This window comes from Perca fluviatilis, chromosome 8 (genome assembly GCF_010015445.1).
Source record: "Perca fluviatilis chromosome 8, GENO_Pfluv_1.0, whole genome shotgun sequence".
NCBI lineage: Eukaryota > Metazoa > Chordata > Actinopteri > Perciformes > Percidae > Perca > Perca fluviatilis.
In genome coordinates, this window is record NC_053119.1 from 38,381,343 (window position 1) to 38,453,431 (window position 72,089).

General features: G+C 39.6%; 4 protein-coding genes and 1 pseudogene across 5 annotated transcripts in view; 3 read left to right on the forward strand and 2 right to left on the reverse strand.

The window, feature by feature from the left end:
• The first annotated feature begins 4,106 nt into the window (after positions 1 to 4,106).
• On the forward strand, positions 4,107 to 22,111 carry LOC120563878 (annotated as a pseudogene).
• A 21,572-nt stretch (positions 22,112 to 43,683) lies between these two features.
• On the forward strand, positions 43,684 to 54,924 carry LOC120563876 (probable polypeptide N-acetylgalactosaminyltransferase 8). 2 transcript variants are annotated; one of them, XM_039808354.1, is made up of 12 exons: positions 43,684 to 43,924; positions 44,973 to 45,321; positions 45,489 to 45,655; positions 47,515 to 47,701; positions 49,095 to 49,292; positions 49,473 to 49,587; positions 50,012 to 50,197; positions 50,363 to 50,500; positions 50,664 to 50,756; positions 50,894 to 51,064; positions 51,318 to 51,476; positions 54,282 to 54,924. In XM_039808354.1, the coding sequence occupies exons 1-11, from the start codon at positions 43,795 to 43,797 to the stop codon at positions 51,435 to 51,437; spliced, it is 1,854 nt and encodes a 617-aa protein (XP_039664288.1). In that variant the 5' UTR covers positions 43,684 to 43,794; the 3' UTR covers positions 51,438 to 51,476; positions 54,282 to 54,924. The 2 variants fall into 2 exon arrangements, with proteins under 2 accessions (XP_039664288.1, XP_039664287.1); XM_039808353.1 differs by lacking the exon at positions 54,282 to 54,924 and having other exon boundaries at positions 51,318 to 51,603.
• Positions 54,925 to 55,782: 858 nt separating this feature from the next.
• ribc2 (RIB43A domain with coiled-coils 2) lies at positions 55,783 to 59,810 on the forward strand. The gene is made up of 7 exons (XM_039808355.1): positions 55,783 to 55,984; positions 56,102 to 56,183; positions 58,221 to 58,541; positions 58,632 to 58,750; positions 59,112 to 59,285; positions 59,386 to 59,552; positions 59,640 to 59,810. Exons 1-7 carry the CDS (start codon positions 55,880 to 55,882, stop codon positions 59,707 to 59,709), a joined length of 1,038 nt encoding a protein of 345 aa, XP_039664289.1. The 5' UTR covers positions 55,783 to 55,879; the 3' UTR covers positions 59,710 to 59,810.
• A 714-nt stretch (positions 59,811 to 60,524) lies between these two features.
• ada2a (adenosine deaminase 2a) lies at positions 60,525 to 67,324 on the reverse strand. The gene is made up of 9 exons (XM_039808363.1): positions 66,958 to 67,324; positions 64,961 to 65,180; positions 63,607 to 63,821; positions 63,393 to 63,543; positions 62,734 to 62,824; positions 62,443 to 62,551; positions 61,879 to 62,036; positions 61,529 to 61,731; positions 60,525 to 61,414 (listed from the first exon to the last, which is right to left on the reverse strand). Exons 1-9 carry the CDS (start codon positions 67,259 to 67,261, stop codon positions 61,324 to 61,326), a joined length of 1,542 nt encoding a protein of 513 aa, XP_039664297.1. The 5' UTR covers positions 67,262 to 67,324; the 3' UTR covers positions 60,525 to 61,323.
• A 2,670-nt stretch (positions 67,325 to 69,994) lies between these two features.
• LOC120563886 (cat eye syndrome critical region protein 2) overlaps positions 69,995 to 72,089 on the reverse strand; it is a 48,691-nt gene continuing 46,596 nt past the window's right edge. Inside the window, exon 19 of the mRNA XM_039808364.1 lies at positions 69,995 to 72,089. This exon is cut by the window's right edge and continues 896 nt beyond it. The gene's annotated coding sequence lies outside the window, so the exon portion shown is untranslated.

Genomic DNA, 72,089 nt, shown 5'->3' on the forward strand with positions numbered 1-72,089 from the left:
CGGACCCAAACCCGGGCCGCCGCAAAGACATCAGCCCACATGGGGCGCACATTCCCACTGGGTGAACTAGAGGTCGCCCCCCATTTACTCATGTTTCCTCTATTGGGCAAATACATATGTTCCTGGTTTCCACTCAGGGTATCGCTGCTCTATTATGGAGGACTGCCATGTTGCTGCTGTAAAATGAGATTTATTTTGTGACTATTTAGTTAACAGATGTAGTTATGAAATAAGCTACATATTTCCATTAATTGTAGCTTCATAGTGTATTCTGTTACTTGAGTTAACAAGAGAGCTATCTAACATGTTATACCCTGCCTGTAATTCAGTAACAGTTATGTTGGCGGAGAGATATGATGTTGAGATGATGAAGCACGTTTTGTTATGAGTCTTGAGTTGTCCTACGCTTGAAGAGTCTCATTACAGTGGACCAAGTTATACAGTCGAAGCTGTCTCCGTGCTCTTACTCTACCTACGGCCCAAAAGTACATATATTTAATAACGACGAGTTAATAGTTAACGCTAACAATAACTACCGTTACACTGCTAAAAATGGACATATCCCAGACGGTAAAAACAAAATACCCCTAGCATTTAGTAATCACAAAAAAAATCATAAAAACAACAACATTGGCATTATGTAAACAAATTGGCAAAGGGTTAAAATAAAAATAAATAAAAAAGAATGAATATTTGGTAGTTAGGATCACTCAGTTAAAAGTGGGATAATAATATTAATACCAGAGATGGGAAGTAACGGTACAAATACTTGTACTGTACTTAAGTAGATTTTCGGGATATTTCTACTTTACTTTACTATTTTTTTGTGTGGCGACTTTTTACTTTTACTCCTTACATTTTAACACGAATATCGGTACTTTCTACTCCTTACATTTTAAAATTGGCTCGTTACTTTAGTTTTGTACAAGAGGTTGTAATGTCGAAGAATAGCGCGGCGACAAGACACAAGAAAAAAAAGGGAGAAAAAAAAAGGGAAAAAGAGAGAAAAAAAGAGGCTGCTGTCCGGGAGGATAATCAGTTGAGATGGTGTGTGTGCGTCCTTGAGAACTGTAAGTCGTTATAACTTATGTTGTCAGTTCATTTAAGCCTGTTGTTGTATTGGTCTATAGTTCCTGCACAGTTAAAGTAGGTTAGCTAGTGATTTAGTTGTTTGTGTTCTTCACCTGTTAGCTAGGTCTCACGTTTTACACGCAACGTCATTCCCAAGCATCAAAAGAGAGAAGTTGTCCGTGTTTTACAGACACACCTGGGGGCGAAGTTTGAAACCAGCATCAGCTTTAAATACGGTCCTAATCTAGTCCTCACTAGCAAGTTTCAAATAATTTCAGCCGTGGTAAAGTTGGTTTTATATTGGACGTTGGATATTGACGCACATTCGAAAAATCTATTATGCAGCTTGCCCTTTCAACCTATTCATGTCAAACCACTTGTGATGAACTCAGCTAACCACCCTACACATTGCACAAAGCTTCGTTTTCAAAAACCCCAAATTTAATTTTTTAAATATTTTTTATGTAAATAAATGCTTTGAATCTATTATGGCGCCGACCTTTTGACCTATTCAGGTCAAACCACTTGTGATGAACTCAGCTAACCACCCTACACATTGCACAAAGCTTATTTTTAAAAAACCCATCCTTTAATTTTTTAAATATTTTTAATATTAAAAATGTCATAAATTTATTATGTGGCCTGACTCTTTTGACCTATTCCGACGTCAAACCGCTTGTGATGAACTCAGCTAACCATCCTACACATTGCACAAAGACAAAACAAAACAAAATTAAAGGATGGGTTTTTGAAAAAATAAGCTTTGTGCAATGTGTAGGGTGGTTAGTTGAGTTCATCACAAGTGGTTTGACCTGAATAGGTCAAAAGGTCAGGCCACATAATAGATTTATGGCATTTATTTACATAAAAAATATTTAAAAAAATTAAAGGATGGGTTTTTTAAAAAAAATAAGCTTTGTGCAATGTGTGGGGGGGTTAGTTAGCTTAAGTTAAAAAATAATTATATTTTTTATTATATTTAAAAATAAATTATAAAATAATTTTAAATTTTTTTTATATAAAAATTTTTTAATTTTTTTTTAGGTTTTTTATTTTTTTTTTTTTTGTTTAATTTTTTAATATTTAAATTTTTTTTTTTTTTTTTTTTTTTTTTTTTTTTTTATATTAAAAAATAAAAAAAAAATTATTTTTTTTTTTTAATAATAATTTTTTTATTTAATGTATTTGTTTAGCTGAGTTCATCACAAGTGGTTTGACATGAATAGGTTGAAAGCGTAAGCTGCATAATAGATTTTTGAGAGTGGAATATCCAACGTCCAATATAAAACCAACTTTACCACGGTATAATTTCACTGGAGTTACCGTTATTTTTCACGTGATCAATACCGAATTCAATCTAATTGGATGGGAATATACTGTAGGCTACGTTGTATGTAACGCACCACTACAAGGCGACTTCGACAGATTCGGCCGCATTCTGCATTCATTTTGCGGCAAATAATTGCAGCTTGATGGTGGTAACGTTAGCACTATAGTATGGCGACGACATGATTGAAAATGAAGAAAACAGAGATCCCAGAGATTAGGCAGACAAGCAGCAAGACATTCCCAATCATCCCTGGCCTTATCTGAGAGAGATGTTTGAGATAGGCTAGGCATCAAGTATGACTCCTGGCCAATGTGTGCTGTAACTTTTAAAGTATGGGGAACTTCTTAATTAATCTATGTTTAGTAATTCATATTGTATCCTTTCTTTTCTTTCTATATTTGAGCACACATACATGTAGATTCCTTTAAATGTAAAGGGAACGATTAAAAGAGAAACTGGATCTGTGAATTCTCACAGAATCACAATTGAATTCATATCTTGCTACTCAGTCAGAATCGTATTAAGCTGGAGTCCCAGTCTCTGTCACAATAATCATATATGTGATGATTGGCAGACATCCATTTAAAATGTAGACAATGGCATATAAAGAGCCTGGTTTTTATGTCCACTGAAGTTTCTCATCTTACTCTAGTAGCGTGTGTGGTCCAGGTAGCTTTGCATAAAAGTGGTTGTCATTCGCAAGGCTACTTTTACTTTTATACTTTAAGTACATTTCAAAGCCTGTAATTTGTTACTTTTACTTAAGTAAAGAAGTTAAATCAGTACTTCTACTTTTACCAGAGTATTTTTTAACACAAGTATCTGTACTTCTACTTAAGTACGGGAAGTGAGTACTTTTGCCATCTCTGATTAATACTGCACATAATTGTATGGCAGTTTTGTTATGCGGACATTTTTGTCCTCCAAGGACATCTAAGCAACTTCTTAAGGGATGCACAAGGGTTACCATGGTAAAAATGACCTCTTTAATATTAGCATGTTAGCATGCTGACGTTAGAATTTAGCTCAAAGCCAGCTGTGCCTAGCCTCACAGAGACGCTTATTTATGTTTTAAGACCTTTAACATTTGAGCATTCATTTACTATATACTGTGTTGTTAATGTCACAAATATTACATTGACTTGTTGCATATATATATATATAGCCTATATTCAGTGGTGGAAGACGTATCCAGATCCTTTACTTAAAGGTGCTGTAGGTAGGATTGTGAAGATCCAGGACTAGGCCAAAGAATTTGAACATCGACAACTTCTCAGTCCCCCCCCCTTTCTGCTAAAGCCCAAAACTTCTCCTAAACACACCCCACACAACAAGAATGAATGTGTGTGCATGAGTGATTGACCCACCCCCTGGCCCTGATTGGTGCACCTGAACCTCCCTCTGGGATGCAGCGGAGTAGAAGTAGAAAGTGGGATGAAAAGAAAAGACTCAAGTAAAGTACAAGTACCTCAAATTTGTACTTAAGTACAGTACTTGAGTAAATGTACTTAGTTACATTCCACCACTGCCTGTATTGCTCCTGACTGCACCCAACACATGAAGAAAAGGAATCCAGCAAGCTATATATAAAAAAGAAGGGGAAAAAAAGCTTAACTGCCCTCTCTACCTTCTCACAGTTTACCCTAAAAGTTTTCTTTATGCGTCAATGTGTTGTAAGAACTTATTATAATACATTTTCCTTCAGCTGCAGTTCCGACACAGTTGAGGTGCTAAATGTTGTTTGACTTCTCAGCTTCATATGGGCAAGTAATACAGGAAGAACGGGTCTCACCTCATTGCTCACGCACTTTGTAGTCAGTAGTCAGCGCGCGTCTTTCAAGGTTTTCCATTCCCTTGCTGGGGGTTCAGTCTGTGCGCTATCACTATGAGAGCAGTGTGGTTCAAGCGGTCAATCATCATACTGGGGGGATCGGGGGCCTCGTCTATGTGGGCATGTTTCTAAAAGGGTGGACAAGAGCCTGACAAACATCTGGAGACAAGCATCAACAATCTTTGTGAGTTGAGGCAATGGAGATGGGGAAATGGAAAGAAAGTCGGGTTCTGTATGATTTGTTACGGGGTGGTGGATTACAGTGAGTTTACATAAATAAATAAAAGGGTTTGGTACGTTTGGTTATCCTGTTGTAAAATATATATGATGTATAAAGGAATGAGTTGAAGTTGAATGAGGGTGGGAAATATCACAAGCTTCGGCTTCATCCTGCTCCTTTCCGGACAGTTTTTGAAAATATTAATTGTAATAGTATTTTAAATATTATTTGTAACACTGTATAGATATTGTTCTTGTTGGTGTGTTGCTACGCACTTTTTGTATTTTATATTTTATTTTATAGTTCTATAGCTATATATTTATATTTATTTTTGTTTGAAATAAAAAAAATGAAATTTAACTTCCTTGACATTAACTCATTCATTCAGTGTTAGAAAGGTAAGCAGAAGGATTAAATGTCTGTTCACTACACAAGTAGTTACTCAAAAGTATTTTATGCTTTCAATCATCTGACAAAATGATATTGCATTAAAATAATACGTGTCACCAAAAGAATACTTGCAGATGTGGAGTCAAACATTAGATGAATGGTTTCTAGCTCCCCAGTTCGACCAGTGGCGCGGGTTTGTATCCGACCTGCTTCCCTTTGCTGCGTGTCATCCCACAACTCTGTCCCCCTTTCATGTTTATCCACTGTCACTATGTAATAAAAGGAAAAAGCCACCAAAAAATAGTCTTAAAAAAAAATAATTGAACTTGTCAAACATTATAAACAAGTCATAAACGTTTATGACATAACACTTCATTTAGTAACTGTCATTCGGTTTTTTTCATGACAAGTTATGGTTAGGGTTAGAGTTAGGGTTCATGTGTTCATGTGTTCATGACAGTGTTATGTCACTTTTTTGTAGATACCTTCAAGTAAAGTGTTACCAAAAATGCTTTATTTAAAATAAGAAAACATGTAGTCATCAGTAATCATGCTGCTCATTTGACTCTCTCCCTGTCATCCTTTTGTCAAGACAATGTCGTCAGAGCTTTTGAGAAAAAGCAGGACACCATGCAGAAAATGCTGGAAGAGGACAGACTCAGATGGAGAAAAGCTGCAGAGGACAAACAGCCAACTGTCAAAACACAGCCAGAGCAGAAAGAGAAACCTGAAGCAAAAATCCCAGACCAAAAGGAGACTCCTCAAGAGAAAAAGTCTAATAAACTGTTTCCCAACTCTGCCCTGTTCAAGACGTGGGGGGAGAATCTCTCGGAGGATGACCAAAGAGAGGCACAGGATTTGTTTGAAAAGTATGGATACAACGTTTTTCTCAGTGATCGCCTTCCTCTAGATCGAGCTCTTCCAGATACCAGGGATCCAAGGTAGGCTACAACAATTTCTTATGATGCCAGAGCTGTCATTTCAATTCATATACAGATAAAAGTTAAAGAAATGGTCCCTCCCATCCAGTTCATTGTTTGCTGATTATCCTTCACCTCTCTGTTCACATGGTTTGTCTTTAGATAAAGCATTTACACAGCTCACTGATGGAAAGATGGTGGTTTTAGAAATCATTCTGTTTCTGAATAGGTGTCTGAAAAAGAGTTACCCAGAAGACTTACCAAATATTGGAGTAGTGTTGATCTACCTGAATGAGGCCCTGTCTATTATCAAAAGAGCTATGCGCAGCATCATTGACCGCACCCCTAAACACCTGCTGAAGGAGATCATATTGGTGGATGACAATAGCTCTGAAGGTAAGTTGAGTGCAAATGGAGGAGATTGTGCAAACGTGTCATAAACAGGTTGATCCATTATGTATAGGCTACTGTCATACTGCGAGACATGACAGGCTGAAATCACGTTTCATTGTGCAATGCCACTGCTGCTCATATTTTAACTTTGTTTTTGTTTTTTACTGTACGGCTCTAATCTATGTTATGGGTGTTATTCTGTGATTGTATTTTTTTGAACGTTTCTACTTTTCTAAGCAGTCTTGTAAAATCTCCTAAAATGCATTTTGTCACATGAACTTTTGGTTTTAAAGTAATAGTTTTGGGAATTGGGACATTTTGGAAAACATCTACCGGTATTCACTTTTCACTCAAAAACTTATGTTTCTTTTAAATTTAACTTAAAGGAGTGGCTAACAGGTAATCAGGACTGTCAACATTTCATGGAGTTACAAAGTCTTGCTGCTATCTTGTCTTTCCTGTCCTGCCTGTTTGTGTCACTTGTGTTATGCCTATGAGGTTGTTGGACTGACAGTGTGGCTTGTGTGTGTATGTTTGTTGGTGTTGGTGTTGATATCGACCAACTGTTTTTGTTTATATGCTTGATCATTTCTTTTTACATTTATTGTCAATTTTACTTGTATAGGACTAAACTTCTATGTACTATTATAATCTTTTTAGGTGTGACATTGTACGATCTGTCCAGGGACAGCAGATGTAAAATAGCCTTTTGGCTAATTCTGGCACACTGTACATTTGTATATGTATTATTAGTGTGCATTGTCCCTGTTAAATAAACCTGAAATACATAAATAAACTTTCTTGCCAAGATTTAGATGGCATGCCATGGTTGATATCACTATCATATCTGTATAGTAAAATATTATGCTACAGTCAGAAGCTGCTTAGCTTAGCATAAAGACTGGAAACAGCTAGCCTGGCTTTGTCCAAAGTTAGAAAAAAACAAAAAACAATCTGCCTACTTGTACGTTTAAAGCTCACTGATTAATATGTTACACAGTGTTTGTTTAATCTGTTCAAAAAAGTATAAAAACAACAATTAGTTTTGTATGCCATAGATATGGTAACAACAAACATTTTGGATGTTAAAGCTCCAGCACATAACCCCAAGGAAAACCATATATTTTTATACCACAGTTATTGTACACATTTAACAAATAACATACTGTATGTGTTTATTAGTGAGCTTTAGAGTTTCGGTAAGGTGGACTTTGTGAGCTTTGGACAGAGCCAAGCTAGTGGTTTTCCTTTGATCCACATCTTTATGCTAAGCTAACCAAGTGCTGTCTGTAGCCTAATATTTACCAGACAGACATGATAGTGGTGCCGATCTTCTTATCTAATTCTCAACAACAAAAGGCAAGGAAGCATTTCACTCCTTTTTTTTAAGAGCACATAAACCCCTGTATGATGTAACAGCATTTAGTCATTTCAAGACTGTAATTAGTGGTGGAGTGGCACTGGATTGCAATATATAATGGTGTTTCTCATTCTTGTCCATCCTAACATACATGCATTAGAAACACCTTTTTAATCAGTACATCATCACTAACTACAACTTCAATTTAATTTTATGTATAGTATCAAATCATAACAAGAGTTATCTCAAGACACTTATAGATAGAGTAGGTCTAGACCACACAAATTTACAAAGACCCAACAATTCCAGTAAATACTTCAAATTGGATACGGTCACAACATCAACTTAATGTTTAAATTTCATTTCAATTGCATCCTGTAGTTTGTGAGCATGTGAGGCACGTCTACAATCACAACTGTTGTAATTGTAAGTGTACTTTGCACTCTGGGTAATCGGTATGGAAACTGGTGTCTCTGCCCCATCTAAACTTTCTATGGTAAAAACAACATCTGTCACACCCCTAATCAAAATTTTAAAAAATGCCCGCATTTTCTCTCAATTTAGAAAACCTGAAGGGTGACCTTGACTTGTACGTGAAGTCGATCGAGCAGGAGAACCCAAGTCTCGCTATCATAAGGGTGAGGAACAATGTGTCATATGGCCTGTCTCACGCCAGGGCGTCTGGCTGGAGGGCTGCTACTGCTGACGTGGTGGCCATCCTGGATGCACACATCGAAGTCCATGAGCTGTGGTAAGAATGAGGCAACAATGAATCTTTTATACCTGGTTTATGTATACCATTTTCACTGGCATGTATGTAATATTTGATTCCACATCAAAGGTGCTATAAGTAGAAGCCGTTAACGTTATATATCGGTGGCAGCTGTGCTAACTCGTGTCTCCCTAAACAACCCTCCGTTCTTTTCAAATTCAAATTGTAATGAGATTCACTTAAAGTTCTCAAGATTATCACCAATACTGACAACATTACCATGATTACAGTTATCAAATGTTATGCAGGGAAGGGTCTGTATCACCACCAAGTGCAAACTGACTCTGGTGAGCTGATGCCAAAGTTGGCCTGCCTCACATCTTAGCCCTGAATAACCACAATACGTTTTGCAAACAATAACTGTTCTAACTAATCTTTAAATTATCAAAGCCCACTGAACCACTGAAGTTATATCAAAGTTTTGTTTACTTGCAAGTAGGGTCAGTTTACAGCACTCACAGCATAAGTACAGAAGTGACTAACTTAAGCCTCAAACAGTAGCTTATTAATGTGTGAAATACAATCACAACAGAATTTGATGTCGTCAATTGTCTATCTTGTCAGTTTAGATATTGTCTCCTCTATCTGGTCAGACTCGATGGCGTCCCCTTTATCTGGTTAGAGAGACGCATGTTCTGTCCTCGGGCCCCAGTCAAGGTAGCCAATGACTCCATGTTATCTTGTGGGAACAAGTAGTGTTATGTTTTCTTACTATGCAAATAGTTTAATTTAACAGACAAAGAAGAATATTAATCACTATAATATTATTCTATGCAAACAGTTTAATAAATAACAATAATTTCCCTAACATTAACTTTTTCAGGAACGCCCTGTTTACACATTTGCAACAGCCCCGTCCAAGCACAGACTTATCCCAGTACAACCACAGTCGGGTGTACTGGCATGCCCACTTAGGCAATGAGGGTGTTAAAGGCCTTGCACAGTGGAGGGATCGAGGGTAGGGCGAGTGCTGCTCAGACTTGCAACCTTCTAGTCACAGCTCATTTGTAGTGCAGTAGTAAGTTTGGCAAGCTGACTTTGCAATAGTGCTTTAGCCAAAACAAAACAGTCTAAGGGACTGTTTGTTATTTATTGAAGAGGCCACCAGAGGAGATTTGGGACCTTTGGTCAAAATAGACATGACCCTCCGATTTGGAAAAAAGTAATGACCCTCCCGCAACAATTTATTGATACCTTCTGCACTGTAGTGTTGACGAACTGACCGAAGAGCCGGTTAATTAACCCGACTCGTGTCACTGAGCCGGGAGAATCGAGTGCCATACGTCAATGAACCGACTCACTCCTGTTTTTTTCTTTTACTGTCAATGGTTGGCCGTTGTGTAGCTGGTATTCTTCTGCTACTGTGTGTGTATTAATCTAGCTCATTAACGCCTCCACTGGGCTGGAGTGGTGGTGGTTGAATCAATCAGGAAATGAGCTACCTAGACCCTATGCCGAACGAGACCGAATGTGACCGTGCAACCGGCCGGCCCGCTCGAGTCTAATGTAACCGTGCAACCTGCCGGCCCGCTCGAGTCTAATGTAACCGTGCTACAGGCCGGCCGTTCGAGTCTAATGTAACCGTGCAACATGCCGGCCGCTCGAGTCTAATGTAATCAAGCGGTGTCTTGGTTCTCGGCAAGTTTGAGTTATTAACCAAGCCTTGTTTCTGGTGCATCTTAGAGGATTGTGTTCACGGCAATTCACACATTATCGATGGGGAAGTACATCACATACAAATACACGTCATGTTATTTTGTTAGTTATGTTAAGTTAAATGTTAGAGAAGTGAATGTTGCTACGTGGTAGCTAGGCTAGGCTGTCACAAGGAGACCGCGCACCAGGCTACTGAACGAGACCGTAAGGACCGTAACCGAGGGTAGCCTACTGCACGAGTCTATATTCAAACGGGTGTCTAGGTTCTCGGCAAGTTTGAGATATCAACCGATAGCAGAAGCCTTTATTTCTCGTGCATCTTAGAGGATTGTGTACATACAAACTAATAGATTACATTATTGATGGATATCACATACAAATGCACGTCATGTTATCTTAGGAGTTATGTTAAGTTAAATGTTTGTTACGTGATAGGTAGGCTGTCACCAGGAGACTGTGCACCAGACTACTGAACAAGACCATAACCGTGCCTAATGCATGAGTCATGTAATCAAACGGGTGTCTAGGTTCTCGGCAAGTTTTAGTTATCAACCGATAGCAGAAGCCTTTATGCCTCGTGCATTTTAGAAATGTGTTCATGGAAATTCATATGCTACATTACCAAGGGGAAAGTATTAGGCCTATATCACATACAAATACACGTAATGTTATCTTGATAGTTATGTAAAGTTAAACGCAATCACCCCCCGCCGCCGAGGGCACGCAAACCGGTGACCGAATCTATTAACTCAGTAGGCCAACCAACGACCGTCCGGTTGAACCGACTCCCGTAAAAAAGTCGGTTGTCCCATCACTACTGCACTGGTTTGCACTTGACAAAGATATACAGAATCCCATTGTTTTTTTACAGCAATAACAGATGTGATTTTACCTCTGCATTCTCATCTGACGCATCCCACTCCTCTGTTATGGTGTGGTGGCCATTTCAGTAGATTTTACTCACTAACGAAACACAATAAGCATGGAAACTAAATGCACACTTCCTGCATTACTCCATTACTTCAAATACTAAGTTACTCCTCTAGTAAACTAGTATTCACATGAAATAAAACAATAAAACATTGAGACAATTCAGCAAAGCACTCTGGGTAACATTCAACACACAAACTGGTTGCTATGGACTCGTCACTAGTCTTCCTCCACTTCGCCGTTTAAACAAAGTGGAATAAACGTAAGTCCAAATCTACACAAAACCCACAATCAATTAGTAAGCTGACATCAAATCTGGCATTTAGGAAACCTTGGCACGGTGAGATGTCCAAACTAGCAACATTCATTTTCGTTTTTTGCGTCCTGCTGCTCCCATCGTAAGCCAGGAAATACTTTTTTTACTAAAGCCGTATATGAAATCAGATGTATTATCTACCACCATTTAGTTGTTTTGTGTTATATAGCTAAGATATTTATAAAATATCTGGTCATGCTAGACGTAATTATCCCACTAATTTTTTAAACAATGCAATTATCCGTTTCAGCTACCAGGGGGGCAGTGCTCCCCCTGCCCCACAGCCAAACTCATGGGTCAGACCCATCTGGTAGCGGGGGCCGAGACTGAGAGCTACATGGAAAAATATGCACCAAATAAGCCACTTTGAAATTTAGCTGTTTCTATGAATACAAAAGTTGGGTAACACCGCCTCCCCCTCCCCCTCTGGACTAAAAAATGTTGGATGACCCGCCCCTCAACAAAGATTAAAAAGACATGACCCTCCCCTATTTTCCTCCGGTGGTCCATCCCATAAATACCAAACAGTCCCTAATTTGGGTAACATTAACTAGCTCTCTGCATCAAAACTGAAACTGTTTCAGTCTGAAGCTCCCTCCACCTTCCAAATGCTGCACCAATGTTCCCTTGGGTTGCGTACAAATGAAACATAATGCACAGTAGTATTCAAAACCATTTGGGTGTGTTCTGTCTGTTTGGAATGCTTGATCTCAGCAGCTGCTGATCAAATAAAGGAGTGAATGGCACATCACAACACATGCCAGCTCGCATTCTGGAGTTACAGTCATTTCATAGAGACAAAGAAGAAGAAATATGAAGCAGCAGTCTCACTGATTGTTCCAGAAACAACAGTTTAATGAAGTGATGGGTAAGCCACCTCTCCTCCTTCCCCTCATTCAGGGCGGAACCCCTGCTGACGCAGATCAAGGCTGACCGAACGGTGGTGACGTCCCCTGTGTTTGACAAAGTACTCTTTGATGACCTCAAGGTTATTCCATACCAGCCAGCATCACACGCCTTCGACTGGGCTTTATGGTGCATGTATGAGAGTTTTTCGGACGAGTATTACAAACTCAAAGACGGCTCGTTGCCTGGAAAGTAAGTTTTCAGTGAAATTGCTTTGCTTTGCTTTTGTCTTGTTCCGACTTATGTGTCAAACATATCATGTACATACAGTGCCTTGCGAAAGTATTCGGCCCCCTTGAACTTTTCGACCTTTTGCCACATTTCAGGCCTCAAACATAAAGATATAAAACTGTGATTTTTTGTGAAGAATCAACAACAAGTGGGACACAATCATGAAGTTGAACGAAATTTATTGGATATTTCAAACCTTTTAAACAAATAAAAAACTGAAATATTGGGCGTGCAAAATTATTCAGCCCCCTTAAGTTAATACTTTGTAGCGCCACCTTTTGCTGCGATTACAGCTGTAAGTCGCTTGGGGTATGTCTCTATCAGTTTTGCACATCGAGAGACTGACATTTTTGCCCATTCCTCCTTGCAAAACAGCTCGAGCTCAGTGAGGTTGGATGGAGAGCGTGTGGGAACAGCAGTTTTCAGTTCTTTCCACAGATTCTCGATTGGATTCAGGTCTGCGACTTGTGGCCATTCTAACACCTGGATATGTTTATTTGTGAACCATTCCATTTTAGATTTTGCTTTATGTTTTGGATCATTGTCTTGTTGGAAGACAAATCTCCGTCCCAGTCTCAGGTCTTTTGCAGACTCCATCAGGTTTTCTTCCAGAATGGTCCTGTATTTGACTCCATCCATCTTCCCATCAATTTTAACCATCTTCCCTGTCCCTGCTGAAGAAAAGCAGGCCCAAACCATGATGCTGCCACCACCATGTTTGACAGTGGGGATGGTGTGTTCAGGGTGATGAGCTGTGTTGCTTTTACACCAAACATAACGTTTTGCATTGTTGCCAAAAAGTTCGATTTTGGTTTCATCTGACCACAGCACCTTCTTCCACATGTTTGGTGTGTCTCCCAGGTGGCTTTTGGCAAAATTTAAACGACACTTTTATGGATATCTTTAAGAAATGGCTTTCTTCTTGCCACTCTTCCATAAAGGCCAGATTTGTGCAGTATACGACTGATTGTTGTCCTATGGACAGAGTCTCCCAGCTCAGCTGTAGATCTCTGCAGTTCATCCAGAGTGATCATGGGCCTCTTGACTGCATCTCTGATCAGTCTTCTCATTGTATGAGCTGAAAGTTTAGAGGGACGGGCGCCGGTCGTAGATTTGTAGTGGTCTGACACTCCTTCCATTTCAATATTATCGCTTGCACAGTGCTCCTTGGGATGTTTAAAGCTTGGGAAATCTTTTTGTATCCAAATCCGGCTTTAAACTTCTCCACAACAGTATCTCGGACCTGCCTGGTGTGTTCCTTGTTCTTCATGATGCTTCTCTGCTTTACACGACCTCTGAGACTATCACAGAGCAGGTGCATTTATACGGAGACTTGATTAAACACAGCTGGATTCTATTTATCATCATTAGTCATTTAGGTCAACATTGGATCATTCAGAGATCCTCACTGAACTTGGAGAGAGTTTGCTGCACTGAAAGTAAAGGGGCTGAATAATTTGACGCCCACTTTTTTCAGTTTTTATTTGTTAAAAAAGTTTGAAATAGCCAATGAATTTCGTTCCACTTCATAATTGGGACCCACTTGTTGTTGATTCTTTACAAAAAATTACAGTTTTATATCTTTATGTTTGAGGCCTTAAATGTGGCAAAAGGTCGAAACGTTCAAGGGGGCCGAATACTTTCGCAAGGCACTGTATACGTATCTTGGATGCATTCTTAATGATCTGAATGCTTTATGCTCATGGTGATGCAGCATGTTTTTAAATTATACAGTAGTAACGGGTCTCTTCTTTCATTTCAGAAGTCCATCTGTCATGGGGATCCTAGTTGCTGAAAGAAAGTATCTGGGTGAAATCGGACTCCTCGATGAAGGAATGAAAGTGTACGGTGGAGAAAACGTTGAGCTGGGAATTCGAGTGAGTAAGCTTCACCTGTCTAACACCTGATGACACAGTCCCAGGCCAACTTGCAGCAAGTTGATCCATGGGTTTAGTACAGTTGTCCTTCTTACTTAGTAAAACCAGAACTGGTTACCTCATATTCATTGGGACAGATTCCTGCCGTAATATCTTTCCAGATTTGTAAAATCGTGTTTTATTCACTTTCTTGCTGACAGTTAAATGAGATTGATATCACTTTTGTGTCTGTATGGTAAATAACAAGCTACAGCTAGCATATACTTTGCTTACTTAGCATTAATACTAGGGGTGGTACGGTTCACAAAACCCACGGTTCGGTTCGTATCACGGTTTTAGGGTCACGGTTTTCGGTTCTGTACGGTTCTTGTTATTTTTTCTTTTAATCTTTAACACTCCAGAATATACTTCAGCATATGATATATAGCTAAAATTAGCATATTGAATGCATGTTGCACAAAACATGCACACAGTGGCAGTTCTATATATTGTTTTATTTCATCATAGGTACCATGAAATCCAAAATGTTCCCACACACCAGACTATAAACGACGCTGGCGCATCCTACAGCTCTGGGCAGCCTCTCTTGACATTTCTGCACGTGACGTGACCTGAAGCGGCACCCCACTCCACTTGAGGAGCGGTCGGCTCGGTGTCTCTCAAAATCTGACGAAAATCTTTTAAACTGACCTTTGTCGATCTGAAATGAAGACAGATTCAGCAACTGCATGGCCTATTTCTCGCTTAAAATGTTTTCAGAAACACGTTTCGGTGAACTATTTTAGTACAATATGAGATTGTACTCTGAACGAGCCGCCATGACAGTCTGTTTTGAAATTAGGGACCAGCCAGACCCATGTGACGCGATCGTCCAATCAGCTGCCATGGGTTGCGTTTGTCACGCCCATCCCGCTCGTCATTTCCAGTTAGTGTTTTAACCTTATATATATGTCAATGGTTTTAACATAGGTGTATAAAGTGGGAACTACGGCAGTAAGAGGTTAGTGCAGCTTAACAGTGTACTGACGAACTGTGCGGTACACACATGCTCCGAACCGAGACTAGCGAACCGAGCGGTTCGGGTGTTTTTTCATGAACCGTACCATCCCTAATTAATACTGGAAACAGGAAGACAACAGCTAGCCTGTCTCTGTCCAAAGGTAACATAATCCACCAACCAGCACCTCTTAACCTAATTTATTTAACACAATACAAAGCATTATGTCAGATTATACAGGAGAGCCAAAACAAATTTTGACCAGAGTTGAGTCTGCTCATATTGCCATGTAATGAACACAATATTTGATCTTTCTGTTTTATGAGATGCTCAATATTGCTACGGTTTAAATTGAAAAATACTTACCAAACATTTAAAAAATGGCAAAAGAGTGGGATACACCTTTTTAGCACAAACATTTTCCAGACAGACTAATGCAGAATAGTAAGTAAATGTATATATGAAAGGTTAATGTACATGCAGTTATATTAATAGTGTATGTGTTTGTAGACGGTTTTAAAATGTTAAGAGTAAAAGCCTTGGTGATCAAGATAAAGATATTCGTTCTTATCTTTATTCAGTGTGGATTGAAGTGTAATTAATGCATTTTAAATAAAATGAATGTGGTTTACAATTGCTTACTTCGATAAGCCCATATTCTGAATTATATTGGGGAAATGTTTGTGTCAAAAAGGCCCACTCTTGTAATTTTTAAGATTAATAAATAGTTTTCAACCTAAACTGTAGCAATATTGTTGGTTTATGATAACGTTCAATCTAATAACACAAAATAATCAAATATTGTGTTCAGTACATGGCAATAGCTGCTGATTGAAGTTTTATCAAAATTAGTTTAGGTTCACCTGTAAAATCTGATAACAATCTGATTAGCATGATCTACCAACCTTTTAGCACGGTGTTAAGATCACTTGAGCCATTTCACTGTTCACTGCCTTGTTTTCTATGTGTCATTATTTCAGTTGTGTCCGTTTGGCACTCATATATAATAGGGCTGGGCGATATATCGATATAAACAAATATATCGATATATTTTTAAATGAGATATGGAATTAGACCATATCGCATATATCGATATAGTTCAAATGTGATCCTTGCTCCCATAGATATGTCGCCGTGAGGTTCTAAACATACGTCAAAACCCGCCGCCATCTTGGAACAGGGGGCCGAAGCATTCAGATCAACGCTAAAGATGCCGGACTTTTGTACTGCTTAATTATGTTCGATAGAGGAAATGAAAAGAACAAACAGCAATGGATAACATTTAACAGGTGACAATGTGTTTTATGATTATATATGCCGCCGACCAGCAATCTGAGCTCCGCTGGCGAGGCGGAGAGCCCCCGTGGCCCGCACGCAGCGTCTCTTCCCCGGGCAAAAACACAGCTTCGCCTCGCTGCTGCGCGGTCCCCGCTGATCCAGATCGGACCAGCCAAAGACACAGTTGTGACCGGTAGGATCTTACCGTAGTCCAGTACGAACTGTATGCGATATCGTCGGAAAAGTTCCACTAAGTTTGCCGCGGCAGGCGGACGGAAAGAAGCTACAGCGGGGCAGCGACCGTCTGCGGCTGCAGGATCTGGAGCTCAGTGCCCGTTAAAATTACATATAACGCTAAATACATACAGAAATAAATAGTGGAGAAATGAGCCTGGACATTTCAGTCTGTTTAAACTTTCACCTTGAAGCAGAAACTCTTAGTTCAGAAGGGTGAAGTTTCCGTTTGAACTCAGATCTGTGAACCGATCATAATAAATTTCTTTGTTTTGTAGTCGATAGTTCATCTTAAGTTTATTTAAGTAGGAAGCAGTATCAAGTGGAAGAATGGGACTATAACCTAGGCTTACAGGCATGAGGCATTACATTTTGAACAAAGTAATAATAATAATAATAAATTGAATTTATATAGCTTTTCATGGACTCAAAGTTCTTTACAGGGCAGGGTAGATTATAAAAACATAACAAAACAAAAGAGCAAACAAAACAAGTAGAACAAAACAAGATACAGATGAAAAGGGAGGGGCAGGTGGACTATGGGTAGGCTGAGGTGAAGAGATGGGTTTGAGGGGGACTGGAAGATGGTGAGGGAAGAGGTGCGGTTCTTGGGGGAGGGTTCCGAGCTTTGGGAAGCTCTGTCCCAAAAGCAGGTTGGATTTTGGATGGAGAGGGACCGCTGAGGTGGTTAGGGACGTGGGGTTGGTAAGGAAGGAGTCAGTGAGGTATGAGGGGCCAATGGTGGATTTATAGGTGAGGACCAGTTTTTGTAGGTGATCGGTGGAAATGGGAAGCCAGTGGAGTTGTTTTAGGATGGAGTGATGTGGTGCCAGTTTGGAGCAGGTAATGAGGCGCTGAGTTCTGGACCAGTTGAGGTGGTTGATGTTGGTAGAGTGATGCAGGAGAGTGAGTTGAGTAGTAGTGGGAGGAGATGGTGATGAGTTTTAGAGGGGGTGTGAGAGAGGTATTTTGGGATGTTGCGGAGGTAAAGAAGGAGGTTTAATGACTTGGGATGTGAGGCTAGAAGGGTGGAATAAAGATAAGCAGTTGGCCTGGGGAGGGGAGACAAGGCCGTGATGGTAGAGTGGGGTTATGGTTTTGCTGAGTGTGGATTTGAGCCGATCAGAAGAATTCTGTTTTGTGCTGTTGAGTGAGGTGTGTTGCATCAGGTTTATAGTGACAAGATTGATGTTGGGAAGGGGAGGTTGTGGGGTTGGTTGAGGTAGATCTGGGGTTAAAACAGTGGAGTCAGGTTGAAGTGGCGAGTATACAAGAGGGAGATGTGATGTGAAGAGGAGGTAGGGGAACCTAGTGACTGTGGCTTGGCAGAGTGTTGTGGAGAGATGAAATGGGATTTTGGAAGAGATGGAGCCAACGTACAGTCTTTGAGTTGGTGAGCAATGTTATGTATTAGACCAGGGAGGAGAGAGATGTTGAGGGAACGGTGTAGAAAGGTGAGGAGGTGTTGAGGACTTTGAGGCGGTTTCTGTGTTGTGTAGGTAAGATTGGAGAGGTTAATAGGTTATTGGCAAGAAGATGGGTTTGTAGTTGTGAGGGACTGCGTTCCAGGGTTTTAGACAGAAAGGGAGTTGGATATTGGGGGTAGTTGTTGTGAGAGAGGATCAACAGGTTTTAAGGATTGGGGTGACAGGGAGTTTTGAAAGCAGAGGGACAGTTCAAGGCAGTGAGGGTTGAAGAGGTTAGTGATGTAGGGGCATAGGACGGAGGCAGGACTTCAGAAGTGGAGTAGGAGGTAAGGGACAGGTAGTGGGTTTGGAAGAGTGATGAGTTTGGAGATTTCAGGAGGAGTGACTGGGTTAAATGGGAAGAGGAAGGTGGGAGGAGGGTCGGGGAGGTCTGGAGGGTGAGAGGAGGTCAAGGTAGGTGTGTAGATCTGGAAGGCAGATAAGGGATTTTGTAAATGAGTTGTTTTGTCAGTGAAAAGTGGAGGAATGGTGCAGAGATCGTAGAGGTAAGGTGTTGGTCAGTGATGAGGTTGTTAATGTGGAGAAGAGGTTTGGGGTTTGGAGGGTCGGTGAGGTGGTGGAGATTAGGATTGGAGTGAGTAGAGGTATGGTGTGGGGGTGTTTTGAAGTGGGGTTTGTGGAAGTTTTTAGCAGTGAGGAGGTGACAATTGTGGTTGTATAGGTAGGTGAGGGTGAGATGTGGGAAGAATAGTGGTGTGTATGGGGAGGTGTTTGGTGGGGTAATATTATGTGTGTTGTATGTGGTTAAGAGTGTGGGCGTTTTTGTGGTTGTGGAGGGTATTTGGGGAGAGTGGTAGGGTTCCGGCGGCTAGGATTTGCCGCCACGCGTTTGGTGAACGGGGCGCTAGCTAGCGGCTAACCGCCGGCAAGAGTCCGTCAAGGAGCCCCAGGCGGCCGGAACCAGCAGAGAGCTGTCCAGAGGTACAGAGGCTGTCCAGAGGTAGGGGTACAGCGACACAAACACAAGAGAATAGCAGATGTAGAACGGAGGCGGCAATAACCAGCGAGCGTCCTTCACGGTGTCAAGAAGAAAAGGAAAAGTAGATTATATTAATATCTAAAGCTTAATTGACCTTTTGGAACGAATCACAAATAGCCTATGGAGCTTTGATTTCAAAAAAGGTACTCCTGTTATACAGTATTTAGGTTTACATTTTATTGTTATTTGAACAGCTGAGCATTTAATCATGAACCAGGTGAAGAAACCGGTTTATTATTTATTTGATTTTGCAACTGTTTCTATGAAACTACTTGTGACATGTCATATTTGATTTGGGCTTTGACTGAACATTTGCGGAAAAAATATCGGGATATATAGTACGCATTCGTCCTTGAACCTTTCGACCTTTGCCACATTTCGGCCTCAAACATAAAGATATAAAACTGTAATTTTTTGTGAAGAATCAACAACAAGTGGGACACATATTAAATTTTCTTAAAAAAGTTTGAATGGTTTTCCGTTTCTCTTACTTTTCTTCTTGTTTGTTTGTTTTTATTGTTGTTCCCGTCGTTGATCCATCACTTTCCCCCCCACCTGTGGGGTTGTGTAGTTTTTTTTCAAATACGTTTGCTTTTGCCAAATTTTTGGTTCTCCACCCCCTTTTGGTGTCCTTTATGATTTACTTGCCCATTTGTGAGTATATGGATCCTATTCTCTGTATGTGTGAGGACTGTTTGTGTAGGTTACTCATTTCTTTGATGGGGTGTTTCTGGCCGCCGGTGTTTTCTTTAAGACTCTGAGATTAAGCAGTCTTTATATGAACTTGATACACACATCATAACAAATTGGTACTCGTTGCTGCACTGGCTGTTTTGCACGCCCACTTTTTAGTTTTTATTTGTTAAAAAGTTGATAGATTTGACTTCTATACCACTTGTTGTTTTTTACAAAAATTCGTTTATATTTTTGTTTGGTTAATGTAAAAGGCAAACGTTCAAAAAGGATACTTTCAGGACTGTATATACGTATATCGATATTCAGCCAAAATATATCGGGATATGACTTTTGGTCCATATCGCCCAGCCCTAATATATAATATAATCTCCACTGGTTGTTATTATTATAATTATTAACTTTATGGGTCAGCTGCAGGGGTCTCCCAGAGATGGAGCCCTACAAACTGTTAAGTCCATATAACAAGTGGCGGTACTACTCACAGTTTGTGAACTTAGAAGTAGCTCTTAATAACTCTTAACTTTTGTTTTTATTCATGCTTTACACTAACTGATCAATTATTCCCGTTTTATCAAGTAATATAAAGCTAAGCTTATTTTTTGCTCATATAGGTGTGGACATGTGGAGGCAGTATTGAAGTAGTTCCATGCTCCAAGATCGCCCACATTGAGAGGAACCACAAGCCCTACATGCCTGACCTGAGCAAAGCCATGAAGAGAAACGCCCTGAGGGTAGCAGAAGTCTGGATGGATGAATACAAACACAACGTCAACTTGGCTTGGAACTTGCCATTTGAGGTACTTCAAATGTTGTCAAGTACAACAAAAATGATGATGCCCTTTCTATGGAATACTGCATGCTTCATACACACAGGATGCTGAATGAACATCCAAGGATCCATAATGAAAAGCTTTTCTTATGAGTACAAATGTGACAAACAAATCATGCCTTATTCTCTGCAGAATCACGGAATTGACATTGGGGAAATCTCTGAAAGGAAAAAACTCAGGGAAAGGTTGAACTGTAAACCTTTCAAATGGTACCTGGAAAATGTGTATCCCAAGTTGGATCCCTTGACTGACCTAGTTGCCTATGGAGGAGTAAGTTTAGTTGTATCTAATGTATCTTTGTATGTGTGGTAGAGACAGTACTGCAGGGTGTGCGCGCCACATGTGCACTGCCACATTATATTGTGTATTTTAATGATACATATCATAGTATTGGATACATTTTCATTGGGTTTGATAAAATGATGAACTCCCCCATTTATAGATAAGGAATCTTGATGCTGACCAGTGCATAGACCAAGGACCAGTGCCAGGTCACACACCCATTGCCTTCAATTGCTACTACTATGGACCTCAAGTAAGTAAAGCAAGTAACAGTGGTTGTCAAGATTAATGATTATAGTCACTGAAAAGTTACAAGTGGCAATTGGAAATATTGTGTCTTTGCTGCCATTGGCTTATTTACAGTAACTGACCAATCTGCTTTCTCCTTGACTTTTAATTTTTTTTTTTTTTTTTTTTAGATGTGTTATTATCGGACAAGCGGTGAGCTCTATATCGGTGGCATCAAGTCCCACAAGTACAATGACAACCGGTGTTTAACTGACCCGGGGAAAAAAGAAACGGAGCCTGGCCTTCATAACTGCAAAGAGGCTAAGCAGAAAGGAATGGGGATTCACTGGGACTTCACTCAGGTATTACACGTTGTTAAACTATTATTAAAACGTATAGCAAAGTATATGAAAGTCAGGGAAGAGATGTGGCAAAAGCATTTTTTTTATTCCAGTAAAATAGTAAAAATTAAAAGTCAGTGTGTCTCACCCTTTTATATAAAATATAGGGTGGATGAGTTCAGGGTGACTCAGCTCAAACTATTGACTGATTGTCTAAATATTGTATGATGACAGGCTGTGCGTTTGCATTCTTGACACTTATTTTTCTTCGCAGGGCAAAGAACTGAAGAACAGAGATACAAAAAGGTGTCTGGAGATTAAGAATGGCGTGCTTCTGATACAGGAATGCTCTGGCCAAAGATGGGAAATCCAAAACATAATCAAAGCCTTTTAAAGTGTGCGGCCAACAAGAAGTGCACTTCTCTGCTCATTGGTCAGTGAATAATATCACCTGAATGTGTAAAATGGACAGTTGCTCAATAGTTTATGAATGGACAAAGTAAGTATTTGTACAATTTATTATTCTGCCAATTAAAAAAAAAAGAATTTGTAAAAAGTGCTTAAACTGAAGACTTATAATTGCTAAATGGACCAGCGTGACTGAAAGATATGCAAGCTGTCTCCCAGTAGGTGTGTCTATATTACAGGTATTGTGTGGGAATGAGCATTGCTGGGATCACTGACACACAGCATCTTATAAATACTGCTTATAAAAGAGATACCCAAAATTACGCAATTTAGAAATGCATGTTGATCCTTTTTCCTCCCTTCAATCTTCCACTCAAGGAAACCAAATATATTCTATCAGGCAGAAAAGTTAATGCAAATGTTTGGGTTTTCATCAGATTCAAACCTGGGGCATAGCATAAGATGGGAGTTTAAGCTTTGCCTTGTTTTGCAGTTTAAATAAAGGTTTGGCTTAGCTGAATTTCTTCGATGGCAGCAGTGGTCATAAAACCATGGGCGATTTTAGACCCTTTTTTTAACTTTGGTGCTTAAAGTTAGAGTTGCAAACGTGTCTGTTAGTGACAGACGATAACTAATTACAGGTTCAAGGGGCTTGAAACAGGTTGAATATCCTGTGTGTCTGTAGCTGATGCTATGCACCTGTAACCCAGTCAAGGAAAGGGTCAACAGAAAGTAGTGTTGGCCAATCAGAGGAGGTTGGTGTCAGACTCCCGCCTTTGGCTGAGTCTCTATCTGATCTGTCAGAGGGAGAGCAGGAGACGGTTGTGAAGTTTAACGTTGGTAGTCCCCAGAGAAGAAGTTGGTCATTTCACGGTGCAGATTAGAACCCAAATTGAAAACTAATCAACTAAAATTGCTGAATGTTAGAACATTCTGTCAAATTGGTCGTTATTACTGTGACTTATAACGTGTCAGGTTTAGTTCCATCATAGTGGCAAAAAACATTAGCTGACGTTGTTGTTCAGTAGCTCAGAGATTATCAACTAATGAAATGACTGATTTAGTGGGTGGGGGAGGTTAAGGAACACGCTGACTTATTGGGACTTTACCTTATTCACCGTATCCCCCAGAGTTAGATGAGTCCATACATACCCTTCTCATCTCCGTGCATGTTGTAACTCTGTCTGACACCCCCACCGCTAGCCTAGCTTAGCCCAGATCCTGGAGGTAAGCGGCTCCATCTAGCCTACTGCTCACAATAAGTGTGAAAATAACGCCAACATGTTCCTGTTTACCTGTTGTGATTTGTATAGTCACAGCGTGTACAAATAACAAAGTCACATGAGACAAAGTCATCTTCTAACCGTATACATACTGGGAACTATATTCTCAGAAAGGCGAAGCACTGCTACTTCAGCTACTTGGGCGGAGTGATTTGCTCGCAGCACACCAGAAGCCCCGTGGTGAGGAGCAGAGAGTTCACCTGGAGTTCGCTCAGAGTTGGAGGAATAATCACTCCATCCAAGTAGCAGTGCTTCGCCTTTCTATAGCCAATTTTGTACTATGTGACATTGATATTTGTGACTGCTATTGCGTTATTTTCCATCCTCTTTCCCTATACGCATGCCCAGTATAGGAGAATGTTCCTGAGATATGAGTTTTGGGCGTGTTAGTTTAAATGGAGATCAGTTCTTCTAATGGAGCTAAAAACACTTGTGTGCACGAAGGTCGCTTTTGGCTCAAACCTCCGCTTAAAAAAACATAGCAATGTTAATGTAGCCTAAGGGTAGTCACCTATGGATTGTGAAGATGATTCTTGCTCCAAAGAAGTCTGGGTGATCTGCTGTGAACTGTCTGGTGACCTCCTGCTAGGTCTTCAGAGTCCAGGCTGTGTCATGAGTGCTGCCGTCCAACTTTTCTAGTTTTTTATTGAAATTTTAGCAGTTCAAGTCCAATGAATAGCTTGAAATGGTACAAAGGTTATGTGGTGAACTGCCTGAGGTTAAAAAAAAGTATGGTTACCCAAAACTGAAAAATAATGTACATTTCACAATTTTACAAAAAGGCCTTTTTCAGGGAACAAGAAATGGGTAAACAACGTAAAGCTGTTCTGCAGCAATGGAGGTTGATCAAGCTTTGAAAGTTGGTGCTACCAATTCCCACAGGTGTTCCAACTTGTCTGGATTACTTACAACCCCCTCTGTTTGGATAAAAGTATTGTTGGACACACTGTGGTACCATACCCTCGTGAGCATTATTTGAACAGTATTGTACTGCAGAAAGTAGTGTGTTGCCATAAAAATGGCGGGAAAAAGGCAATTAACAATGGAAGAGAGACAGACCATCATAACACTTAAGAATGTTGATCTTTCCTACAGAGAAATTGCGAAGAAAGTCAAGGTTTCAGTGAGTACAGTATTCTTCACCATCAAAAGGCACTTAGAAACTGGGGGAAACTCTGACAGGAAGAGGTCTGGCAGACCCAAAGTCACAACAGAATCATTAGACAAGTTTCTGAGAGTCACAGGACAACAGCTTCAAGCACAGCTTAATAGTGGTCGTAATAAGCAAGTCTCAGTTTCAACTGTAAAGAGAAGACTTGGAGCTGCAGGTTTGATAGGTCGACTTGCAGCAAGAAAGCCATTGCTAAGACGTCAGAATAAGAAAAAGAGGCTTGCCTGGGCCAAGAAACATCGTCAATGGACTACTGAAGACTGGAAGAAGGTGTTATGGACTGTTATGAAATCTTCGGTTCATCACGCAGGATTTTTGTACACCGTAGAGTAGGCGAAAGGATGGTTCCTCAGTGTGTGACATCAACTGTCAAACATGGAGGAGGAAGCGTGATGGTCTGGGGCTGTTTTCCTGGATCCAGGGTCGGTGATTTGTACAGAGTGAAAGGCACCCTGAACCAAAACGGCTACCACAGCATTTTTCAGCGCCATGCAGTACCCTCTGGTATGCGCCTAGTTGGTCAGGGGTTCATCCTACAGCAAGATAATGACCCAAAACATAAGTCCAAGCTATGCTAGAACTACCTTAGGAAAAAGAACAAGATGGTATGCTTAAAGTCATGGAGTGGCCAGCACAGTCCCTAGACTTAAACCCCATTGAGCTGGTTTGGGATGAACTGGACAGAAAAGTGAAAGCAAAGCAACCTACAAGTGCCACACATTTATGGGAACTTCTGCAACCGAGTTGGGAAGAACTTTCTGAAGAATATTTGATTTCCATTGTGTTCAGCTGTTATATCTGCCAAAGGGGGCTACTTTGATGAGTCAAAAATTTAGAATACATTTTGGTTTATAAATTGATCCCATGATTTCTTTGTTAACTTAAAGTGATGGTTCGGAGTAATTCCCCCTAGGGTCCTTTGCACCATGACCTCGAGCCAAACACCCCCCCAGAAGCTTTTTTCACCTGGGTCTAACATTGGGCGAGTTAGCGTAGAGTAGCGTTAGCCGCTGAATAGCTTAGCGCGGGGCTAATGGACCCACATTTGTATCTCTTAAATGACCCCACTAATAATGCCCGAAATGATACCAAAGGTCTACACTAGTATATATAGGTTATGCACTCATAAAACGATGGATTGGAAAGTTTGTAAGTACACCAGAAGTTTATGTAAATAACTCTTGCCTGCTGGCTTCTGCTCTCTGCTGTTGTTGTTGCTGCTGTGAGACGAATGCTTAGGGACATCTACAAATTACAACACCGAAAAGAGATGCAACAAAAATATTTTTTAATTTAACTTATTTTTTAAAGTAAGTGCTGTAATATAACTAGCAGGAGACAAGTAATAATTGAGGTAAGTTTGGAGACATTACCTTATTTAATCATAAAATTAATACATATTTTTGTTGTATCTCTTTTCAGTGTAGTAATTTATAGACGGCCCTAAGCACTCGTCTAACTGCAGGTAGCAGCAGCAGCAGCAACAGAGAGCAGAAGAGAGCAGGCAAGTGTTCATAAACTTCTGTTGTACTTACAAACTTTCCAATCCATCGTTTTATGAGTGCATAACCTATATATACTAGTGTAGACCTTTGGTATAATTTTCGGGCATTATTAGTTAGGTCATTTAAGAGATACAAACGTTAGTCCATTAGCCCCCGCTATGCTACAGCGGCTAACGCCTACTCTATCGCCCAGTGTAACCAGACGATAAAAAGCTTCTGGGGGTGTTTGACTCGAGGTCATGGTGCAACGGGGGTTTTTTTGAACCATCACTTTAAATTGTTAATTTGTTCTATTCTTTCATTTCAGAGTACAATAAGACAGTGAACTGCATGAATTTCAATAAAAACCTGGAAAAATTGGGGTGTTCTAAAACTTTTGACCAGTAGTGTATATCTCAGCAACAACAAAAAACAAACAAAAAAAATAAAACACTTAATTATAAATAAAAACAGACAACGGAATGCACTGGACACACTAGGCGTGCCAGTAGTGTACCTGTGGGAGTAATGCTCGCAGTTCCAGATACATGACTTTGTCCATGTAGAACTGGGTGAGACCTTGGTAGTAATAGTCTCTGAACACTGGAGCATATGTGACCAGGCCCCACACTGCCTGGAAGGCCTGTTCAAACGTATCCCATATCACATCCTGACTGGGGTACACCGTTTCTGGATCCTGATCAGTGAAGAGTGTCATGTTGCCCATGATGCTGTAAATATGAAGACATGGCTGTGATCACATGATCTGGGACATTTTGGTTCCTTTTACCACTGTCGACGACATTTATTTCTTAACATTTCCATGTAGAGGAACTTATACTTTCTGGAAAACCAGTGCATGTGCAGTGACTAAATATTCTGCACTCTTGGGTTTAACCAAAAAAAATGTAAAACCAATAAAAGTAGATAAAAAATGTTTAAGAATGAACTGCCCTTTTTGTATCCTGTATCCTGCATCCTAGCATCTTGTTCCTTGGACATTTAAATGCAAACTGCTCCCAATTAGACTGCCATCTTTACTTGGGCTGCACAATCAATTGCAATTTTATTTAAATCGCAATACGGACTAGTGCAATATCCAAATTGCAGAGGGGGCGCAATAGGTAAAATATGTGTCAAACCATTCTGAATGAAGTATTGTGGTACTGCTGACGTCTTGGCCTACAAATCCTTTCCTACAGACTAAAGAAAAAAATCTTTGTTTGGTACAGATCCTCGCAAAAATCACACTATAATCATCTTAATTTCTTTTAATTTCTTTCAATTTTCAATGAAAATGAGAATAAGAATACAAACATGATCATTCCCTCCAATATAGTGAATCATATCGCAATCACAATATCAGTCAAAATAATCGCAAATAGATATTTTTCTCATATTTTCCTCATATCGTGAAGTTCCAAACAGAGACTAATACAACACTACAGTCTGTTTGGATCAATGTGTTTAATGGCTTACTTCCTGTGAGATACTTCCTCTTTTCAAGGTGGGTTGGGTTTCAGGTAACGGACAGTAGTAGCAGAGTGTAATGACACACTGATTTAAAGCTACTCAAATCTGGTAACAAGATACAGATACAACAAAAAAGTGATGAATGATATGCAGGCTTCGTTAGCCTTAAATTACTTCTCCAAAATAAAACTACAAAAAAAAAAAGAATGACATACATACAATTTTACATTTTAAAGTGCAGTTTTCTGCTGATGTTTTCTTCCAACTAACACAAAAAGTCTGAGTGACAAAAAGGATCTATTTTTGCTACTGCCAAAGCTCAGTGTTGTTATGGTTTGTATAATTTAATAAACGTGTAATTGTGACGCAGTGTCTGCCAAAAAAACTAAAACAAGCCATCAACCCAAAAGTGTTTCTGGGATTGAACATTCATTCCCTATGTCTTCCACTCTTGACCAATCAAATTCGTTTTTATTTATTATTATTTAGTGATATGTCGCAGCCTTTCGCGATGTGTTTATTGCGCCAGTTGAAATTGCGATGACTATAAAAAATATACAGTATATATATATATGTATATATTTTGCAGCTCTACTATTAACACACTTGGAGATTAAGATGTAATTTCCACTGGGGACAAGGGGGGACATGTCTCTTTCAAATTAATTTATTATTTTATTTTATAGGTCTAGGCGACCACCCAGCTATTTTAAACAATAAAGAAAGTAAGACATATTTTTCTTATAAATAGTTTAGTACTATTCTTTCTGGCATAATTTATCATTATGATCAACTTAATTATTTCCTGGATTTTGTATCACTACAGTCCCTTTAGTCTATATCCACAACGTTCCACTTCCGGTATTGCTCCGTTCGCGATTCCGCTGTCTGTTTGTCTTTCTGTCTGTCTGTCTGTCTCTGTGTGTGTGTGTGTGTGTGTGTGTGTGTGTGTGTGTGTGTGTGTGTGTGTGTGTGTGTGTGTGTGTGTGTGTGTGTGTGTGTGTGTGTGTATGTGTGTGTGTGTGTGTGTGTGTGTGTGTGTGTGTGTGTGTGTGTGTGTGCGGCGTGCACTGCACTTTCTTTCCAACTTCAAATTTTTCCTAATTTTAAATTAGGTCCCAAAAAGGAAACATCTAAAAGATACATTTCTCTGTTTGTTCATCTCACTTCAATTGTATTGCTGCAAAATGCAAAATGAGCATGTTTTATCGCGTGATAATCCTGATGCCTTGGGTGTGTGCCTGAACATTCTCTCACTTTGTGAGGTTGTTTAAAATGAAGTCATCCATGCCATTCTGTGTAAGGTGCCTAACTGAAGGTAGCGTCTGCATTTGACAACAGGAATGTTGCAAGACCACATACAGTGCCAACGTTTTTTGGAGAAAAACATCCGCCCATGTCCTGAAGCAACCGGTGTGACATTTTGCCAAGTCCTGAGTTACAGTATGTTAACAAACAAACGGTAAAGCATGTGGGCTCTGAAGAGACTTCATGGTGTGTTCAGATGCACCTCGTTAAACTCATGTTGCATTCAAGTGCACCTTGTAAACTCTGATAAACTCAAACTGTTGTTGTAAAGCACCCTTCTGCCATCTAGTCGCTATTGTTGTGGCATTGCCGTCACTGCTGATTTGTTTTTTTTATTGAATCAAAACATGACCTTAAATCCGTGAGTCAAACCGAATCGTGGATTTGGAGAATAGTGACAAACCTAGTACTTTAAAACAAACTGGTTGTCTGATTAACTTAGGTATCCAATATTTACATATTTACAATTGTCCCATTTTGTCTTAATCAAACAATGCGCGCTGAATAACTCTACTCACTGAATGTGCTTATCACATGGACCCAACTAAACCATTTATATTCTCCCTTCATTATCAATGCTGTCAGAGACCTTGATGCTAATGGAATGATGTTATGTCGCAGATAATCCACAGCGAAACAGACAAGACCATGGAGCTTAGCATCAATTTAGCTTCTTCTTTATTCTCTTCTTCTTCTCCACCCGTCTTACAAAACATGCAGTACCATATATTGTGGTCTACAACGACCTCTAGTGGTTAAAATCGTAACTCAATACACAACAAATGACATATGCATTAGTTGGGTAGGTGGTCAGAAATTAAATAACTTTGTTTGAAACTCTAGGCCTCGGAGTAGAGCAAATGCCGACATTTGATAATGGGTAACATAAAGCATTTGCCAGACCATCCACACGCTGCGGAGCAGAGGAGGGTCTGGCTAATCCAGACAGAATTCCAGGATGGGAGAAAAACATGCTCTGGCACTTTAACATTTCCTGGAGGGGTCAAATTTAGGTTTAGACTTGAATACAATTAGTAAATGTAACAGTACTTACACGTAGCTGACAGAGCCTGATCAGTTAAGAAATTAAGTGTTCAGATGTATAAAACTAGTAAAGTACTTTATTCATCCCTAAAGAAAATTGCAGTGTAACAGCAGCCATGTCACATAAATCACAAAAATTAGCTAAACAATACAAGTAAAAAGCTAAATTATGTACAATAAAATAAAAACTATACTTTAAAATAATACATAAGTGGAACAGTGACTGCCGAGAAGACCATAATCTTAAGTGTAATATGTGTACAATGATAGTTCCAGTAATGTACTGTATATAAGTATTGAAAGTAATAAAGACCCACATATGCTCCAGGTTGTCATTGATAAGATATTTGCATGTTGTAAAACCAAACAGGATAAAATCAAGGAAGTTGAACATGCTTCTAGGCACAGTAAATACTGGTGTACTTTGTCCACCCTCAAGTCAGCAAGGTACTATTAGGCTATATGTAGATGTTATAGTTCCGCTTAAAAGCAGTGTGTTGACTCTGTTCTTATGTCAGCCTCATTAAATCATGCTATTATGTTGATTTTAATTATAGGCATTAAACAACTGTAAACTGATAGTCATTTAAGCAGCACTTTGTTGAGCCTAGGTTGGTTTTAAATGTGCTCTATAAATAAATTGACTTGACTTGCATATGGTAAGCAATGGTATCTTTTAGATAAGATCTGCTTTATTGTACAACTTATCTGTGAAGCTGCTGGCTATAGAGAAGAGACAGAATAACTAATGTAATAATTTGTGTGAATGCACAATGAAGACTTCAGTGTGAGGAGTTATAATAACTGGAGCCTTTTTATTCTTAATATACATCATAATTTACATGATCGTGAGTTGGAGAACAGTCAAATCTTTTACAGAGGGAGTCACAGATCGAGAGGTTGTGAGGAAGAAACTGGACAGGATTGAAAAGACCTAAATAAGCTGAGTGAGTACCAATTCAGAAGCAACATTAAAAAAGAGTTAAACGACAAGTGTAAAGTTCTGGCTTTGTAATCACATAACATTGGATTGGTAATGAAGTAAACCTATAATATTAAAGATCTGTAATCTAAAGTAATTGAAGAGGAATACATTTTTATTGCAAACTCGTGCATACGCAAGAGTGTAGCTGAAAGACCATATACAGTAAATGTTGTTGTTGTATGCTGATGGCATTGTGTTGGTTGCAGAGAAAGAGGTTCATTTACAAGAATTGCTAAACATTATTAGTTTGTGGTGTAGTAAATACTTGCCATTAAAGTAACAGTGAAAAACCACAGATAATACATGTTAGAAAGCAATTTGAGCAGCAGAGCAACATATATTTATAATATATACGTATATATTTCTTGTTGGTTTTGTATTTAATAAAAACCAGATTTTCAGAGGGATTTGGCTTAGTCAGCATTAGCTTTAGGGTCTGTGATGATGCATATGATGAAATTGTGACCTTGGTTTTTATAAATTCATGATTCAATGGTTCAATTTTAGGACTGTTTTCACAGCAAATGTCAGCTACCTGGGTAATAAACTGGACTACTTTTTTACACAATATGTTGGATGACAATAAAGTCTCTCATCTAATGGTTTAGCTTTGAATTAGCTGTAGCCCTGAGTCTTTGGCTACGGTTAACAAGGAACGTGCATGCACAACTGCATTGGCTGAACAGCCAATAAGAACGCTTTCTCTCTCTGAAATGATCTGTGATTGGCCATTCTCCTGTGACGGCTAGAGTTGAATAAGATAACACTTTGTCTGTTTACACAGAGATTTTTCTTGCATCATCTTCTCCAACAATCAACAGAACAATATCCTGGTAACGCGCAAGTAAGCATCAACAAGACATGATACAATATAAACAAACATCGGACACACCTGTCCGTCATGCACAGGTCAACATTTTCTGTCAGACCACTTGAATTACAATATGCTGAAAGATTATTGTGGAATTTTTGCCTAACTATGCCAAATATACTGCCACCCCCAGCTTTAAGAAAAAAGACCAGTAATACAAAATATCCTGGGAAAGTTAAGGTCCTACATTGGAAACACCCAGTTTTACTGTCGATAGACCTTTTTCAGCTCTTCCAGCTAATCAGAATGGTGAGAATTCTCACTGTGTATGGTATAAAATGTTCTGACTGAAGGCAAAAATGTAATTGTTTGTTTGTTTTTTTTTCAATAAAAAAGGAGATTAAATATAATTGTTTGTATTGTGTTGAATATTCAAACAGTTCACCATTCAAATTGGCGTGGATAACACCAGGAACAAAAAATGTTTAAGATATTTTGTTCTATATTTGCTCGACTGAGAAAGTATTAGAAGAGCATGCAGCGCTGATAAGCTTACCAATCATTCCATCAAACAGTTTTTTTAATTTCCATTTTAAGACTTTATGTCTTTTTATGAACACAATCCAAAGCAAAGATGATAGAAGTATATGGTCTAAAGAGCTCTATCAATGGACCTTTTTCAAATGTGGACCAAAAAAGAGAAGATTGTGATGCCAAAGTTATATCCATACTCCATCCTGTTTGCACAGTGGGGTGATGGTCTGTCTAAAGGGGAACAGAAGGAGGCTGAAGCTCTGTTTCAGATCTATGGATACACTGTCTTCCTGAGTAACCAGTGGCCTCTGGACAGGAAGCTTCCAGATAGAAGAGACCACAGGTACTAAGGAAATTACTGAACCAATAGCACGACTATACAATCAATTCAATTTCAATTCAATTCAATTCAACAGAGTTATCTCAAGACACTTTACAGATAGAGTAGGTCTAGACCACACTCTATAAATTCCAAAACCCCAACAATTACAGTAATTCCCTCAAGAGCAAGCATTAGCAGTGGCTGTTGCAACAGTGGCGAGGAAAAACTCTTTTAGGAAGAAACCTCGGCAGACCCAGACTCTTGATAGGCGGTGTCTGACAGGGCCGGTTGGGGGTGTGATGAACAGTGGCAAATAATAGTCACATTAAAGATAATGGAACAGTGACTTCAAAGGTAATCGTGGAAGTTCATGTCATAGCAGGGCACATCGTGTCATACTGAGTAGTGCAGTCTCCAATACCGGATCCTGACTACTCTTGTGCGTATGAACATCACAGCAGGGCGTTCTCATGGACTTGAACTCTCCCCTGCCGGATCAGGCTGTACTGGCCTGCCTCCCTCTACTCTCACTATATTATTGATTATATGATAAATAAATCTAATGACTACGAAGAGAAGCAGGTGGGCCGGGTTAGGAGGACGCTGCAACTCCTCACTCCTTAACTATAAGCTTTATCAAAGAGGAGAGTTTTCAGTTTACTCTTAAATGTGGTGACGGTGTCTGCCCCTCGAACCCAAATTGGGAACTGGTTCCACAGGAGCGGAGCCTGATAGCTGAAGGCTCTGGCCCCCAGTCTACTTTTAGAGACTCTAGGAAGTAGCTCTGAGTTCTGGGAGAGCAGTGCTCTAGTGGGACAATAAGGTACTAAGAGCTCTTCTAGGTATGATGGTGCTTGACTATTTAGAGCTTTGTAGGTCAGGAGGAGGATTTTAAATTCGATCCTAGATTTCACTGGAAGCCAGTGCAGAGAAGCTAATACAGGAGAAATATGATCTCTTTTCTTAGTTCTCGTCAGAACATGTGCTGCAGCGTTCTGGATCAGCTGGAGAGTCTTAAGGGACTTATTTGAGCAACCTGATAGTAAGGAATTACAGTAGTCTAGCCTGGAAGTAACGAATGTATGGACTAGTTTTTCAGCATCGTTTTGAGATAGGATGTTCCTAGTTTTGGTTAATGTTACGAAGATGGAAAAGGCTGTTCTTGAGGTTTGTTTTAAGTGGGCGTTGAAGGATATATCCTGATCAAAAATAACTCCTAGATTTTTGACAGCGGTGGTGGGACCAGGGCAATACCATCCAGAGTAGCTATGTCTTTAGATAATGAAGTTTGGAGGTGGTTGGGTCCCATCACAATAACTTCAGTTTTGTTTGAGTTTAACATCAGGAAATTGTAGGTCATCCAGGATTTTATATCTTTAATGCACGCTTGAAGTTTAGCTAACTGACCACTTTCATCTGGCTTAATTGACAGATATAATTGGGTAGTCTGCGTAACAGTGAAAGTTAATTGAGTTTTTCCTAATAATATTGCCTAGAGGAAGCATATACATGGAGAATAGATTTGGTCCAAGCACTGAGCCTTGAGGAACGCCATGGCTAACTTTAGCGTACTTGGAGGGTTTATCGTTAATGTTAACAAATTGGGATCGCTCAGAGAAATAGGAGTTAAACCAGCTTAGTGCGATTCCTTTAATGCCAACTAAGTGTTCCAGTCTCTGTAACAGGATGGTATGGTCAATAGTGTTGAATGCAGCACTAAGGTCTAATAAAACAAGTATGGAGTAAGTCCTTTGTCAGCAGCAGTTAGAAGGTCATTAGTAATTTTCACCAGTGCCATTTCTGTGCTATGATGCATTCTAAATCCTGACTGAAAGTCTTCAAATAGACTATTCCTACATGCTCTCAAGATCCACAGTAATTTTCCAAAGTGGTCTCACCACTGCATTGCACTCGCATGCTCAAACGCTCTGACTTACCAGAACTACATAAACAGCCACGCTATTGCAGTTTATTTTCTGATTCAAAATGGCACCTTACCAGCACTTGCTGCACTTCTCCCAAAACACAATATGAGACCAGTAGGCCTCACTAGCTCAATCTCACAGGCATTCATTCCAGTTCCCTCATACAAAAACAACTACGGTCAGAAATCCTTTTTTTATACATACACCAACATTTGGAATGGCATTCCCCATCACATCAGAGCACTACCATCCATCACATATTTCAAAAAGGCACACAAACTGTTTCTTCTCAACAGTTACACATTGATTGTTCATGTATTGTCCAAGTCTTGTTTGCACTGTTTATATTGTTGTTTTCAGTTGTCTGTAACTGTCTAGCCCATGCTAATGTCCTGTACCAATGTTTTTATCCTCATGTGCCAAAACTGTATTGTTGTTTTAGCTGTCTAAATCTGTCTAGTCCATGCAGATGTCCTGTACAAATGTTTCTGTCCTTATGTAAGTTGTGTTCAATGTTTTATGTTTCTGCAAAACAGGAACCTGCTGGAAACCAGTTTTTAAACTGAGTCAGGCCCGTTTATATTGTAACTTAAATGTTACTTTTAACTTTCCTGTATAATAAATGAAAGAAAGAAAGAAAGAAAGGTAATTTTTGTTCATATGGGTTTAACTATTTTGAAAGGGGGTTTGATTATTTTGTGACCTTTGCCTTGTATGTACCCCAATTTATTGTCTTCTCTGTCCTACGGATGTTACTATGAACTGACTACCAGTGTTTTACATGCAGCAAATCTAACAAATCATAAACAATATTGTGAAATTTGAATTTAGTTGCATTTCGAATTATGTAAATAACTGTGCCAATGCAATATTTAGCCAGAAATACATGCATTCAACATGACATGTCAAGATAACTGTCACATAATAGCACCCTTTATCCAGAATAAGACACAGAACCACTAACCCACAGCACAGACCAGGACAACTATAAGATGATGCAGTATGGAGAACATCTATGCGACACAAGCTACATGACATATTACGACATCCTCTCAATCTTTCTCTTTGCAGATCACTTCTGCTTGAGAACCAAGTGACTGAAACATTAACCGCATTTTTACACCGGTCCCTACCTCTCACACATTTAGATGTCTGATGAAGAATTATCCCAGGGACCTGCCAACCATCACACGCACACACACACACACTTTGAAATATCTCATGAACCGGTTATTACTTCACACTTGGTTTCCTGGGTACCCAATGAATTTGGGGTTTGGAATTTGGAGCAGTTTGGACAGCATTGGATATTGGATATTAATAAACAGTGAATTAAATTAAACAGCCGCACAATAAAGGTTGGTGAAAAAAAGTTGAGAAAAAAAAGCACTGCCATAACACTGGCTTATATTCACTCAGAGCATTTCGCTAAGAGGAAACTCAATAAAAAAAAGGCATTTTTGCTAACACTGGATATCAAACAAAATCCAGACATTATATCGTATCAAGTTGCCATGAGCTTTTATGCAGATGGCAGAACGTAACGTCATCTCAGGGGTTGACCAGGCCAAGAGAGTAGTCTTCCTCCGTCTCACTCAGACTCACCCTGGGTCCGGTTGTTTAAAGTGCTCTTCATATGCTCATTTTCAGGTTCATAATTGTATTTAGTGGTTATATCAGAATAGGTTTACATGGTTTAATTTTCAAAAAACCTGTGTGTTGAGCTCTCTGTTTTAGCTACAGAGTGAGACATCTCACTAGCTACTACGCACATGCGTAGTAGCTAGGTAAGGACTACTAGCCAGTCAGTTGCAGAGTATTAGGGCGTGCCATGCTAGCAGCTAGACGAGCATTAATGTGTGTTATAAAGTGACACATGTTCGTCACGGAAGTCAAGGCTGGACTACAATAGAGCTGTTTGGAGCAGTTTGTGAACAGTGTTTTCTGTTGGAGATGGTAAGTCCCTTTGGGGTGGACTTTGGGCTTTTTCACTTTGTAAACCTATAAGGTGCACAACAAACATATATAACACAATAAAGGAAAGGCGAAAAGCCAAAAAGCATAATATGAGCAATTTAAGGGTGCTGCTACTTTATATCATTAATAACATTACTGTCTGCAAAATACCCCCACAAATCAAATCCATACTTCAACATTAACCGTCAAGCCACTAAATATGTTTGGAAATGAACACCTCTTTCCTGCCTGCTGCTGTCAGACTCTACAATCAGCACTGCTCCCAGTAGAGAACATGGACAAAACACACACACCAGGGCTCATAAAACGTGCAATAAAACATGTGACAATGTGCAATTACCGTAAATTAATTTTACTATTTAATATGTATTATCTTTAATTATATTTATTATTGTGTGTTAACGTGTGTCTTCTACTTCTCCTCATATCCCTTGCTGCTGCAACAGTGTGACTTTCCCCATTGTGGGATTAATAAAGGATTTTGAATCTTTCAATCTTATGTTAAAATAATTAACGATAATAATGACAAGACAGGAAAGCACCGCCTCTGACTGTGGCAATATTAACATGCAATATTGTACCCCCCTCCTCTCTCTCTCTCTCTCTCTCTCTCTCTCTCTCTCTTTCTCTCTAGGCTACACTCACATTTCACCATTCCGTCCTTGTGAGTCCATCTCTGTACTCAGTCCGGTTCTGGTGGTTGATTAATGCAGATATTTGCTGACTGGCTCTCGTAACAGCTGGATTGGTTGGCGCATGGTGCACCACCATGAGTGCACGAGGCAAATGCCTGTGATTACTCTACATTTTAATTCAATCAGGAGAGACTTCGTTGCAGATATGCAAATATTTATTGTAAATAAGCATAATGTGAAATGTAAAGAGTCTTTGGGGATTAGACTCGTGGGGAAAATTTCGTGGCCAATTCTGGTCGGTTTACTGAAAAGTGAACGCCTCTAACAGCTGAATAGTTTTAGGCAGAGATAGTGGTGATTGCAGTAATTTAGACATCTTCCTGGAAGAATTTGCGCTGAGCTTCATTTGTGATATTTTGTCAGACAATTCTTAATCTGCAACATTCTCTGTCAGGTAAATTCAGTAGTAATGTTTTTCTCTGAAGTAGAAGTCAATGTACAGTGTGGTTGTATATTAGGTGCTTCTGTAAATTATTTCGGGGTGCAATGGTTCTGGAGAAAGCTACACGCAGCAATACAAGAGGCCAAGCAATCATCCCATTCCAAACAGCTTTGAACAGGCACTGTTCTATTAATGTTTTAATGAAGGATAATCTCAAACTGGATCTCATTTACATTTTTTACTGATTAATACAAAATGAAAATTGAAGCTGCCAGACTGTTGAATTTGTCATTTTTGTAACATGACATACAAAAGGTCACAGGTTCTTCACTTTTTTTTCTTTTTGGTGAAATGTCTCAACAACCATTGGATGGATTGGCATGACATTTGGTTTAAATATTTGTGGTCCCCAGAGGATGATTCCTGATGATCCCCTCACTTCTCCTCTATAGGGATCACTAGGTACATTTTTTATTTGGCTTTTTCTTGTGTACAGTTTTATTTTTCATTTTGGAGGTTCAACCTCAGTCCTCAGACCCTTAATAACAAAAATGTCCCATAAAACTCATTAAAAGCACAATTTGTTATCCCACGGCCATTACAGTAAAGCAAATCATGCATTCTATTATATCAGGCTTTCAATCTAGAGCCTTCAGAATTGTAATTTTTACTATTTTTCACAAGATTGAGCCATTTTCTCATGTTTAAAGATTATTTTTGCGGGGGCTTTTTTCCCTTTATTTCAGAGTGAGAGACAGTGGATAAACAGGAAAGGCGGGAGAGAGACGGGGGAGGACATGCAGCAAAGGGCCTCAGGCCGGACCCAAACCCGGGCCGCCGCAAAGACCCCAGCCCACATGGGGCGCACACTCCAACTGGGTGAGCTAGAGGTCGACCCCCATTTTCTCATGTTTCCTCTATTGGGCAAATACATATGTTCCTGGTTTCCACTCAGGGTACCGCTGCTCTATTATGGAGGACTGCCACGTTGCTGCTAAAAAACTGACATATCCCAGACTGTAAAATCAAAATACCCCTAGCATTTAGTAATCACAACAACAACAAAAAATCATAAAAACAACAACATTGGTATTATGTAAATAAATTGGCAAAGGGTTAAAATAAAAAATAAATTAAAAAATAATGAATATTTGGTAGTTAGGATCACTCTGTTAAAAGTGGGAAATAATATTAATACAGTACATAATTGTATGGCAGTTTTGTTATGCAGACATTTTTGTCCTCCAAGGACTTCTTAAGGGATGCACAAGGGTTACCATGGTAAAAACGACCTCTTAAAAATTAGCATGTTAGCATGCTGACGTTAGAATTTAGCTCAAAGCAAGCTGTGCCTAGCCTCACAGAGACGCTTATTTATGTTTTAAGACTTAAGAGTTTTGACAACATTTAACATTTGAGCATTCATTTACTATATACTGTGTTGTTAATGTCACAAATATTACATTGACTTGTTGCTAATATATATAGGCCTATATATATATATATATATATATATAGCCTATATTCAGTGGTAGAAGACGTATCCAGATCCTTTACTTAAAGGTGCTGTAGGTGGGATTGTGAAGATCCAGGACTTAGCCAAAGAATGTGAACATCGATAACTTCTCAGTCCCTCCCCCCTTTCCGCTAAAGCCCAAAACTTCTCCTAAACCCCTCCCCCCACAAGAAGAATGAATGCGTGTGCATCAAGGGGGGTAAGCTTCGCTTCAGAACTCGAACCTCCTATGGCGTCATTTTGATGCTACAAAGAGATCACCTCCCGTTAGCATTCCATTGACTGCCATTCATTTTGACGTCACTTTGACAGCGAATAACTTTACATCTGAAGCGTTTAAAGACTCTATTTGTCCATTGTTTATTTCTAAAGAAACACGACAATGTATAAAAGGCTCCATTACCTTGTACCTCACGTTATGGCTCCGTAGCAGACGATTTTGTAAAATAGGCTAACGATTGTATCATAACCAAGTGACTCACTGTCGCATAGTAGAAGAATTACCGTACAGTACAGGAGAAGCTCGCAGGAAGTTTCGACTTACGTTAGCTGTTTAGGTTTAATTACTAATGTTAACTAGGGAATGATTGAGATTTCTCTTGGCACAGCTACCAGAAGACTTCCAACTTTCAGACAGGTTGTTCACGTCACATTTATGTTGTCTCTGTCAGTTGGAGGCTGCGCAGTAAAGCAAGAGATCACCGGAAAAGTGCTTCTAATAGCCTTCACTGCGTCTCCGTCCAGAGCAAAGCAAGACTGTATGGCTGCAGCCTGGAGCGTCCCACGTCATGCCGTCCCGTCTCATGCCGTCCCGTCTCATGCCGTCCCGCCTGGTGCCGTCCCCGAACTTCTACTTTTCAAAATAAAAGCTGGCGTCTGGAATAAAATACTTTAAAACACTACTTTAATACTTCTTTTTTTTTAAAGACACTAATGTGTACCTTAAGGAAAATCACGAGAAAGAAACCATCAGAGTCTGCAACCATAAATTGCTCTAGGTAATGTTATAATATATGCTAACAAATGTCAACCAACGCTGATGCAGGTTTCATCAAATGGACGTTAACATCAGGGACACAACATTAAAATCCAGAAATCAGCAAACTATATGTATGGCTAAAATTGTTACTTTAACAGTTTAAACGTTTTTCAATTGATTGCAACAAACGTGGTCACGAACTTACCTATAGGTTCAATTTTCGGTGGGGACGGTGGGTACGCGTACCTACCAGATTTCGTCATCAGTCATTTTGTACCCACCACTTTTTTTGAAAATCTCAAGCTCAATTTAGTTAAAAAAAAAAAAGTCCATAACACATATAATTCTTGAGCGACATATGCCAAAAAAATCCATAACAATCTCTATCCCCACAGGGCCGGCACAGATAGCCGCTCTGCTGCTGTGCTGGCTGCACGCTTCTCTGTTCACAACACTGCCTGTCGGGACTTTAACGTGAAAAAGCTTAACGTGGTTTAATGTACCTCAACAACGATCAATGATCACCAAATTTATCATGGCCATATCTTGTAATGAATGAACACTTAAGCCTGTCAAAAGAACTAAACCGAAATCCAACGTTTTAAGTTATCTCACATTAACATTTTCTTCTTCATTGGCGCCTATGGCGAGGAAAAAGCTTACCTAAACAATGATCAATGATTACAAAATTTCTCTCTCATATTGCTCCTCATAATCACTGAAAACTGTCAAAAAATCGAACCAGAAATGTGGCGATGATTGATCGTTGTTTAGGTACATTAAACCATGTTAAGCTTTTTCACGTTAGGACTTATAAAGCCCATGAGAACCGTTGGGAGTCAACCCACAGCCGCTCCGCTGCCCTGCTGAAAATGTGAAGCAGAAACGCGTCAGATGTCAGATAACGTCCATAATACTTCGGAGTCGATTTTTTGACAGTTTTCAGTGGTTATGAGGAGCAATATGAGAGGGAAATTTGGTAATTCTTGATCATTGTTTACGTACATTTTTATTCATTACTAAGCTACAGGACAGCGTCTTTCAAACATGACCTGCGCGAAAGAGAAAAAAAAAATGAATTCGTCATTGTACCCAGCACTTCTGCAAATGTTCTTCCAAATTTGCGTCTCTGTCCCCAGCACATTTCAAACTAAAAATAATTTGATTTCGTATTTTTGACCCTCTGAACTTACTGTTGGACACGCCTTGGCATGAGACGGGACGGCTTGACATTGGACGCTCCAGGCTGCAGCCATACCCGCCTCGAGCAACGGGCTCTGTTGGTCCATTTTATATATGTCAGTGGTGTGCATGAGTGATTGACACGCAGTTTTTTTCTTAATTTTCTGTGCCAAAATTCAAGATGGCAGAAACTATATTCAGAGAAAAAAAAATAACATATATAATCTTTTCACTTATAACGGCCTTAAAATTGTCAACTTTTTTGATAAATGTACTCCTAATAAGGTAGACAAGTGAGACACAGACTATTTTCAAACGATTTATTGCATCATTTGTCAACAAATTGGGAAAACAATTAAAACAAATTGGAAAAAATGAAGAATAAAAATAAATAAATCTGCATCTTGTTTCATTATTGAAGAGTTCAACAAAACATTGTCACTTAAGTATTTATTCTCATCACTGTCACTGTTACTGTCTGACTTTTCAATATTGGTGCACGTCTCAGAGCCCTCACACCTGCAAAGTTGCGTGTATGGTAAGCTGTTACTCTTGCAAGAACACCTACTGCATTGGCTGGCAAGACAAGAGCACTTCACAAGCTCCACAACATCCTCTGGTGCTGGTGGAAGTTTTGACAGGACAGGAGCCCATTGCCCATCATGAATTTGTCTCCATCCCAGTGATAGTGTGTCAAGAATCTTTGGTGCAGGCACTGTATCTTGTGCCCAAACATTTGCTTGCCAGTGTGCTCTCAGAATGCTCTGCAACTGCTCCTGAAGTGGGACATAATTTAGTTTTTTCATGGAGTTTGTGATGGTAGTTGTCAAATAATAAGTATATGTCATCGTAGACTCGTGCCTTACTTTCAACACTTTGAATGAAGTATTCTGCCACATCTTGGCAACAGTTCATGTCATTTTTCCTGACAACCATATGCTGCACAACAGCCATGCCATCTATTAAGATGCTATCCAATGTGTGTGTTGATTGCACTGAGCTACTCTCTGTAGATTGTTCAGAGGATGCTGTTTCTGAAACCAGTCCCTCCAGTTCATGGATGAGGGCAGACTTAGTAGTACCTGTAGTGGGCAGCGAAGAACCATCAGGCATCAGTAGGCTTGAGTTATAATCAGCAAATTCATATGTTCCCACAATTTCCTGCAAGTCCAGTTCTCTTGAGGACTTTGCAATGAGGAGCAAGCGAACAAACAGGGAGTTGGTTGCTTTAATCTGGACAACCTCAGAAGATGAAGCTTGGTAGTTTTGCATCCATCTTTCCAGGTCAAATACTTCAGCTTCGACATTTTGTTCCACATATTCTTTTCTCCTCTGACCCTTTCATTAACATAAGTTTCACACTCCTCTGTTATGGTGTGGTGGCCATTTCAGTAGATTTACTCATTAACATTGTTGTGGAAAAACAATAAGCATGGAAACTAAATGCACACTTCCTGCATTACTGCATTACTTCAAATACGAAGTTACTCCTAGTTTTGTGTTTGTATGTGCGAGCTGGATTTAGGCCTATTCAGTTTGGGGCCCACGGTCTCTAAGCTACAGGTCTGGCTGACTAAATGGGGAGGGACCCATCTGCTAGCGATAGGGGCCGAGACTGAGAGAACTACATGGAGCTACATGGATACATATGCACCAAAGAAGCCACTTTGAAATTTTGCTCTTCTCATGAATACAAAAGTTGGGAGACCCTCCCCCATAGACAAAAAAAATTGAATGACCCTACCATCAACAAAGAATAAAAAGACATGACCCTCCCCTATTTTCCTCCGGTGGTCCATTCCATAAACACCGAACAATCCCTAAGTAAAAGTACTAATACCACACTGTAGATATTCTCTATTACAAGTAAAAGTCCTGCATTGAAAATGATACTTAAGTAAAAGTATGTAAGTATCATCAGGAAAATGTACTTAAAGTATTACAAGTAAAAGTACTCAATGCAGAAAAATCCTCACATTTTAGAAACAGGAAACGATCCAAACTATTCTGTGTTTAATCGGCTAATCATTGCAACTCTACTTGTAGGCCTATATATTGTTGTGTAGTTACATTTATAATAAAACGTGTTTTATAAGCTACATGTGTTTTGTGTGCAGAAATCGTAATGTGTAAAGTAACTAGTAACTAAAGCTGTCAGATTAATGTAGTGGAGTAAAAAGTACAATATTTCTCTCTGAAATGTAGAGGAGTAGAAGTAGAAAGTGGCATGAAATGAAAAGACTCAAGTAGAGTACAAGTACCTCAAATGTTTTGTACTTGAGTAAATGTACTTAGTTACATTCCACCACTGCCTTTATTGCTCCTGACTGCACCCAACACATGAAGAAAAGGAATCCAGCAAGCTATATATCAAAAAACAAGGGGAAAAAAACTTAACTGCCCTCTCTACCTTCTCACAGTTTACCCTAAAAGTTTTCTTTATGTGTCAATGTATTGTAAGAACTTATTATAATACATTTTCCTTCAGCTGCAGTTACGCATTTGACAACACGGCTCAGCCTGGGCACAGCCCACAAATTGGGAACACCTGCGCTTAATATGGGCAAGTAAAACAGGAAGAACAGGTGTCACCTCACTGGTCACTCACTTTGTAACAAAAGAACCTATTATCCAAATAGATATCAGGATTCATACACACATGCCACTTGTCTGGTTGACGCCGTCAGCCCAGTAGTCAGGGCGCGCGTCTTTCAAGGTTTTCCATTCCCTTGCTGGGGGTTCAGTCTGTGCGCTATCACTATGAGAGCAGTGTGGTTGAAGCGGTCGATCGTCATACTGGGGGGGATCGGGCTCCTCGTCTACGTTGGCATGTTTCTAAAGGGTGGACAAGAGCCTGACAAACATCTGGAGACAAGCATCAACAATCTTCGTGAGTTGAGGCAATGGAGATGGGGAAATGGAAAGAAAGTCGGGTTCTGTATGATTTGTTACGGGGTGGTGGATTACAGAAATGGGTTGTTGACTTACTTAAAACGTAAATAAATGAATGAAAGGGTTTGGTACGTGTACAATTAGAGATGTATTGTTGTGTATATTGCTTATCCTGTTGTAAAATATATATGATGTATAAAGGAATGAGTTGAAGTTGAATGAGGGTGGGAAATATCACAAGCTTCGGTTTCATCCTGCTCCTTTTCGGACAGTTTTTGAAAATATTAATTGTAATAGTATTTTAAATATTATTTGTAACACTGTATAGATATTGTTCTTGTTCCTGTGGTGTGTTGCTACGCACTTTTGTATTTTTATATTTTATTTTATAGTTCTATAGCTATATATTTATATTTACTTTTGTTTGAAATACAAAAAAAATGAAATTTAACTTCCGTGACATTAACATTAATTCAGTGATAGAAAGGTAAGCGGAAGGATTAAATGTCTGTTCACTACACAAGTAGTTACTCAGAAGTATTTTATGCTTTCAATCATCTGACGAAATGATATTGCATTAAAATAATACGTGTCACCAAAAGAATACTTTCAATTTCTAGCTCCCCAGTTCGACCAGTGGCGCGGGTTCGTATCCGACCTGCTTCCCTTTGCTGCGTGTCATCCCACAACTCTGTCCCCCTTTCATGTTTATCCACTGTCACTATGTAATAAAAGGAAAAAGCCACCAAAAATAGTCTTAAAAAATAATAATTGAACGTGTCATAAACGTTTATAAACAAGTCATAAACGTGTATGACCTAACACTTCATTTAGTAACTGTCATTCAGTTTTTGTCATGACAAGTTATGGTTAGGGTTAGAGTTAGGGTTCATGTGTTCATGTGTTCATGACAGTGTTATGTCACTTTTATGTAGATACCTTCAAGTAAAGTGTTACGAAAAATGCTTTATTTAAAATAAGAAAACATGTAGTCATCAGTAATCATGCTGCTCATTTGACTCTCTCCCTGTCATCCTTTTGTCAAGACAATGTAGTCAGAGCTTTTGAGAAAAAGCAGGACACCATGCAGAAAATGCTGGAAGAGGACAGACTCAGATGGAGAAAAGCTGCAGAGGTCGAACAGCCAACTGTCAAAACACAGCCAGAGCAGAAAGAGAAACCTGAAGCAAAAATCCCGGACCAAAAGGAGACTCCTCAAGAGAAAAAGTCTAATAAACTGTTTCCCAACTCTGCCCTGTTCAAGACGTGGGGGGAGAATCTCTCGGAGGATGACCAAAGAGAGGCACAGGATTTGTTTGTCAAGTATGGATACAACGTTTTTCTCAGTGATCGCCTTCCTCTAGATCGAGCTCTTCCAGATACCAGGGATCCAAGGTACAACAATTTCCTATGATGCCAGAGCTGTCATTTCAATTCATATACAGATAAAAGTTAAAGAAATGGTCCCTCCCATCCAGTTCATTGTTTGCTGATTATCCTTCATTTACACAGCTCACTGATGGAAAGATGGTGGTTTTAGAAATCCTTCTGTTTCTGAATAGGTGTCTGAAAAAGAGTTACCCAGAAGACTTACCAAATATTGGAGTAGTGTTGATCTACCTGAATGAGGCCCTGTCTATTATTAAAAGAGCTATGCGCAGCATCATTGACCGCACCCCTAAACACCTGCTGAAGGAGATCATATTGGTGGATGACAATAGCTCTGAAGGTAAGTTGAGTGCAAATGGATGAGATTGTGCAAACGTGTCATAAACCCTTATGTATAGGCTACTGTCATACTGCGAGACATGACAGGCTGAAATCACGTTTCATTGTGCAATGCCACTGCTGCTCATATTTTAACTTTTTTTGTTTTTGTTTTTTACTGTTAGGCTCTAATCTATGTTATGGGTGTTATTCTGTGATTGTATTTTTTTGAACGTTTCTACTTTTCTAAGCAGTCTTGTAAAATCTCCTAAAATGCATTTTGTCACATGAACTTTTGGCTTTAAAGTAATAGTTTTGGGAATTGGGACATTTTGGAAAACGTGTACCGGTATTCACTTTTCACTCAAAAACTTATGTTTCTTTTAAATTTAACTTAAAGGAGTGGCTAACAGGTAATCAGGACTGTCAACATTTCATGGAGTTACAAAGTCTTGCTGCTATCTTGTCTTTCCTGTCCTGCCTGTTTGTGTCACTTGTGTTATGCCTATGAGGTTGTTGGACTGACAGTGTGGCTTGTGTGTGTATGTGTGTTGGTGTTGGTGTTGATATCGACCAACTGTTTTTGTTTATATGCTTGATCATTTCTTTTTACATTTATTGTCAATTTTACTTGTATAGGACTAAACTTCTATGTACTTTTATATTCTTTTTAGGTGTGACATTGTACGATCTGTCCAGGGACAGCAGATGTAAAATAGCCTTTTAGCTAATTCTGGCACAGAATCCCTATTAAATAAACTTTCTTGCCAAGAGTTAGATGGCATGCCATGGTTGATATCACTATCATATCTGTATAGTATAATATTATGCTACAGTCAGAAGCTGCTTAGCTTAGCATAAAGACTGGAAACAGCTAGCCTGGCTTTGTCCAAAGTTAGAAAAAAACAAAAAACAATCTGCCTACTTGTACGTTTAAAGCTCACTGATTAATATGTTACACAGTGTTTGTTTAATCTGTTCAAAAAAGTATAAAAACAACAATTAGTTTTGTATGCCATAGATATGGTAACAACAAACATTTTGGATGTTAAAGCTCCAGCACATAACCCCAACCATATATTTTTATACCACAGTTATTGTACACATTTAACAAATAACATAATACTGTATGTGTTTATTAGTGAGCTTTAGAGTTTCGGTAAGGTGGACTTTGTGAGCTTTGGACAGAGCCAAGCTAGCGGTTTTCCTTTGTTCCACATCTTTATGCTAAGCTAACCAAGTGCTGGCTGTAGCCTTATATTTACCAGACAGACATGATAGTGGCCCATCTTCTTATCTAATTCTCAACAACAAAAGGCAAGGAAGCATTTTACTCCTTTTTTTTAAGAGCACATAAACCCCTGTATGATGTAACAGCATTTAGTCATTTCAAGACTGTAATTAGTGGTGGAGTGGCACTGGATTGCAATATATAATGGTGTTTCTCATTCTTGTCCATCCTAACATACATGCATTAGAAACACCTTTTTAATCAGTACATTATCACTAACTACAACTTCAATTTAATTTTATTTATAGTATCAAATCATAACAAGAGTTATCTCAAGACACTTATAGATAGAGTAGGTCTAGACCACACAAATTTACAAAGACCCAACAATTCCAGTAAATACTTCAAATTGGATACGGTCACAACATCAACTTAACGTTTAAATTTCATTTCAATTGCATCCTGTATTTTGTGAGCATGTGAGGCACGTCTACAATCACAACTGTTGTAATTGTAAGTGTACTTTGCACTCTGGGTAATCGGTATGTAAACTGGTGTCTCTGCCCCATCTAAACTTTCTATGGTAAAAACAACATCTGTCACACCCCTAATCAAAATAAAAAAAATGCCCGCATTTTCTGTCAATTTAGAAAACCTGAAGGGTGACCTTGACTTGTACGTGAAGTCGATCGAGCAGGAGAACCCAAGTCTCGCTATCATAAGGGTGAGGAACAATGTGTCATATGGCCTGTCTCACGCCAGGGCGTCTGGCTGGAGGGCTGCTACTGCGGACGTGGTGGCCATCCTGGATGCACACATCGAAGTCCATGAGCTGTGGTAAGAATGAGGCAACAATAAATCTTTTATACCTGGTTTATGTATACCATTTTCACTGGCATGTATGTAATATTTGATTCCACATCAAAGGTGCTATAAGTAGAAGCCGTTAACGTTATATATCGGTGGCAGCTGTGCTAACTCGTGTCTTTCTGAACAGCCCTCCGTTTTTTCAAATTAAAATTGTAATGAGATTCACTTAAAGTTCTCAAGCTTACCACCAGCACTGAGAAATGTTTACAGTTATCAAATGTTATGCAGGGAAGGGTCTGTATCACCACCAAGTGCAAACTGACTCTCGTGAGCTGATGCCAAAGTTGGCCTGCCTCACATCTTAGCCCTTGAATAATCACAACACGTTTTGCAAACAATAACTGTTCTAACTAATCTTCACATTATCAAAGGATAGACGGAACCACGTAAGCCTCAAACAGTAGCTTATTAATGTGTGAAATACAATCATAACAGAATTTGATGTTGTCAATTGTCTATCTTGTCAGTTTAGATATTGTCTCCTCTATCTGGTCAGACTCGATGGCGTCCCCTTTATCTGGTTAGAGAGACGCATGTTCTGTCCTCGGGCCCCAGTCAAGATAGCCAATGACTCCATGTTATCTTGTGGGAACAAGTAGTGTTATGTTTTCTTACTATGCAAATAGTTTAATTTAACAGACAGAGAAGAATATTAATCACTATAATATTATTCTATGCAAACAGTTTAATAAATAACAAGAGGGAAAATAAGTATCATAATTTCCCTAACAATAACTTTTTAAGAAACGCCCTGTTTACACATTTGCAACAGTCCAGTCCAAGCACAGACTTATCCCAGTACAACCACAGTCGGGTGTACTGGCATGCCCACTTAGGCAATGAGGGTGTTAAAGGCCTTGCACAGTGGTGGGAATGAGGGTAGGGCGAGTGCTGCTCAGACTTGCAACCTTCTAGTCACAGCTCATTTGTAGTGCAGTAGTAAGTTTGGCAAGCTGACTTTGCAATTGTGCTTTAGCCAAAACAAAACAGTCTAATTTGGGTAACATTAACTAGCTCTCTGCATCAAAATTGAAATTTTTTCAGTCTGAAGCTCCCTCCACCTTCCCAATGCTGCACCAATGTTCCCTTGGGGTGCGTACAAATGAAACATAATGCACAGTAGTATTCAAAACCATTTGGGTGTGTTCTGTCTGTTTGGAATGCTTGATCTAACTAGCTGCTGATCAAATAAAGGAGTGAATGGCACATCACAACACATGCCAGCTCGCATTCTGGAGTTACAGTCATTTCATATAGACAAAGAAGAAGAAATATGAAGCAGCAGTCTCACTGGTTGTTCCAGAAACAACAGTTTAATGAAGTGATGGGTAAGCCACCTCTCCTCCTTCCCTTCATTCAGGGCGGAACCCCTGCTGACCCAGATCAAGGCTGACCGAACAGTGGTGACGTCCCCTGTGTTTGACAAAGTACTCTTTGATGACCTCAAGGTTATTCCATACCAGCCAGCATCACACGCCTTCGACTGGGCTTTATGGTGCATGTATGAGAGTTTTTCGGACGAGTATTACAAACTCAATGACGGCTCGTTGCCTGGAAAGTAAGTTTTCAGTAAAATTCCTCAGTCTTGTTCCGACTTACACGTGTCAAACATATCATGTACATATACGTATCTTGGATGAGGCATTCTTAATTATCTGAAAGCTTTACTTTTATGCTTATGGTGATGCAACATGTTTTTAAATTATACAGTAGTAACGGGTCTCTTCTTTCATTTCAGAAGTCCATCTGTCATGGGGATCCTAGTTGCTGAAAGAAAGTATCTGGGAGAAGTCGGACTTCTCGATGAAGGAATGAAAGTGTACGGTGGAGAAAATGTTGAGCTGGGAATTCGAGTGAGTAAGCTTCAGTCACTGTTTCACTCATTTCACTGTTCACTGCCTTGTTCTCTATGTGTCATTATTTCAGTTGTGTCCTTTTGGCACTCATATATAATATAATGAAATCTGTAAAAACAAATCCCAGAGGGGCTATTTCTTGGCTAGGAGTAGTAACTTCCTTGAGTCTTCACTGAGTCTTCATTATTATAATTATTAACTTTATGGGTCAGCAGCAGGGGTCTCCCAGAGATGGAGCCCTACAAACTGTTAAGTGCATATAACAAGCGGTGGTTCTACCCACAGTTTGTGAACTTCTAAGTAGCTCTTAATAACTCTTAACTTTTGTTTTTATTCATGATTTGCACTTGCACAATTACCATTGGTAACTGATCAATTATTCCGTTTAATATAAAGCTAAGCTTATTTTTTGCTCATATAGGTTTGGACATGTGGAGGCAGTATTGAAGTAGTTCCATGCTCCAAGATCGCCCACATTGAGAGGAACCACAAGCCCTACATGCCTGACCTGAGCAAAGCCATGAAGAGAAACGCCCTGAGGGTAGCAGAAGTCTGGATGGATGAATACAAACACAACGTCAACTTGGCTTGGAACTTGCCGTTTGAGGTACTTCAAATGTTGTCAAGTACAACAAAAATGATGATGCCCTTTCTATGGAATACTGTATGCTTCATACACACATGATGCAGAATGAACATCCAAGGATCCATAATGAAAAGCTTTTCTTCTGAGTACAAATGTGACAAACAAACCATGCCTTATTCTTTGCAGAATCACGGAATTGACATTGGGGATATCTCTGAAAGGAAAAAACTCAGGGAAAGGTTGAACTGTAAACCTTTCAAATGGTACCTGGAAAATGTGTATCCCAAGTTGGATCCCTTGACTAACCTAGTTGCCTATGGAGGAGTAAGTTTAGTTGTATCTTTGTATGTGTGGTAGAGACAGTACTGCAGGGTGTGCGCGCCACATGTGCACTGCCACATTATATTGTGTATTTTAATGATACATGTCATAGTATTGGATACATTTTCATTGGGTTTGATAAAATGATGAACTCCCCCATTTATAGATAAGGAATCTTGATGCTGACCAGTGCATAGACCAAGGACCAGTGCCAGGTCACACACCCATTGCCTACAATTGCTACTACTATGGACCTCAAGTAAGTAAAGCAAGTAACAGTGGTTGTCAAGATTAATGATTATAGTCACTGAAAATTACAAGTGGCAATTGGAAATATTGTCTCTTTGCTGCCATTGGTTTCTCCTTGACTTTTAATTTATTTATTTATTTTTTTAGATGTGTTATTATCGGACAAGCGGTGAGCTCTATATCGGCGGCATCAAGTCCCACAAGTACAATGACAACCGGTGTTTAAGTGACCTGGGGAAAAAAGAAACGGAGCCTGGCCTTCATAACTGCAAAGAGGCTAAGCAGAAAGGAATGGGGATTCACTGGGACTTCACTCAGGTATTACACGTTGTTAAACTATTATTAAAACGTATAGCAAAGTATATAAAAGTCAGGGAAGAGATGTTGCAAAATGATTTTTTTTATTCCAGTAAAATAGTAAAAGTTAAAAGTCAGTGTGTCTCACCCTTTTATATAAAATATAGGGTGGATGAGTTCAGGGTGACTCAGCTCAAACTATTGACTGATTGTCTAAATATTGTATGATGACAGGCTGTGCGTTTGCATTCTTGACACTTATTTTTCTTCGCAGGGCAAAGAACTGAAGAACAGAGATACAAAAAGATGTCTGGAGATTAAGAATGGCGTGCTTCTAATACAGGAATGCTCTGGCCAAAGATGGGAAATCCAAAACATAATCAAAGCCTTTTAAAGTGTACGGCCAACAAGAAGTCCACTCCTCTGCTCATTGGTCAGTGAATAATATCCCCTGATTGTGTAAAATGGACATTTGCTCAATAGTTTATGAATGGACAAAGTCATTATTTGTACAATTTGTTATTATGCCAATTAAAAAAAAATGAATTTGTAAAAAGTGATTGAAATTAAGTGTTATAATTGCTAATTGGACCAGGGGACTGTCAAAGATATGCAAGCTGTCTCCCAGTAGGTGTGTCTATATTACAGGTATTGTGTGGGAATGAGCATTGCTGGGATCACTGACACACAGCATCTTATAAATACTGCTTATAAAGGAGATACCCAAAATTACGCAATTTAGAAATGCATGTTGATCCTTTTTCCTCCCTTCAATCTTCCACTCAAGGAAACCAAATATATTCTATCAGGCAGAAAAGTTAATGCAAATGTTTGGGTTTTCATCAGATTCAAACCTGGGGCATAGCATAAGATGGGAGTTTAAGCTTTGCCTTGTTTTGCAGTTTAAATAAAGGTTTGGCTTAGCTAAATTTCTTCGATGGCAGCAGTGGTCATAAAACCATGGGCGATTTTAGAACCTTTTTGGGGGGGCTCAAGCCCCCCTAAAAAATATAATAATAAAAAACTTTTTTTTTAAATAAATATTGGTGCTTAAAGTTAGAGTTGCAAACATGTCTGTTAGTGACAGAGGATAACTAATTACAGGTTCAAAGGGCTTGAAACAGGTTGAATATACTAGGTCGCTGTCGCCGATGCTATGCACCTGTAACCCAGTCAAGGAAAGGGTCAACAGAAAGTAGTGTTGGCCAATCAGAGGAGGTTTGTGTCAGACTCCCGCCTTTGGCTGAGTCTCTATCTGATCTGTCAGAGGGAGAGCAGGAGACGGTTGTGAAGTTTAACGTTGGTAGTCCCCAGATAAGAAATTAGTCATTTCATGGTGCAGATTAGAACCCAAATTGAAAACTAATCAACTAAAATTGCTGAATGTTAGAACATTGTGTGAAATTGGTCGTTATTACAGTGACTTAGTGTCCCTCTCTCTCCCCTACGGAAGAGGATTAGGGCCACTGTTGAAAAATGTATTTGAGTTCTGACTTTATTCTCAGAATTCTGACTTTAAACTCAGAATTCTGACTTTAAACTCAGAATTCTGACTTTATTCTCAGAATTCTGACTTTAAACTCAGAATTCTGACTTTAAACTCAGAATTCTGACTTTATTCTCAGAATTCTGACTTTAAACTCAGAATTCTGACTTTATCTCAGAATTCTGACTTTAAACTTAGAATTCTGACTTTAAACTCCAGAATTCTGACTTTATTCTCAGAATTCTGACTTTATTCTACTATCTCAGAATTCTGACTTTAAACTCAGAATTCTGACTTTATTCTCAGAATTCTGAATTTAAACTTAGAATTCTGACTTTAAACTAGAATTTGACTTTAATCTCAAATTCTGACTTATTCTCAGAATTCTGACTTTAGAATTCTGACTTTAATCTCAAATTCTGACTTTATCTCAGAATTCTGACTTTATTCCCAAAGTCAGAATTCTGACTTCTCAGAATTCTGACTTTATTCCCAAAGTCAGAATTCTAAGTTTAAAGTCAGAATTCTGAGAATAAAGTCAGAATTCTGAACTCAAATACATTTTTCACCAGTGGCCCTAATCCTCTTTCGTACTCCCCTTTCTCACCTAACTGTCCTATCAATTAAAGGCAGAAAAGCCCCAAAAAAATCTTAAAAAAAACGTTAGCTGAAGATGGCGTTGTTGTTCAGTAGCTCAGAGATTATCGACTGATTTAGCAAGGGGGTGTCACATTCTCATTAGGGGCTGAGCCCCCCTAAAGGTCTGATCCTAGAATCGCCCCTGCATAAAACCATAAATGCTATTAGTTAGATGTAGCTTTAAAGGAACACGCCGACTTATTGGGACTTTGTCTTATTCACCGTATCCCCCAGAGTTAGATAAGTCCATACATACCCTTCTCATCTCCGTGTGTGTTGTAACTCTGACGTACCCACTGCTAGCCTAGCTTATCACAGATCCTGGAGGTAACCAGCTCCAACTAGCCTACTGCTCCCAATAAGTGACAAAATATTGCTAACATGTTCCTATTTACATGTTGTGATTTGTATAGTCACAGCATGTACAAATAACAAGGTCTTCTACACACAACACAGCCGTCTCCTAACCGTATACATACTGGGAACTATATTCTCAGAAGGCGAAGCACTGCTACTTCTGCTAGTTGGGCGGAGTGATTTGCTCGCAGCACACCAGAAGCCCCGTGGAGAGGAGCAGAGAGTAACAACTGTGCTTTTCAGGTGTTGTGCTAATCACTCCGCCCAAGTAGCAGTGCTTCGCCTTCTGAGAATATAGTTCCCAGTTTGTATACGGTTAGAAGACGGCTGTGTCTCATGTGACCTTGTTATTTGTACACGCTGTGACTATGTAAATAGGAACATGTTGGCGTTATTTTGTCACTTACTGGGAGCAGTAGGCTAGATGGAGCCGGTTACCTCCAGGATCTGTGCTAAGCTAGGCTAGCGGTGGGGGCGTCAGACAGAGTTACGACATGCACGGAGATGAGAAGGGTATGTATGGACTTATCTAGCTAACTCTGGGGGATACAGTGAATAAGCTAAGTCCCAATAAGTTGGCGTGTTCCTTTAAGGTTTTAGTTCTATAACAATTGACCAACTATTACAAATACTACATCTGGAGGCATTTTTTATGCAATAGGTTTGGTGCTGTTAGGTAAATTTCAGGTGTGAAAAATATAAAATTTCTTCTTTGTAATCTATTTCTACTTTTCTGTGAATTATCATCTGTGACAGAAATAGCCTCCATGCAGAGAAAGGCAAACAAATCATAAGCGGATGGAAAAGTAAAGAAGAAAAGGACAACGATGGTATAAAAAGCATGATTCAGAAAACAAAGTGTTTCATAGATGAGTGATATAGTACAGAGGTCTAACAACGGTTACTGAATTATGGGTTCGTGCCAAAGTTGAGAACCAAGCCTCCTTAAACAAATACTCCTTTATGGTTTGACTGGTTTGATTGGATTCCCTAATCAGTTTTAAACTGTTGTTGTTAGTACTTTTGTAGTTCTGATTATTAGAAAGATACAGTACAACTTGTTCAGACGTCTAATGTTGTTGGAAATGTATTGTAATTGTGGGTTGTGCGTTCTGGCTAGGCTAGATGACACATGCAAATACTATGCAATCATTGGAGGTGTGGCTGGGTGCCTTAACATAGTCCAAAACAAAGGTCCCACTTATGCAGAATGTATGGTACTGTGTATTACCTAATTATTATAGTGTCAAGAAAAGCGATAACCATATTTGGGACTTAGTTATGGATTTTACAGGCCATGGGGGTTGGTATTGCAGGCCAACAGAGTTTTGTTTGAAATAATGTCAAATATTGATCATTGTTTTTTATCATTTGGAAATAAAGTGTATATATAAAACTGGTTGATTTTTTTTTTTAAGTGAAGTTATAGCCGATCATCTCTTAAAGCTGCCCAGGTGCTCAACATCATAACATGGTCATTCTTGAGAAGCTCAGTTGAACAACTATAGCTCAGTTGTCTGTGTTCTTTGTAAGTTTGGAGAAGATATACTCAAAATGATCACCCTTGAAAGGTATATCACCAACAACAAAACATTTTTTAATAAGTTTAATAAGATCCATGCTGCAGCTGACCACCTTTGCATTCTGACAAAAATGACCATGTGTCGCTGAGGACCTGGTGGAAGAACGAGAGGCCTTTTGTTAGAAGCAGTCTTGTATAAAGTACTTGAGTACCAAGTTGCATTGCAGATATGCCAAAGATATGTTTGAAGTAAGAGACTGTGTTGCCATTATGATCGTGGTCACAATTAAGGGATGTGCTTAAAGGTCCAGTGTGTAACATGTTTAGATGTTCAAAATCTGTGATGTTGCCCATTCACAAACGTGTCCTTTTTCATGAATATTTACCTCCACCATCAATTCCAAGTATTCCTTTTGGCTTGAAATTTTACAGAGACTGTGTTGCCATTATGATCTGATCGTTGTCCCAATTAAGGGATGCTTAACATATATGCTAATCAAAATGTTTCTTCTTATGCATTCATATAATGGTCAGTATTGGCTAATTGTTTGAACTTGTTTAGTCATTATATCTGATTATAACTTTGCTCTGGTTGAAAGTGAAGCCAAAATATGTAAAATAACTTTTGGGAGTGTACCATGTCCTTTGTTTTTGAAAAGCGCTTTAATAAGCCTCTTCTGCCACCATGTGGTTGCAGGTGTTTTCATGGCCGACCTCTGGTTTCTTAGCAACCAGTGTGTTTAAAGTGTAGCTAAGTTAGTCGTGTCTGTGCCCAAGATAGGACAGGAGTCCGTTTCAATTTTGACACCGCATACTATTTTTAAATTAAAAAATGTTTAACGTTGATAGCGTCGCTAGGACAGCTCTGCAGAGGCGTCGCTGCAGAGAGGCTGAAAGACAAGAAAGGATTTTTAATGACAAAATGAGGACGGTCGGGGTAAGTGTGTTATGTCTGTTAGCAGAGGAATGCTAACGCGTAATGTAACGCTAGCTAGCTAACTTTGTTCTAAACAGACATTTAACTGCGCGGTCACGACCGTGCTCTGTGTTATAGGTTGACACGGAAGCCTTAAACATGCAGATAAAGGAAAAAGAGAAACAAGAAGAGGCAGCAAAAGAGGAACAAAACGCTTATGGTGAGTTAACGTTAACTTAACGTCGTTTATCAATGTTTCCTGACTTCATCATTGAGTGTCATGTGTTCTTCTAGGACGACAGAAGCCATACCGCTGTAGCTAAACATAAACATTCGGTTACACTTTACTTGAAGGGGACTACGTAAGAGTGACATGACACCGTCATGAACGTATCATAAAAATTATAAACAAGTCATAAACGTTTATGACATAACGCTTTTGTCATTAAGTGTCATTCGGTTTTTGTCATAACAAGTTAGGGTTAGGGCAGTGGCAGCAAAAACTGTCATGTCCTGTTAGTGGTGTCCTGTACGCTGTCCTGTGCAGGGGCGGTTCTACATTGAATGACGCCCCGGGCAAGACCCCTCCGGGCGAGACCCCCCCCCCCCCTTTTTAATAAGGTGCATAATCTCTACCTCCAACATTGCCAAAAGACACAATATAGAATAAATATTCGAAATAGCACAAATCCTTCATCACACAAATGTGAAAACACACTAAAGAGAATGTAATTATTACACTATAGCACTAAGAACAGAAAACCCAAACTAAAACTAAAACCTGACCTTTCTGGCCTTCCTTGATGCAAAATCATCAATGATGTCATCGTATGAAATCTGCTCCCCTATTGAGTGATTGATATTGATGACGGCGAGGCCAGTGATCCGTTCCTGGGACATAGTTGACCTCAGGTATGACTTGATCAACTTTAGTTTGGAAAAGCTCCTCTCTGCTTGAGCCACAGTGACTGGCAGGTACAGACTGGGACCAAAAATCAGCCCTGGCATTTTGGCCCAGACCGGCCCACCACATAAGATCACAAACAAACAAACAAACAAACAAACAAACAAACAGACAGACAGACAGACAGACAGACAGACAGACAGACAGACAGACAGACAGATAGATTGTTATTATTGACAGCGTACAGGACACTACTAACAGTACAGGACAGTTTTTGCTGCCACTGCTTCTTGGTTAGGGTTAGGTTTGGGTTAAAATGTGGGTTAGAGTTACGGCGCCTTCACACTGGCAGTTGAAATCAGCTCCGATACGGTTTCGAAACAACCGGAAGTCATTCATTTCCTATGGAGATTCACAGACCCCATGCGAATGGGTCCGAACCGGGTCCGAACGAATGCAGAGCGAAGAAAATCGTGTCAGTTGGTCATCCGGATGCGTTCAAAAAATTTAACTCTTGCGAAAGGCTACGGACGGTTCCTATCCGACGGAAGTTAGCGTTGCTATGGTACTGATAAACAAACCAGCTAATGCTAATTGGTTAGCTAGCAACAGACACCGAACTATTGACATTTAATCGCCCTGACATGTCAACGTCTTGGGCAACTTTTATCCACGCAGCAGCCTTTCTATTTATAGCTTTATAAGAGAGGTCAGAGAGAATCGTGAATTCAGACACTCATCACTCATTCTAGTCTCTCTGCCATTTTTGTGAGTTGCTTCCGAAGCTTTTCAACGGTGTAGTACGACGTCCGCTGGGGGCGTATTGCGGAGCTGATTTCAACTGCCAGTGTGAAGGCGGCGTTAGGGTTCATGTGTCATGACCGTGTCATGTCACTCTTATGTAGCTACCTTCAAGTAAAGTGTTACCAAACATTCTAAATGTCCCCAAGTTGATTTCCTGTTGCAGTGAATGACATTCATTCAAATTCATTTACATTATCGAGGCATAGAAAACATGACAATAAAAGGATACATTTAAAAAGTATAGAAATAAAATATGTAACCAATTATATTAAAGAGAAAAAAATAAGAAATAAACCACTTACTAGAGAATCTTAATGTTCACTTTAAGAATAATGAAAGGGAAACATGGCTGTTGCCTAGCAATGACATTCCATTGAAAAGGTCTACAATGTCCTACCTATGGTCCTACCACTTACTGATAGAAAACAGTATCCAATCATAAACATCCACATACATATTTTTGCCACTGTGGTGTGTATTATATTTCTAGGCAGTCATCATTTCTAATGAAATTCATTGTGATGTGTGTGGGATGTGTTCTCCATACAGATGCTGATATGCTCCATAATAGCAAAGTAGCTTGCCTCCTCCAAAGCAGAGAAGCGAAGGAGAAGCGTGCGATGGAGAAGGCCATCGTTGACTACCGGCATCAGTACCAGCAGCCTCGGTGCCAGCAGGAGTATGACCTGACCGACCCAGACCACTGTAGAAAAACAGACCTGGGTGATGCACAGATGATGCCCCCTGGCCTGCTGGGCGAGGACCCCGACAGTGAGAGCAGGCGACGGAGGCAGAGGGAGCAGCTCAGAGAGTGGCTCATCCAGCAGCAAAGTGAGCTGGCAGCAGAAAGGCATCAACGAAAGATTGAGGGTAGGTTTGTCTGATCCCGTACAGAATACAGATAATCAGTTCACACACACAAAACATAACCCCGCTTCATCTTCTCTACTGTTCCTTTAGAGCAACGCTATGACCAAAGCAGAGTAGACATGGACAACAAAGCTCTGCAGCTTCAGAGCACTGAGACGGAGAGGAGAAAAGCAGCAACTTTAGCCACTAAAGAGTACAATCTGGCCAAGGTAAGTCACCTTGGTAATCGTTAAACTTGCTTGGAAAAAATGGACGTATAATTTCTAATAACAAATCCTTAAAGCACCAAGGGAGGGTTAAAGCTTGGCAATACATTGTAGCTGCATGTACCTTGAATGGCATACATTAGCATACAATGTAGTTCCATTTTGGTCTTTGGTTATACTGGGTTTAGATTAACATTAATGACATAATTCAAGTTTTTGTATTACGTTTTTAAGCTAAATCTAAACAGCTTTTTTTTAATTGATATATTCAATTTAAAAGTTTGAGATGGGCTTATTGAAATTGGAGGTGTAGTAACCACACTTTTTTTTAATCATCCTTATTGCTTGGTCTGGATGGGCAAAGATTGAAGAGAAGCGTCACCAGGTAGAGGAACACAATGATGAGGGTGTAGATGTGGAACCCACCCTGGGCATGGTGGGAGTGCCCGGTCTTTGTCCCAGCAGTGATAGGAGAGCCCCCCCGGAGAGCCTGCAGCACATCATCCAGTTCCAGAAATATCAAATCGAGGAGAAAAAGGTAAAACGGGCACAAATGATACTCCAAACACGTGCTCTCGTTGATCATTTAAAAAGTTGTTCACTGATGGTCTGTCTGCTTTATCTGTGCATCTCTGCAGAGAGTAGAACTAGAGAGAAAGCGAGAAGAGGAACAACATGATCGTGTCCGCTTGGACTCGGCTCGCACAGCTTTGTTAATAGAGAGGAAGCAGGCAAGACTGAACAAGCAGCTGAGACGACACTTGGACAGCACCAACGTCAAGCTGGCCGAAATACACAAACAACAGTCAGTAGCACTATTCACTCACTGTGTATACACACACACACACACACCTATTGTCTCACCAGTTTTTTTTTTAACTGTCATTTTAAGGAAACCGGACATTGAAAGAGGATGCATTGACGACAGCTTCTTCTCCAAATTCAACACCTGCAGCAGATGATGGAAGGCATGCTGCACTGACGACTGGCTCATTACAGCGGCTGAGCACTGACAATGGTGCTACGTGAGAAGAACACTGAATAAACGGAAGCACACAGTAAATTAACACTTTTTTGTTTTAATTATGGAAAAATTAATTTCACAACATGTATTAATGTCTGGATGATTCCGACAGCTGTTGATGTTGTCACAGCCAGGCTCTTAGGCCTCCTGCACAGTGGCTGCGTGGCGTGAGCGTGGCGTTTCTGTTGCGTGTCAGAAACTGCTGCTGCTAGCCTTGTCTGTACACATGTATGTTTCCCATTGGTAAAATGAAATAATAGCGTGTATACTTCATGTTAAACATAAATATATACTGATTTGATAACAGCAAAGACAACGTCGGCAGTATTGACGGCAAAATAGGCTACAGAATATTTCGTTCTGTATTGACAGGCGCAATATTTGAAAATCTATAATTATTATTTATATCTGCATTTATGTCAAAACCTAGGAGACTTTCAAACATCAAATGTCATTTATTAAATGTACTGTATTTGTGTCAAAATGACAAACATCTTTTCGTATTCTATGTTGCCTGGAAACGCGTCCAACACGCTTCCATGAAAAATAGGCGTCTGTTCTATTTCTAGCATGCACTCGTTTTTGGCGCGGCTTGACACGCGTGTCACGCAGGCAGTGTGTAAGCTCTAACCTGTTAACATGGGAGCCAAAATAAAAACGGACACGCCACTCAGCCAGTGTGCAGCAGGCCTAAGACCGGACAAATACGGGAGACACATGGGTATGCTATCAAAGTAAAAAAACAATCCTGGCTGTTAATTAAGTCCATTTTATTTTTTTTAAACAGATAACATAAAATGTGCCTACATGAGCAAAAGGTCAGCTTAATACATCTTTGACAGCTAAAAAAAAAAAAAAGACATTCAAGTAAAAACCTGTAAAACTATCTAAAACAAACAAACAAGTGTTTCTAAGCCCACAGGATTTAACACCCATTTTAACGAGCTATGCATTACACTCTTACAAAGCACAAACACACTACGAAGAGAAGTCAAACATTTAGCACCTCAACCAGTTAACATTGTCCCCAAAAACACAGGCAAACCTGAATCTTAAAGTGCAAATACATTTACAATCCTTAATAAAACTATACAAAACAGATGCCTTTGATTGAAGCTATTTCATGTGTAGCTCTAATGCTTATGTGTTGTGTGTTTCACACTGGCCAGTTTATTTACTTTATACAGCCAACTCCAATTTGGTAACGGTGTAACAACGGTGTAAAATTTTTTTTGGGGAATTTCAAGGACAAATGCTATTGTTTGTACAGAGATTGACAGGTGTTACTTTTAACATTAAGAATGACTCTGTTCTATGACAGTCGTTCATTTTCTTATTCATCATGTTTAACATGCCAAATTGTTGTTTGTGAATATCTCACCCCAAACTAGCTTTGTTGTCCCGTATTTGTTCTGTGCAGCACTGTTATTCACATTTTCCATTCCCATTTATAATTTACCCATGCTTCAAGGCACTCCTTTTGCAAAGGAAACATGAAGGCATTTGAAGATTGCCCTACAGAAAATATTTAAAAAAAATATCAGCTTCTTTCTTAAAAAGCATTTTCGGAGACAAACTTATCCCATCTTCTCTGCCACAGAGCCAGGGCTTTCTCCTTTTGCTTTGCAGTCAAAGAACTATACCTGCAAGATAGACAGGGAGATAGATGTCAGTGAGCGGGCTGCTGAGGCATGTGAGCACTCACACACGATTGAAATTTGTAAATCACATCTCTCGTCATCTCAGCTGAACCTCACCTAATAGAGTTTAAGGCCAGCTCTTTAAGGGAGCCTAGATGGGATCTAATCCCACCAAAGCCCACAAAAGCTTCATAGAAGTCATAAGAGAGTCCAGAGGCCCCGAACATAGCCGGGTCATCCGAACTGATGACCACTGGGTGGTTCTCTGCCATCAGTGCAGCTGCCGGATGGTTTCGCATATCATTTACTAGCTTCAGCACCTGAATGAAGTTAGGAAAGGAGATATTTGTGTAAGATTAATTCAATTATTGCCTTCTTATTTCATGGGACTTAAAATAGTACACTCTAGTGGCAGGAAAAACTAAGTATCTTTATTGTACAGTATGGTTTACAAGATGATAGTGTACCTGGTTAGAGATAGGGCACACTTCCAGAGCCACCCCTCTCTTTCTGGATAGATCTTTGGCCACTGGGTGGCGCAGCAAAGCAAATCCATGGCCAATACGGGATGTGTTTAACAAAAGAGCGTCCAACAAGTTCTGGTCCACCTCTGTGCCCTCAAGATCTACGTGTAAGCAGAGAGAAATCAAAATGCATGTTATGGGGCACCCTGTTAGCTCACCTGGTAGAGCGTGCGCCCCATGTATCAAGGCTCAATCATTCACGCAGTAGACAAAAAAAGCAGTGTCTGATAAATAAAACATTCAAACACTACATGTACGTGTTACAAAGTCTTCCTTCGTATCCTTTTACCTAAATAAACAACATTACAATAGTAGCCCGTTTTTTTTCTTAAAAATGTGTTAGTACACACATTTTACATCACAACAGCATCCAGACAGCTACTGTTTCACACAAATCTTTCTGGGTAAGTTGATTCTCCCTAAACCTCATGTACTGCTTTACCTCTGAGCCTGCAGTAGATGATGTGGAATGCTGTAGCTGTACAGACTGAATGCTTATATGCTCACCGGTCTCTCCAGCGTGGAAAAAGAAAGGAAGCGTCACCCCTCTCTCTACTGGCAGTGACAAGGCATCTCTGAAGTACCACAGGGGTCTGCCTCTGTCCTCGCGGCCCACCTGTACACGTAGACATTTTTGTTTCAACAAAGAGAATTCTTGCCATTACATTAGACATGTTTAAATCATGTTTGCTTTCACTGATTTCACAGTTGTACTAGACTTCATTTTAACCATCCACATTGTAAGTGAAACTAAAAATCAGTCGGTGACAAACTTGAGCAATGACGGTTGCTTCTCACCAGGTCAAAACCAGCCATGACATCTGGGAAGTCTCTCTGTAGCTTCATAGCCTCCTCCACAACTCTGGCCATCACGGATGCATTTACTCCCCTGAAGCATACAGGGCACTGTGTGAGATCGATGATTATATCTACATCCTCTCGTGTCTGCTAGTGAGCCAATAAGCAGAATGCCATTCAGACTACTAAGTGAAATCCTTTCTAAGGCTACATTTACAGTGCTACCTTTTAGTTTTAAAACAAATCCATTTTTGCTACGTTTACACCTCTCTGGCGTTTCAGAGTTCTTAAACCGGAGAAATTCGGAAACACTTCTGACCCCCGTTTTGGTTTGGAACGGCCACGAACAGAGACCTTTGACAACGCCAACACTGATGCCAATGTTTCGCTGCATTGTCTCATTCTCTGAGTCTAAGCTACTAACATTACCATGGCAACTACCAGCAACGGGTGGAGTATACGTGCCTCCTGTTAACCCCGGCACACGCATGCCCAGTATAGGAGAATGTTCCTGAGATATGAGGTTTGGGCGTGTTAGTTTAAACGGAGATCATTTCTTCTACTGGAGCTAAAAACACTTGTGTGCACGAAGGTCGCTTTTGGCTCAAACCTCCGCTTTAAAAAACATAGCAATGTTAATGTAGCCTAAGGGTAGTCACCTATGGATTGTGAAGATGATTCTTGCTCCAAAGAAGTCTGGGTGATCTGCTGTGAACTGTCTGGTGACCTCCTGGTAGGTCTTCAGAGTCCAGGCTGTGTCATGAGTGCTGCCGTCCAACTCGTATATCTGAGCAACAAAAAAACTAAAAACTTAATAATAAATTAACAGACAACGGAATGCACTGGACACACTAAAGTGCGCCAGTAGTGTACCGGTGGAGTATGCCTTCGCAAGTTCCAGATACATGACGTTGTCCATGTAGAACTGGGTGAGACCTTGGTAGTAATAGTCTCTGAACACTGGAGCGTATGTGACCAGGCCCCACGCTGCCTGGAAGACCTGTTCAAACGTATCCCATATCACATCCTGACTGGGGTACACCGTTTCTGGATCCTGATCAGTGAAGAGTGTCATGTTGCCCATGATGCTGTAGATATGAAGACATGGCTGTGATCAGATCTGTGTCATTTTGGGTCCTTTTACCACTGTCGACAACATTTATTTCTTAACATTTCCATGTAGAGGAACTTATATTTTCTGGAAAACCAGTGCATCTGCAGTGATTACCTATGCTGCACTCTTGTTTAAAAACATAAAACCAATAAAAGTAAATAAAACATTTTTAAGAATGAACTGCCCTTTTTGTATCCTGTATCCTAGTATCTTGTTCCTTGGACCTTTAAATGCAAACTGCTCACAATTAGACTGCCACCTTGACTTGGGCTGCACAGTTCATTGTAATGTAAATTGTATTATGGACTAGTGCAATATCCAAATTGCAGAGGGGGCGCAATATTTGTGAAAAAGCAAAATATGTTTCAAACCATTCTGAATGAAGTATTGCGGTACTGCAGAGACGTCTCGGCCTACAAATCTTTTCCTACAGACTTAAGAAAAAAATTCTCTGTTTGGTACAGATCCTAATACCTAATCATTTTTAATTTCTTTCGATTTTCAATGAAAATGAGAATAAGGATACAAAAATGATTATTCCCTCCAATATAGTGAATCATATCGCAATCGCAATATCAGTCAAAATAATCGCAATTAGATATTTTCCTCATATCGTGCAGCCCTAATCCTGACTAAGAAAGAAGTTCCAAACAGAGACTAATATAACACTACAGTCTGTTTGGATAAATGTGTTTAATGGCTTACTTCCTGTTAGATACTTCCTCTTTTCAAGGTGGCATTGGTAACAAGATACAGATACAACAAAAAAAGTGATGAATGATATGCAGGCTTTGGACGGTAGCCATAAATGACTTCTCCAAAATGGAGTGAACAAGAGCTGATATCTCTTAACTATTTGCGTTTTGTGTTGACACAGTGATAAATTAGAGATGCATTTGAGGTCATGGGCACATAGTGGAAAAGTGTGCACTGGTGCACTTCATACTACAATACATTTGTTCTGTTGGACGTGGACACGACTCACAAAAGAAATATCAATATGTAGACTTAGAGAAGAATCAAGAGCCCAAAAATATTCAGTGTTGTTGGGCTTGTGGTATTCTTTGAATTAAATATTTGTCCTCTCCAAGCTCATCAAGAAAAAAAACTCACCTGTTGTCGAGATCCGTGGTGTTGATCACCTTGGCTCGGAGGTTTTCCAGCAGGGCCCAGGGAGAGCAGCGTGGCAGAGCTTTGGGCCATCCGGACGAGAAGATGAATCTGATGGACTGGTTGTCAGTGAAGCACATGTAGCAGTGGGGCCGATAGGTCACGTTCTTCACTAGCCACTCCACGTCTACCATGGCAAAGTCATGGACATGGAGAGCTCCCCCTGGTACAGTGAATTACAGCATTATAAAGAAATAAAGAACCTCAGATAATATTCACAAAAAAAAAACTATAACTAGGCAGTAGTCAATTATCAAAATAGTTGTCCATTATTTTTCTGTCTGTCATCTTATCGATTAATTGACTAATTGTTTCAGCTCTTAACAAGAAAGAATGTACTGGCCAGTTCATTTGAAAGAAGAATATTTTTTCATAAAAAGAAAGGATTTTGACTGATGAGAAAGTCCACCAAATCTGCTGCAATTTGATTTTGAAAACAGATCATTTTCGCCAAATGTTTTCATAGATTATCACAACCAGGTCATCAAGCTCATCGGTGTGCCTTTATATATCCATTACAGTTTAAAAGTGGTAAATGATAAAGGCTTAAAGTTTTCAGAGGCAATTCAAAGAGCTACCCATCACAACCCACAGCTCACAAGCAGTGGCCAAAGTGCAAGGTGTGTATAAACATGCTATGAACTAGGTCTGCACCGTCTGAGGATAATATGCGATAACGTTGTTGAATATCCCGATAATGTTAATACTTGTGAAAAATTAACAGATATTAAAGTGTACTCAATTCTGCATTTCTGCTGCTTTCAGCGTTCTGCTAAAATATAACAAATTGCTTGTTGAATTTAAAACAAATGAAAGGAAATCATTTCCAACATTTTATTGAACAAATTGAAGACTGAATATAAAAGGCACTACTAAAAAAAAAAATAAAAAAAAATAATGAATGACAGTTAAATTTTAAAGTGTAGGCTAGTTTTCTGCTGTTTTCTTCCAACTAACAAAAAAGTCTGAGTGACAAAAAGGATCTATTTTTGCTACTGCCAAAGCGTCTGCCAAAAAAAACTAAATCAAGCCATTAACCCAAAAGTTTTTTGGGGATTGAACATTCATTCCCTATGTCTTCCACTCTTGCCCAATTAAATTTGTTTTTATTTATTATTATTTAGCGATGTGTCGCAGCCTTTCGCGATGTGTTTATTGCGCCAGTTGAAATTGCGATGACTGGAGATAGATAGATAGATAGATAGATAGATAGATAGATAGATATTGCAGCCATACTATTAACACACACGCGTAATTTCCACTGGGGACAAGGGGGGACAGGTCTCTTCCAAATTCATTTATTATTTTAAACAATAAAGAAAGTAAGACATATTTTTCTTATAAATAGTTTAGTACTATTATTTCTGGCATAATTTATCATTATGATCAACTTAATTATTTCCTGGATTATGTATCACTATAGTCCCTTTTAGTCTATATCCATGACGTTCCACTTCTGGGATTGCTCCGCTGCTGCCGGATATTCCGGCGGGGTGACACTCATGTCGTTTCCTTCCTCTCTTTGTGTTGGAATTGTAAACTCCGGTGGATTTCTGAAGACTGTGGTTAACTGCTCCTCAGATCTCTGCAGGGTAAATACAGACAGCTAGCTGTCCAATCAGTTTTCTGTTGCACGACTAAAACTACTTTTGACCGTACACACCTTCCGCCAAAACAAGTTCCTTGCTGAGGCTATTTTGTAGCAGCACCGGGGCTCTGTCGAGCACCAATAAATCAGAGCATGTTTTTTTTCCCCATCTCAGAATGCTGTGTGGACTAGCCAGACCCTCCGCAGCAGCATTGAGGAGGAAGGTCTGGCAAAGCGAGACAATACTCCCTCTAAATGTAGTAGAAATGCAGGAAATGGGATTCAAATCGAAAAACATGTTTACGGCCCCCTGTTTTGACACCCTTGCTTGGAGGTGTGAAACTGAACGCACCTTTAGGCATCTTCTGGAGCAGGCTGAAGATTGGACTGGTCCTGATGAGGTCCCTGGCCTTGAAGAAGTGCATGGCGGGAGGGAAGTCTGCTCTCACCATCTCCTCCTGCTTCATTTGAAACAGAAGGGTGTCCAGCCGCTGCTCAGCATCAGTCAACACTACCTGGCCTCCTGTCTGCATGGAGGCCTCCAGCTGTATAAGGGCCTCTCTGTGCCTGGGGTCTGGCATGGACAGGCCACCGGTCACACACAACAAAAGCAGACAGGTCACAGCCACGTGGGGGCGCTGTAGCAACACTGCCATTGTCCGGACAGCGTGGTGTGGAGCTTTGAGAGAAAACACAAACAGGAAAGGAAAGCGTTGTTTCTACAACTGCTGTTCTACATCAACTGAGGTAAAAAATAATAATAAAAAAACCACTCCAACGTCAGCTGGAATAGAGAAAAAAATGACCAAGTGTTTGTTCCTCGGCAGTCATATCCACCATGTGTACACGTCCCGCTTACGTTACCGAGTGGAGAGAGAAGCAATAATAACGTTCAGTAACGTTACATGTCGTGTAAGTTAGCTATACTTACAACAGGCTAAGGTAACTCATACAGGTTTTACTGTTAATTAAGGAGCAAGCAATTTTGACCTTAACGTACTATGATATTTGTCGTGTACAGTCTTATAAATACTGTAACGTTATCCTGACGGAAGTTAGTGCAGCTTAACGGTAGCTGGTGCCTCGACAGCAGACGACGAGTATGTCAACAGTCCTGTTGAGAGTCACTTAGAACCAGGACCACGGCAAAACTTGCTCCACGTTGTCAGCTGAAAATACTTGTGCTTTTGTCAAATAGCTTACTGTCACAAAAATAAACAAGCTAGCAAATAAACAGCACTAGATCTGTGGCGGAGCGGTCTGTGTTTTGTCGCCTGTTGGTGCATTCTTTTTGTCTACCGAAGTCGTTTTACGAGTTGTTTTCCGGAGTTACGACCTGGAAGTTGCAAAAAGAACGCCCCCGAGGTCATGCAAACCTTTCTCTTCGGGTGCATCCAAGTCCCGCCCCCCGTCCCGCTACGATTGGCTGAAAGTTAACCCTGCTAATTTGATTGGTGAAGTGTTAGGGAATGAATGTCCGATCCCCGACGCACTCTGGGGTTAATGGCTTTTTTTTTTTTTACAAACCAACAACACTGAGACTGAGCTTTGGCAGTATTTAAAAAAATTAGAAGCAAACGTTGATAATTTGTGTTGCATGGCATATTACATTTATCAACAAACTAATGATAATTACGCATGTTTGTTTTTAAGACTTGCACGAAAAACAAAAGGCAAGATATACCATGAACCATTAGATGTGAAACAGAACAAACATGTCTCTCCATCCAGTCACAGTGACGCAAAGATGAGACACACCTGTTTCCCTTTGGAACTAATTGAAGGAACACTGGGCATTCCACTCATAAAGGACAAGATGCTTAAATTGAGATAGTTCATATCAACAGATATATTACATATTTCAGACGGGGTAACCGAATTCAGTGGGGTTTCCTTTTCCAAATTAATCAGGGACCCATGATGAATAAATGCCCACCTTAAAAAGCTAGATACATAATACTGTGTGTGTATACATATATATCTCAAGTATTTTTTAATCTTTGTCCACTTTACTATTACACATCGTCTTGTTGTCTTTCACTTTCAGAATTTAGTTATGCTACCTGCTTACTTTGGCTCATTTAACCCTTGTATGGTGTTCAGGTCTGTGGGACCTATTTTCAATGTTTGCTAAATGAAAAATGATGCTATTTATTATTTCTTCTAACTCAAACTCATCGGCCTTGGCTCATTTTCTGCGAAGAACATAAAAAATAACTTATTTTCAATGACTGCACATGGTACACCCCCCTACACATAACTATTACATATGAGGTGTTCGGGTCTACTGGACCAGAGTGTAATAATTGTAGGTGCTATGAAACTTAACTGTCCTCCTCCTAACTGGGCCTGCTCTCTCTCTGTGTGTGTGTGTGTGTGTGTGTGTGTGTGTGTGTGTGTGTGTGTGTGTGTGTGTGTGTGTGTGTGTGTGTGTGTGTGTGTGTGTGTGTGTGTGTGTGTGTTTTGTGTGTGTGTGTGTGTGTGTGTGTGTGTGTGTGTTGTGTGTGTGTTTGTCTTTCTGCACCTGCTATTCCCACACAAAGTTACAAAATTGTTACATTTCAAGCACTTTCACCTGTTCTGATTAAGTTCTAAGAAATAAGCACCAATAATGATCAAAAATCTTGTTTCTATTTATTTTTTTTTACCTTTTTTAAAATAGAATTTCCTTGTTTTCTCACAAAGAAAACAAAAATGATCATATGATCATAAATGTGATCTCACAGTGGTGAATGGCAAATATGAACCATAAATGATGTATATATCATTGGTAATTGAGCTAAAGTAAACATCTGTTACGTATTTTTTTTACATAAATTGTTATGGCTGTATTGATTTAAAAACCTAATAACGTGGGTCCACCAGACCCGGGAACATTCACTGTGTAACAAAAATATGAACACCACACAATTAAAGTATCTTAATTACAGCCTACAGGCCTCATTTGAATGAGTTTCCATTACCACTAAGAAAATAATGTGCTTATTTGCTCACAAGGAGCACCTTGAAGGAAGCCTGAGAGCCATGCTGCTTCTTCATATGCTGACATCACACCCCCAACTACTGCAGACATGAGAAGGGTCAAAACAAAGCAGCATACAGTCTGTGGGGGGGGGTTTCCGTCAAGAAGATCACAGCTAATTGAAGGTGACGGCGTGAGGCGCTCCATTAGATTAATGCATTGTCTTGCATTGGCCCTCTTGTTTTGTCTGTTTGCATTTCATTACTTTGGGCCTTTCAGTTTCTTTAACGGATTACAGATACATGCCCTATTACTATGGAATGGCACAGCCTTGTTTTATGTCACTGATCTGCTGTTAAAGTGATTGATTTGTGATGATTTTTTTTTTTCCCTAATGATAAATTGGCAGGGATAAAACTGACTCTCATTCGAGAAAAAGGGATTTATTTCTAAGAAATGTACAGTATAGAAAATACTCCATTTCCAAAATAATCTATGTCAGTCAGATAAGAACTTGTAAACGCCACTTGGAAAAAAAAAAAATTAAACATACAGGTCTTATTTTTCAATGCCACCATGCTACTGAGGTAAAAGACAACTGCTTAAAACAAAAACATAAAAAAGAAACAGACCACATTTATATTAAAAGAAGTTCAAAAATGTACAAAAATTCTTAAAAGAGAAAATAAATATGATTCACATTTAATCACGTCTAAATGGTTTTCACTAGTGCAGAGAGATGACCGCAGAGTAAAAGTGAGAGATGAATGCATACTTCGGATCGTCTGGTGCCGATTCTACACACCAGAAACAAACGCACACACAACATCTGTACAGCAGAAGACAGTATCACAACCTCCAGACCTTTAAAATCAACACTGTCCTTCATACATTAGACAGAACAAGTGAACACACTACCTCCAAAGTGGCCCTATTAGGCCCACTAAATATTAAAACCATTTCCTATTTTAACAAAATAGCAAGTCTTGTGTGACACATTTAGGAAATTGTCTCACAGCTTCTAGCACTTTCCTATTCCATCATCCTCTTCAAATATTTCCTTACAATGTCTTAGGTACCCATTACTAAGGAACATAGTAAACCCATAATGCCGCCAAACTCTATGCAGTCTATTACAGACCCTAGACTGTAATACTGCCTACTTTGTCTAGTTTTAACAACCTTTAGACAGGAAGGCATGCAATCTGTACAACTAGAAACCAATTTACAGAGTCCCATTTTAGACATGTGATGTAATATCGTACATCATACTCAATTTAAAAAAAACTGGGAATGAAAGTGCTGTCCCATTAAAAAAAAAAAAAAAACACCACTTTCAAGGATTGGTTCTTTTACAAAATACCGGTCAACGTCAAACTGACAGCTGAATAGTCACATCTGCATCTTGTTGAGACGGTCAGTTGGCATCATAAGTTGACACGGCAACCTGTGGCCAAGATGGTTTTGTATTGTTAAGACATTTAATTGTCAGCTATGCAAGTCTACAAACTTAAAAAGTGGTGCTAAAAATCAAAAAATCCTCAGCTTGTCACAAAATGTAGACCCACAGGAGTCTGGCAGAGCAGGAGAAGAAGTGGAGGGATTCAGTAGACGCCACTGACTGGCTAGATGAGGTAGATTCATTTGCTGCCATCACCGAACTGCACATGGGGTTTACAGGTGCAACGTGGATATGATAAGGTGTAGGGTGCCGGACAAAACCTCCACAGCATACCTCCGTTATGATAAAATACATTGGCTGCTCTTAAAAATATGTCAGAAGAAAGCCCAAATTAATTGTGATGATTAATGGTATGATATCAGATCAACAGGAATGTAACTGAAAATCCATCTCACTTCAAATCAACTTTGATTAAAATAATGTGTTGGCGGCGTGGTAAGCTAAATATTGTTAAGGAAAATGAATACAGACCCTTAAAAGTTAGGTTCTTCACATGAGGTGGATTTATTTGCCACAGTTGCAGTCCCATTATCCTTAGGCTGCTCCTCCTTCAAATAATGCAGAAAAATACCCGTATATAGAAACTGTACACCCTGAGGATACGTTTAGTATTGACATGGGGAAGAGGAAGCAATCAAAGAAGCAACCATGCAAAGGGCAGGGCCGTGAAAAGAAAGTTCGCACCTGTAGATGGAATGCAACAAAAGTTACAATTTAAAGAAATTGATGTGTATGTTTGTTCTGTGTATGTGCATGTGCATTTACAAGCTAGCAGGACATTTTAGAAGTCCCCCCCCCCATCTGGGACAAGAGGTAAGGATATGTTTATACATATACGTGTTTGACTAAAAATAAAGACTATCCAAGGCCACTCAATTCCAGGATGTCTCGACTAACAAAATCCATAGTGCATAACAGAGAGGTCGGTGCAGTCGAATACAAATTGCGCCATCTTTGCCAGTCCCTCTCTGCTAGTCAAAGACATTTGTGACAATGAAGGCAGCTTTGAAAGATGCATATACTGCGTGTTTAGAGTTGGGGTGGAAAAGGACAGTAACTG

Bases quoted from the DNA above. Each gene is read 5' to 3' on its own strand.
- ribc2 (XM_039808355.1), top strand. From the start codon at position 55,880: ATGTTTAACGTTGATAGCGTCGCTAGGACAGCTCTGCAGAGGCGTCGC. The intron at 56,184-58,220 runs GTGAGTTAACGT...TTCTCCATACAG, and splicing joins AGAGGAACAAAACGCTTATG to ATGCTGATATGCTCCATAAT. The intron at 59,553-59,639 runs GTCAGTAGCACT...TGTCATTTTAAG, and splicing joins GCCGAAATACACAAACAACA to GAAACCGGACATTGAAAGAG.
- ada2a (XM_039808363.1), bottom strand. From the start codon at position 67,261: ATGGCAGTGTTGCTACAGCGCCCCCACGTGGCTGTGACCTGTCTGCTT. The intron at 61,732-61,878 runs GTACACTATCAT...AACTTCATTCAG, and splicing joins TGTGCCCTATCTCTAACCAG to GTGCTGAAGCTAGTAAATGA. The intron at 61,415-61,528 runs GTGAGGTTCAGC...TCTATCTTGCAG, and splicing joins CTGGCCTTAAACTCTATTAG to GTATAGTTCTTTGACTGCAA.
- LOC120563876 (XM_039808354.1), top strand. From the start codon at position 43,795: ATGAGAGCAGTGTGGTTGAAGCGGTCGATCGTCATACTGGGGGGGATC. The intron at 43,925-44,972 runs GTGAGTTGAGGC...CCTTTTGTCAAG, and splicing joins GACAAGCATCAACAATCTTC to ACAATGTAGTCAGAGCTTTT. The intron at 49,588-50,011 runs GTGAGTAAGCTT...TTGCTCATATAG, and splicing joins ATGTTGAGCTGGGAATTCGA to GTTTGGACATGTGGAGGCAG.